Here is a 72,089-nt window from a genome sequence, read left to right on the forward strand (position 1 = left end):
TGAGGACATGCAACCAGCAGTGGACTGCATTCTGAGTTGGTTGATGAAACGTTCAAGACCTTCTTTTTACTAGTGCTGCAGAAATACAGAGGACTCTAAACTTTTCACACCGTTCATGGTCACGTAAAACAATACAAAGCTATTCTTTATGATTGAGGAAAACAATGAAAAGGGCAAATTTTAATACATCAAAAGATAAGTATCAGTATACAGCATAGGAGTTTACAAGGAAAACATTTGAATCAAATGGATGCAGTTCATTAAGTCACAAAAAACAATTCTCTGAAATGAGGTCGATCATTCGGAAGGACACCATCAGTGAGAAAAGAATAATTTCCAATAGCAATTACATGAGTTAGAAGTTGTCTTGATAAACTAGAGGGTGTACCCTACAATCAGAAATATGACTATACAGCACATATAACCTGTGCTAGATTTAAAAATCAAGCTAGCACCGATATGGCAGTGAACTAACTGCTCATGAGCTGTAGGCACCACAAGGGACTTGCTGCAGTTAATGAGGCAGGCAGTTTATATCCCTCCCTGTTCCTCCACACGTGGTGATACCAGCTTGTGCTATCACTTGATTCCAACTGCAGGAGTCAATGCATCTGCCTGCATTTTTATGGGTTTTATACCAGTGAAATTTTTTTCCCCTATTTTTTTCCTATAACAAAAGTCAAAACAAAGAGATTAAGCCCTTGCTCAGGAAATTGGGGATTGTACAAAGTTTAATGCAAATGGGAAAAGATTTTCACAGTCTCTGTCAATTTTAATGGTCTTCCATATTTTTGCAAGGGTAAACTTTTAATTTATAATGATGTCCTAAGTAGGTTCTTCTTTCTATAGTCTTTAAGAGGAAGATTCAGTATCGTGCTGAGGAAATGGAAAGAAGACATTGAGAAGCTATTCACCTGTCATCACAGCAGCTATTCAGAAATCTGTCCTTCTCCCTTAACTACAGATATTCTTATGTAGACGTATCTACCAACCAATACCAAAAATACATCAACAACTACATCTTAAATGCTTGTAGGCACCAGGTTAAACAGGAAGCACTCCCTCAAAGTTATGACTGAGTTGTCAATATAAGAAACAGAATGGATATTACAGACTAGTTGTCCTCCATTACATCCGTATGTATTAAATACTGCTGTTGCTATCTTCTTTACCAACTGAAAAGGTGCATACAACACATCAGTCTGCAGGTTTTGAACACCATAGATTACCATCACTGGAAAATGAATAATAGTGCAAGACACACTTCCTAGAAACAACACATACCAGTTCAGCTATTCACTTGATTCACTCACACCTACAAGATAAACAAGTATCCAAAAGCACCACCATACAGTAGGCAGATAAGACATCTCTATAACATTTCAAAAACTGGCTTGTGACATTGAGGACTGTTTTCAGCAGAGCTGGAACTTGGGGCTTCTTAAATAACAGACGAAATACAGCACAATGGTTCATGAACTAATCTCAGGAACAGTCCATCTGAAATATAGACCTTGAACTACTGTTTGTTACTGAACTAAGCACGAGCCACAAGCTATTGATGAATCAATTAAGACCCAACTGACTGAGTGCTTTAAACATTTTTAAAGTATATCTGAACAGAAGCTTCAGTCATGTTTCATCTCCTCACCTTACATAAACATGTGTTCAAAGCACTCAGCCAGTGAGTCCTAGGAAATTAGAGAGCGCTTGGGGAAACAAGGGGTTCAGTGAAAGCAAATTACTTACCACAAAAATGGCTGATGCTCTGCTTGTCCGCATACTTCTCCATTCCTGTGTTGCTTTCCTTAGGACTGCCTATTCCCTCCATTCTGTGGTTCTCTTTCTTCTTTTCTCTAAAACTTGTCCCTCTGGGTTTTACTCTGTCCACTCCTTTTTCTTTGACCATCCTCCCTTACCATGAATCCTTTTCTTCAGCTCACTGTCCAAATCCCCATATTTTGTTCCTCCTGTAAAGCTAGGTGAGCCCTGCTGCCCATGTCTTCTAGTGCTCAGCATACATTTTGCAATGGTGCAGCCAGTCACCACAGTTGGTCCTGCATCCTGGAGGAGCCAAGCCAGAACAACTGACTTCTTGCTGACTATTGACATCTAAGGCACCAGAAGCTCCCTACTCCACAGTCCTTTTGAGCTCAAAAGAATCACAGCTGAGTCTGAGAACCATTGATCTCACCTCCAGCTGTGGCCAATACCAGATGCCTCAGAGTAACAAGACGCCCTGCATGACTAAATACACCAGAATTTGCTGTGATCAGATGTACAAAACCTACAGCTAAAAGCAGATTAAATGACTCTTCTGAAAACAAGCTCCAAAAGTTCACCCTGCCTTGAAACATATTTCAGCAATATCAGGTTTGGAAAGAGCTCCGTCCTTGTGGAGGAAATAAAAGAGAAAAATTTCACTACACTGTGAAGACATATCTGGGAAGACAGGGATTTTGTTCACTGATGACTTACAGCTGTGAATCCCACCTGGATTTTCATTTTGAGATAGAAATTTTTCTTACCTATAACATCAATTACTGTGTATGCTTCTACTATGCTATTTCTACCACACTATTTGTTTCCTTTCTAGACTAAAAGAAGAGCATCTCTTACTTATTTTAGATGTCTAAAACACAAGAAGAAAATACAGTCTTCTTGCATAAAGCTTATCATCTACCTCTTATCACCTCCTTACCTTCTCACATTCCTATTTATTTATAAAAATGAGGCTACCAGATCCAAACGCACTATGACCAGGAACGAAAGATTACTACCACTTGTATGGTAGTAATGGTATGTAGGATTACTACCATTACTATCACTTGTATTCTCTGTACTACTCTTTCCACAAAACCATGTTTTATATTTTATTTTTGACCTCTTCTGATTTGTCCTCAGAAACACCCAGAACAAACAATCGATAACATTTTGTCATCAATATTTTAATCTTCATTTGTCTTCAATTTTCTATCCATGATGGCACTTCAGGTGAGTATCTTTTTAACAACTTTATGAAACACAACCTCAAAGGCGTTTGAATGTCCAAATAAATCCTTTGTATTAACCTCCAGGCCTCAAAAAGAGTTGAATCTCCTCAGCATTTTAAAAAGTGAAGGCACTTCTTTATGAATCCAATTTTCATAAGAAGATTTCAGATAACTCTTCAAATATTATTTTAAAAATACCAAGAACTTGTTGTCTTTTCAATTCCATTCCCATACATTAAACTCCTAAAGGTAACTGGATGATATCAGTATGAACTGATACTGGTAGAGTACTACCTTTGTATGCTTTTCATTATTAACATTTCTAACATACTATTGACTCCTCACACACCATCACTGTCAGAGAAATGTTCTTTACTTCCCCATCTAAAATAACAGAAGACGATATTCCTAATACTTTCCAGAAAAAAGTTACTCTTTCTGTACAGAACAACAATTATTGACTCTGCCAGGTGCTGCAGATCAGACAAAGGAAGAACTGGTAGTTTAGTCATAGCAGAACTCTTGTATCGTCAGTGGCTCTCTGCATCACTACTTCTAGTCTCACTTTTCAGCAATATTGTAGATTTTACAGCAAAATTCTTCTTTTACCTATCTATCTATCTATCTCAGACTGATGCACCCTTATTAAATGTTCAAATGAACAGAAGAGTGTCTTCGGTCAAAAGTTCTGTATGTCAGCCTTATTTCTTTAGTTGGAACAACCAACAGAAACTGATGAGATTTGGTGTCCTTGTGTCTCAGCCTCTCTCCCACATTTCCAGAAAGACACTTCACAGATTTCTGTTTCAAAGAGCTAAGGGGTTTTTTCTGCCCTTATTTATGCTCCTGTCTCTGAGACAAATGAACAAATGAGTCACAAAAACAAATTCATTAAATGAAATGAATAGACAAATGGAAAAGAAAAACCATCCATAAATAAGAAACCACCAATCAACACCATGATCATTTAAGCTTTGGCAACCCCTCTGAGATGTATTTGTAGCCAGAAGGAAAGATGGAGCAAAATAAAAAATTAACTAGTCTCTGTTGCTGGCAGAAAACAGTGAAATTAAATTGCAGGGTGTGTTAGCACTGAAAATCAAGTCACACTGACAAAACAACCACTGTCTTTTTGTGATAGTACAGTTATTGTAGTGATTAATGCTCTCGCAAAAACTTTCCAAATTCTGCACTCAAGTTTTTAGTCCCTGCTTTCAGTCAGTACGGGTCTGCAAGGACTTTCATATCTAGAATCTAAGTAAATAAAGCATTTAAAAGTTTTGAAATCAAGTAACAAAATAACGTCACAGACTTAATTAGCTTGCTTGCGCTTGGAGTCTTAGAAGAAAAAACAATTAATCTTAAAAGCTATCAATAATCTGGTGGGTTTGTCTGCATTTGAACTGACTGTAATTTTCATTTTTCCTTTCTGTACAATACCAGCTCTCAACCATCGCAATGGCTGTGTTTCTGGCCATTACCATTCCTTGCTGGTTTGCTAGCACACCTTCCCTTGGATGACTTATCATCAGCTACAAGCAGGCAAAGCAGAAGCCTCAGCGCTCCCCACATTATCTGAGACTGCTAAAAATTCAACACAACACTCCCTGGCATTCTGACTGCTGCCGCTGCAGGCTGCATCACTGGGTCTTCGCTCCTGCCAGACAAGCACCAAGTAACACAGTAACAGCAGAGTTGTGAGCCCTTCTCTCTCATCCACTCCTCTGGGAGACAGCTGTGGGTATTGTGCAGTACCTCTCCAACCAAGGGAAAATATCATCTTTCAAAGTCATTTTTCTAACCTGTCTTCCCAATTGAGGTTGTCGATGCCTCATCCCTGGAAGCATTCAAGGTCAGAGTGGACAGGGCTCTGAGAAAACTGATCTAGTTGAAGAAGTCCCTGCTTGTTGCAGGTGGATGGGTCTAAATGACCTTTAAAGGTCTCTTCCAACACAAACCATTCTACGATTCTGTGATTCTAATTACAACACACTGGAATTTATCCCATAAATCTTTCACTGAGTCCCAGGGTTTCAGCAAATCAAATCAGTGTTTCCACTGGATGCCTGACCCTTGCATCTTGCTATGCTTCTCCCTTGTGTTCCTGTTCTACCAGCAGACCGTGCTCCCAGATGCTCCAGAAGTCTCTGAGCTTCCTGTCCAGAAGCTAGTTCAACACTGAATTCCCTAATCAAGATAAACACACGTATCCTTTTTTTTAATCCAATTCACTGCTCAGAATCCTTCTTTGCCTTTTTGCCTATAAAAAGAAGAGTCAGATAATTAATGATAGCTTGAGGCACAAATGAGGCCATCTAACAACTTATGACAACAGTTAAACAGTGCAAATGTTTATCATCTCAAAACAGATTTCTTTTATTGTCTCCTTTGTCTCTCTTTTCAGGTCACATCTTTCCTTAAATTGTGCATGTTTGTACAACACTTAGCACAGTGGGGGTCCCAATCTTGACTGGGGCCCCTGGGCAAAAAACATTACAAGCATTAAGTAATAATGTTACACATGCTTAATGCTGATGCAGATAATAAGGCCTTTAGAAGAACAGGAAATTGCATTACATAACATGACAAATGTGATCAGCCGAAACTGTGCTCCCATTGCTTGCATATAGCATAGTATTAATTGTGTTCTTAAAAGTTATGCACAAATCCAGCCACAAATGCCAGCCAAGTCAGGCTTCATTTTGCACTAAAAGACAAGAGATAGAAACCTCTAAAAGCAACTCAACTTTTGGGGAACTCTCCCATGACCATCCCACCCCACTGCTCATGGCACATTCCTGGGAGATGTCTTTGAACACTGCCAGGCTAAGGAAGGAATTGACCAGTATCTCCCACTTCCAGGGATAAAAGGTCTTCTGTAGAAGAGCACCACCACTCTTTCTTCTTAGCTGCTACATTTTAAAATGAAATATCCATGGCTCCTGCACTTCATCCTGCACTCTCTCCTGTCAGTGACTAGTCCATGGGCACTCAGGTGAGCTGAGAAGAAATTTTGAGCAACGCTGCCAAGGCTATCTGAACAGTACAGACCACACATTCACTGCGCTCATGAATCCTGAGATGCTTACCCATGAGATCGTTAGGGCAGAGGTAGTTTCACACCCTTCAATTTCTAGCTGACACCCACTCTCTTTCTACCACTGATTAGTGTATCTGTATATATTCCAAAATCACGAGAAAGCATGACTTACTACCTAAAAGCTGACTGAATATTTCAAACACTGTTTTTCTTTAAGTAGCTTAGTTGTTTTACTCTATTTCATTTGAACGTGCACAGACAGGGATTGTGTCTTCGACATTATCTAGGCACATTATTATTATTAGGTCTTTTAAGACTAATATTTATAAAGCTTAATCGGGGACATCATCATCATCTTCTGTCACTGAGGCTGTACCTGACATAAGCTTTGTTTTGCACAGGTAGGCTCTACGCAAAAGCCAGGCCACTGACACACAACTCTGATCATCTTCCTCAAACAGTGAAAACAAAAGACTTTTCAAAGGAGATCAGAGACACCCCCTTTTTGAAAGCTGACACTTTGTAATATAGCCCAGCTGCAGATAAGCGGGTTTGCTGAGGTATTGCAGCCAAAGAGGGGCATCTTCCTGCTGCACTTGTTACAGTTAGCAGCTATTATCAGCACAGGCAGGAATGTTTTAACTGCGGAGTCATAAACACCAGCCAATCCCCTCTTCAAAATTAAAGCTGGGAAAAATAGCTATTATTGAAGTTTCTTTGCCCGTTTCCTGACCAGCTGCCTAACTTTTATTATGATGTAAAAGAGAAATTACTTGATTTCAGCATTGCATTACACATGCTTTAGCCGCGCTCCTTTCTGCCTTCAGGCATGGCACAAGTTTAGCTGAATTATTCTTGGGAAAGTGATGGAAAAGATTATCCATATGATGAAAAAAAAAAAAGGCAGGGGGAGAAGCAGCCAACAAGTGTGCTTAAACTTGCATTATCCATCTGCGGAGTCACTCAGGTGCCTGCCGTGAACTGTGTCCTTAGAGCAAACCTTCAGTGCTGCTGTTAGTAATGCTGCTCTCATTCACACAGCACTGATAGGCGCTGCAATCATTACAAAAAGATTGTTCAATCTTCTTTATTTTAAGCATCAGCCTTCCAGCCTTTTCGCATTTCCATGAAGCAGCCTTTCCAATTTGAGGTGAGATGAGATGCTGCTGCTAAGATAATCTGACAAACACTCAAAGGATACTAAATATCTCAGTCACACCTGGGGGAGATATTAAAATAAACCAAGTACAGAATAGACTATGCTTGCTGACGTGCTGCACTTCTGAAAAAAAGCAAATTTGATATTGTCTTTTTGATAAAAACTCATTAGCTTACAATGAGCCCAGACAACCAAGACCAAGTTCTTTAGAAGTTTATACTACAAATGCTTATTTTCAGTTCTCTTACACAAGATCATTCAATGAGCAGCATCAAAACCTTTCCAGGAGAAGAGAATGTTAATTTCTCAGTGAAAGGACAGAAGATAAGCATAAAGAATAAAGACCCATAATGCATATAAGACAATTCGGAGGCTTGGTTTCGAAATGGCTTACATTACACGAGTGGCAAAACCTAAAAAGAATTTTACAGGTCAACCTAGGTGTCAATTAGACTGCCATACCTCAAGACGCCAATACCTTTTGCATCTCTCCGCCTGTATCGATGCATTTCTTTAGTGTCACAGGTCTAACAGAGACTCAGAAGAAAATGAAATTGTAACTCCTAAAATGAAACCTAACTCAAGCCAAGCACCATTCAGTTCTGGAAGTAACTCCTGCTGGGAATCTTGTTTAGCTACTGATCTTCTAGCCCAGATAAGTTTGGAGCACTAGGAAAAAGTGGGTTTATACCATTTTTAAAATTGCCCCTTCCTGTGACAGTCGTTACTGCCTATTTTAAGCAGTTATCTTGCAGTTTGTATCATTCTTGAGGTTCAGGATCGCCAGCTCACGGCCCAGCATCCCAACCACAACATTGTTAATGGTCTTCTCTCCTGCCACAGGTGCTGGAAGCTGCTCAGGGAGAGTGCCAATAAATCTGGCAGGGAAGCATTTGTGGGCAGAGAGGCACAAGTGAAATGCAGAGTGAGAACTGAGATTAAGCACATAAATATCAATATCCCATTCACATACTATATGTATAACTGAATGCTATTGAGACAGTAAGGTCATCTCCTGAGACCATTCTCTGTCTACAACTCCAAGGAGGAGTTGATTTTCATTCATTCAACAATGAATGCAAGAACAAAAATTAGGATACTCCTACAGAAAAAGAACAACCTGGGCCCATGTCTGGAACAGATTTGTGCAGAAAAGGCAATCAGAGAAAGCCAGAAACTGTTTCTGAGAGCTATAAGCTTCCTTTTCTGTCAGACAGCTAGAGGTTACCAAGTGGCCTCCTAGAAGAAAAGCATAGAAGTTCGTGAGTTATTCTGTCAGGAAGCAACCTTGACCTGCACAGGGGCCAAAGATGAGAAAAACCAGCCTCTAGTGTCATATAAACTTTACCTGGGATGATGCTTCATCACTTGTTCCCATAGCCAGGCACTTTGCAAATATACAACCTATGTCCCTTACATATAAGTTTATGTTAAAAAAAATCCTACCTACCAGTCATAATTCTCACTTGTGCCTAATCAGTGTAATCAAGTTGGAAGCTATTGATAGCTTTCTTACAGAAAATATTTATTACCAAATTCAAACACTTTGTTTCATAAAGTAAATAACTTGGACAGATGACGCGACATTTTTATGTGGGTATATTAATGAATTATCATTATATGAAAAGGGTTATATTTCATAATACTGAACATTCAAAGGCTATCACTTTGATATTATATTTTACTCATGCAGTGGAAATAATGCTAAAGGATCAATGTTGACCTGAAGTTTGATCATTCTTACACGTAAAAACAGTAAATAAAACAAATTTAATGTACTGCTTATAGCCTATATTTCATCTTGCCATTTTCCATGAGTTTTATGACCACAGTTTTCAATTAATTTATTTGTCTTTCACTGATCACTGTGGAAAAAGACAAGAGGGGAAACTGATTAAGGCTCTGTCAGGCCCTGTCACATTTAATAACAGTGAGTTCAGGCATCGCCTTCTAAATCAAACAGAACCCAGCAATTTGAGCCCAAAACTTCCTAACCCGCAAATATACCTTTAGACAAACCTCTGGGACTGCAGGGAGTTCAGTAGAGATTCAGGATGTAACTGACCACGATGACAGGAATGATACAGGCAATGGAAACATGGACTAAAGAACAAAACAAAGACAGGGGTGCCAGGAAACAAAGAATCATCCCTCTCATCACTTCAGTGTAGCACTCTTAAATATTCTATGTAACTTGAAGCATAAAATAATGCAGACGGAAGAAAGATATTTAGGTTGGTGGTCAGTCTCTATCATCACTGCCAAAAGAGGTACTTTCACATAATAGAAAATCATGTTTCAAAAGGGTGTTACGACGCAGAGCGTAAGAGCAGCCTGGTCTAGTGGGAGGTGTCCCTGCCCATGGCAGGGGGGTTGGAACCAGATGATCTTTAAGGTCCCTTCCAACCCGAACCATTCTATGATTCTAAGTTAGATTTTAAGATGAAATGCTAGGATCTGTATTACTTTATGTTGCCTGTGATTGCCTCACATTTCCACTAAGGGCAGGTTATACCTTAAAAGAACAATTTTAGCTACACTGACTTTGCTTTTAGGCAATCCAAACCCATGATTTAAAATTACAGTCTTGAAGCAGTGTTAACCCTAAGGTAAAAAACATCTAGTCAGTATGCCTCCTGAGCGTCTTGGGAAGTACATAGGCCGCCTGTGTGAAATTCCTCTCATCTCACTTTTGTAATCTAAAACATAGGCATACGGTTGATACTAATGGTCCCTTTATAATTTAGAAAGGGGAAAATCTGGTGTGTTCCCAAGGGTGATTTATTTAGTCAGAAAATAAGTGGGATAAGCATCACTCTGGAAGTGCCCATCTTTTTCCACTGACTACAAAAAAAAAACCCCTCAAGACAACCTTAAAGAAGACACATCCAACTTCTGCACAGTTAATGTTAAAAAAGAATCATTCATCTCCAAACATTTAAATGGCTCATGGCAGATAAGAAAAAACTTACCCTCATCGTCTGTGGGGTCCACAGAGCTACAGGCATGACTTTAATTCTGAATTATGATGCTCTGTGATTAAAAGATTTCCCAGCAGCCAAAGTTTCTAATATTTTTCTTATTTCAGCACGTTTTTTCATAATGTAGGCCAAAAAGTTATAGCAGTATGACACTTTATAGGCAGTTTTTCAACAGTAAAACCAACCGATTTTATTCACAACTTATGCAACTTGGAAAGGGGTTTAAATGACACCAAAACAGAAGCCACTCTTATAGAAAAGCATGGGCATCCACACAAGGAATCAAAAGATATTGGTATAACTCTTTGGAAAGAAAACAGGTCTGAAGAAAAGATGGAAGGAATTACAGAGCAACTCAAAGGAGATGAATGACAGTTTATCACATTTTCACTCATTTTCTAAGATAACTTTAAGGTCTAAAACACTAAAACTCCTAGTAGATGCCTCAAGAGGCTTCTTCATTATGGGTAATCTATACCCTCAAGGGATGTAGTTTTATGCACTGCCTTATACAGTAGTTTGAATAAAGAATATAGATGGTGTCCCCAAAATTGTATTGCTGGGTGAGAAAACAGACCTGTACATCTTCATTTTCCCAGTTTGGAGTGGAATGTGAATTAATTTTTCACACTTTCATAGTTTAAAAATGCAAAAGGAGTCTGGTGTCCCATTTAACACAGGCTGCAGTATTTCACTCTGAAATGTCTTCAGTACCTGCTTATTCCTTCTTTACAAAAGAAGGAAATGGCGATGAGAACAGTAAAAAACTTTTACTCACTACAATTAAAGTTGAGTTAGATCATGATCTAGTGTTATGCATTCCAGTCTTTGGATTTTGGTGGAGAATGCCTGCAATTTTTTTCCTGTTTCAATCCAAAAGGAACATAAATCCATAGAACTATTTATTAGAAAAACTATTTCAAATCTAATATTTGTCAATCCATAGCTTTCAGATATACATGCAGTGAAGAATATGCATTCCTTGCACAAGAGGACACAAAAACAGTCTTCGTGCAATGTCATCATGCCGAAAAGTTGTCCTCTTAAATAGAGTACATGTAAAAATACATAAATGCACCAGAATAAATCAGTAGTTTAAATAGACTGTTGTTTCCAGTATTGGCCATTACTGAGTGTTTCCGAGGGAAAAATAAACTACCCAAAGTAGGCCCAATTATGAATCAATATGTCACTGAATGATATTTTTTCCTCCAACTGATCAGTTTATGCCCTGAAGAACAAAGAAGATAATCCCCATGATTTTTTCTAACATGATCTTAGTTATTTTAGCTGTTTACTCACAGAAGCAATTAATCTTCTTGGATTACAATAACTATTCAAATATTCAATATCCAGTGACGATTAGATGCTCAGATTGGGCTACATCTAGTGTGCAAACTTTATTTACTTTCTGAAAAGCTCTCAGGGAAGTGGACTGTCACTCAGCATGCTAGAATCCATAATTTTGGTCATAAAGCAAGATAAGAAACACTGTGCAGAACTACTCTTAAAAAATATTTTGTTGAATAAGAACTCTCTTATTTGATGAAGGACTCTAGGCAAGCATGAGACTAAACTATCTTGAAATGTAAGCGACGGCATAAACTAATTCTCACACACTTAACATATACACAGTCATTTTATTTAGACTAAAGGTGAAAAAAAACCATGGTGGAGAGATAATATGCTACAGAGAAACAAAATATATTTACATCTATGGAAGCAGCACCAAGACTGCTAGCACCGTATGTAAACAACACCGCAGGATTTCTTTTCCCAAGTGTGTCTCTGAAAAGTGTCACTTTCTTATATTTGATTAGATAAATTACCTGCAGTTCTACTCTTTTGGATGATCTTTTACATCTAATTGTAATCCTAACAGGCCTATGTCACCAAAGTCTTTGCTGCTATAAATCTTACTAATGACAACATCTCCACAGCTTTTCTGTTTCATACCCCAAGCACAGCAAAATTGTCAGATCAGTTCATGAAGAAGTGACAGGCTATTGTTCTTCCTTGCATTCATGAACACCTCATTAACACAAATTTAATGCCCATAACATTTTAGTGGCTTCGATTACGTACAGAAATCTCACTACACTGTGTAAGGGACAAAAGTGTACCATCGCTTCACAGAACATAAGTGCACGTGCACAAAAATTCAGTCATTTTCCTAATGGAAACTAGAAAAAAAACCTAGCAGCTTCATTAAAAGTAATCCTTTCCAGCCCATCTTTAAGGATAAATGTTTTTGTTTTGAAGCAGAATAAGTAAATTATTTATGTCAGTCAAAACAGAGAGGTACATTAATCCAGGTTCTGTAGCTTCTGCCCAGATTCAACTGACTGTAGGCTATAAAAATACTCAAGGGAAGTTAGTTTCATTTGGATTAGCACACATATTTAGTGTATAATAACTCACAGTACGGAAGGATATCACACTGGGACTGAAAGAATGCCTTTTAATAAAAGAGATCTGGATTGCAATGAAGCCATGAGAATTTCTAGTCAATGGTGTATGAAATACAATTTAAAAGTTGGTTATTCCATAACCTATGTTTCAATATCAGTTTAGGAAAAAAATAGACTTCACTTTCTCTCAGTGCGTGTCAACTGCGAGAAGTGAGAAAAGGGCTACTGGAGCAGCAGGCTGTTCCATAGGGCCAGCAGCAGGGAAACACTCAGTGCACTTCTAGTTTAAAGCATGTTCAAGCAACGGGGTTTAAGCAGAAATTTATGGCTAAGTTTTTGGTAAAGTGTTTCCTCAGGTCCCTGGTCTGTCAGTAGCACTAACATTTTTTTAGTAATCACTTCATCTTTCAGGCTCACTGCTTTCTCCCATTCAAAAATAATACTAAGGGAGAGGTACCACAACCATGGTTCCTGGTATGAGATGTTTCAGGGATTTTAGGGCTGCTAAGGTTTACAGCAAGTGACAGGACTATAGCATTGCTATTTGCACAAAAAAAATGAATGAATAAAAAAAGATGAGTGGATAGGAAAGAAGGATTTTCCTGATGAAGAACTTTACCTGAGATTTGGTACTGGGATTTATTTCTGCCTTACAACTTAATCGTCCTTAACTTTTGCCTGTTTTCTCCATCTCCTTCCCCACCTGCCCTCCTGCCACACAATCAACTTTGAAAGCACAGTTTTCAGAAGAGGGATGTCACTCCAGTGCTCTAAGTGCGTTACAGATTAACAAATATATAGAAATTCAGTATGACCATCTAGTAGCACATCGACGATGTATGCCTTCAATCTGCTGCACTTGTTACCTGTTTCACTTTATAAAACATGTGAGTTTTTCTCATAAGCCTCTCGAGCTGAGAAGGCATTCGTCACTGTTCTGCAAGACAGCCTTTGTGGCTGTAAGGTTGAACAAATTTTTAGGTCCTGAAATGCTACTCCAATACGTGTAGGTAGTACTCCATGCCCACACAGATTTCCTATGCCTTCAACAGTGGCTGTAGGAATGTGTCTTCACTCATCAAAACGCTGAGGCAGCGTCTCAGTATTTCCTTGCAAATCACATGAAACCCAAGAGGAGAGCCTACAGGATTTCCAAGGCAGAACTGAAGCCTCCTCTCTCAGAGGCTCTGGAGGAGACAGCATTTACAGCATCTTGTTTGCATGAATAATGTAAACCGTGAGGGTGATGTTTGTGCACAGTGAAAAGTAACTGCATCATGCTACTATGTATTCAAAGTGTCCAGAGGGCTTTCAGATAAGAATTTTTTCACTTTACAAGCACAAAATTATTTTTTTCGTAGCTGCTGGCTCTGAAAACTTCAACCAAAAGTTGATCTGAAAGTCAGGCAAGGCTCCCATTCATTGCACATTGCAAAGATTTTGTGAGCCAAACTGCACTCTAAATTACAGGTATGAAACTGCATTTGTCCTCAAGGTCTTCATTTCTGCCTTGGCAATTTGTGCTTGTAACTGAAGCTCCGTTAACAATTGTTGATAATGTATGAGCCAGATGGAATCCATTTTGCCTTCCTATAACTACAGGTTCTGTGATTTGAGCAGAAGTAAAGCTGTAATAAAACCCTTTTATCCACGAGAGTGATAACCATCACTGCTGAGTCAGAAAATGTCATTTCTATCCTTATTTCTCAGATACAGACGCAACTCCAGGAACTAGCATGAATTAATTGCATAATGAAGGCAGTGTTCCCAAACAATTTCAAATAAACGCTTAAAAATACACAGTGAAATCATCACCTTAGAAAGGTACTGCCTTTCATATGTGGCCTCTGGTACTAATTTCACCCTAAAAATCAGCAGAAAAATCCTGGTGTCAACTTCAGTGCTATCATTTGGGGGGACACCCCACACAAGGAAGCTGTGAGATAACACATTTCAGATAGGCAGAGAAGCGTGGAGGAGCTGTTGTGAGTTCACAGCTAGCCCATTTGAAGTCACTGCTAAGGGGACTGAACTGCGTCTTCTGGTGTGTTCCTGGAGGCTGTTGTAAATCTATATGCCTCATGAAAATCTGTTGTTATTTTGGGTAAATCCCTAGCACTCTTTAGCCTACGTGACCCTTCTAATACACAGACATGTAAAGTGATAGCCAGATTATTTCGATTTCTCCTCCATCAGTGACTACAATATTCCTTTGGAGTTACGCTCTATTAGGCAACACAAGCAGAGATCAATACTCGGATCTTTATCTGTTTCAACTTTATTTGCTTATTCCCCACTGTGCTTTCTGTGGGGGAATGATATCTAGTACTTTCTGGTTTACGGGATTTTGAACAGCACCAAGATAATATAGTTCAGGAGAACTGTTCGCCTGAATACTAAACTCATGCGTGTAGGGTTGAAATTAAGATAAAACTTTGTTTTATTGGTAGAGAAAGAAAGGAAATTCTGAGCCTTTTCCTCAGCTTTAATCTTATCGCACTGTTTTCTGCTTGGTTTGTACGAGGTAAGAAATGCCTTGTTGCAAAGCCTCCGTTAGAGCCTCTGTGGTAGCACTTTACAACTCCTGAGCCTCTGAGCTTGCAGGCAATGGATAAGGGAGATGGGAAGCAGTCTGCAGAGCGCTCCGGACAGACGGTCACTGCCCAGATTGCTGTGCCAACTGTGGCCCCTTGCCATGCCTTTCCCTCCTCCCAGGCCTCTGAGCTACTGTCCCTCCCTCAGAGGTTATTGTCCCTAATGTTTCCTAGCAGAAGGGATGGGGCGGTAGCTTCAGGCAAAGACAGTAAGTTATCTTAAACAGCTGCGGATAGTGTCTCGCCTCCTCCGTGAGCAGCCTTAGGAAAGTAGGGCCCCTCCTCCACTGGATCCTGATGAGAAACAAGAGGCAGCAGCATCTCTCATCAGCTCCTTTCTTTACCAGCTGAGCACAGATGGGAGAGGGCTAACTGTAGGCATTTAGGTATTTCTTTAGACTTTCAGGTCTCCACAGGCAGGTAAAGAGACCCCCAAGCTCTGCTACCTATGACAGAAATAAGGAGTCCCAGCTAGTACATGCCTGGGCTCATGGGCTGCAGAAGGACATACGAGGCCAGGCACGCTGCTGTGCTAATGCAGCTCTGAGCACGGCCCTTCTGCACACATCTGTGTAAGTATAACCCAAATGCTTTAAAATTGTATTTTGAGTTTTCACAAGCACAGAAATGTGCATTCGTGGCTAATTCGTGAACTCTATTCACAGTGCTTCCATGCTTTCCTGTGTGTCCTGGGACTTTACAATAGGGGTCCTTGCTTGGTTCTTCAGTCTTCCCATGAGCAAGAAGTGCTCTATCCTCCTCAGAGTTGTTACAAGTCTTAGTTCATTTGAAAGGCAAATATTCAGAGAGTCTCCATTGGAGGACCTGCATTAGAATTCATTCTTCCCACATGCTCACCCCATCGTGTGGGACGGGCTTAGTAACAACGCACACAGGAGGGGCAATCATGCTTTAGAGACAAGCAAGGATTCGAATCCTTGCTGGATCAGGATCAGAGTATTCACCACCAGATGGCACCCACAGGTGGCCAGTTATAGTCTCTTTATTACATACTTTTATGGTTTTTCTTGTACAGTAGTGACTAGACACAAGAGTATTAGAGACTATCCTGGCAGCTGTGATTGTTTTTCCTTTGTCATTTTTAAGACCATCTAACATTTTAAAACCAAATTATTTAACATTTTTATCTGTATAGTCGTGTGAAAGCAGGCACATCTGCAGTACTACACACGTCAGACGCGTGATCCAACACCAAATTCCCCCTCTGTTCAGACTCACTCCTCTACTACATGTTTTTGTGCTTGAAGACCCACGACGGCACTGCAGATTTCATTTCATCTGCATGCACTCCCAAATCACAGCATTGTGGACTGAGATGGAAAGATGGCACGGCATCAGAGGCACCAGGATGAGATGCCGTAACTGCTTACCATGTATCATGTCAATGAGAGACACAGATTAATAAGTAGGTCTGAGCACAATATCTGCAGCGGCTTCCTCTGAGAATTTACCAACAAATCATGGCAGTTTGTACAGTGTCAAGCTGTTACCATGTCAGTAATACAAACGCCAATTTATTGTGCACGTTTCCAGGGCCAAATGCCACTCTGCTATGATCAGAGGTGTTTTCAGGCATACAGGAAAGCTGAGCCACACAAAATCAGTTTTTAAAATCTCAATGATTATAGGAGTTATTGTCCAACAAAGTGGGAGACAACTAATCCCCCAGGTGTGCGTGCTTCTGGAGAGTTCACTTGGCTTAACTAGAAGAGCCTGAAAATGTGCATCAATGAATTTGGGTGTGCTAATCATGGAACCTCAACACCCCATGGCAATACACCCCATATATGGGAAACAAGCCACCCTCGTATCTATGTTGAGTCACATTACGGAGGAGTATGAACAGACAGGATTAAATACGAGAAAGAACACACAAAACTGGTGCTATGTTTTCTTCTAATAAGGAAGAAGGCATCCAGAACTCCAGAAAACTGTATGGCCATATACTCCATACTCCTATGGCACATCTATATTCCTAGCATCATATAATGGTTCTTGTACCTATATTCTTCTTTTCCACAGTTTCTCCCACTTTAATCCCTCATGAAGGCCCCTATTTTTATTATGCAACTTAAAACAATTCACCTAAGTACTCATCACTTTTCATGTCTTTTTATTCAATCTGACATTAAGCAGTTTCCACCATGAAAGATTCTGATCTGGAAATGCGCACACACATACAGGTTTAAAAGTTAACAGCTGTTTGTAATGTTTTAATACAACTTCTAGTAAACACTGACAATGAAATTCAATATAGATAAATGTAGAAGGATGCAAGCAGGGAAAAACAATCAAAGCTTTACATCTGCAGGAGGGGGGTCAGAGCTGACTCCCAACCAGACTGAGATCTTCAGCTTATAATAAATCATTTAAAGAAAGATGACACTGAGCAGGAGCCAAATAAACAATTAAAATGCTCGGAATTATGAGAAAAGTAATAGAGAACTGAACTGGGTTTGGCTGCGGTAGAGTTAGTTTTCTTCATAGTAGCTTGTATCGTGCTATGTTTTGTACTTGTGATGAAAACAGTGTTGATTACACAGTTGTTTTAGTTATTGCTGAGCAGGGCTTACACAGCATCAAGGCCTTTTCTCTTTCTTACACTGTTCCACCAGTGAGTAGATTGAAGGTGGGCAAGAGGTTGGGAGGGGACACAGCCGGGACAGTTGACCCCAACTGACCAAAGGGATATTCCATACTATATGACATCATGTTCAGCAATAAAAGCTGGGGGGAAGAAGGAGGAAGGGGGGAAATTTAGAGTGACGGTGTTTGTCTTCCCAAGTAACTGTTACACATGATGGAGCCCTGCTGCTATGGAGATGGCTGAACACCTGCCTGCCGATGGGAGGTAGTGAATGAATTCCTTATTTTGCTTTGCTTGCATGTGCAGCTTTTGCTTTACCTATTGAACTCTGTATCTCAACCCACAAGTTTTCTCACTTCTGCTCTTCTGATTCTACCCCCCATCCCATGGGGTGGTGGTGGAGGGAATGAACAAGCAGCTGTTTGGGGCTGAGCTGCCCAATGGAGTTAACCCACAACAAGAACTAAAGTAAAACACTGGTACGTCACCCCATATATTTCTTCCATGAATACTGTGTGCTGTTCTTGTCCCCCTCCCCATATCCAGAAAGAGCTGAGAAAAGATAGCAGAGAAGCAAAACAACAATGAAGCCAATTACAGAAGCTGCCTGAAGCCTGTTTCAGAATGGCTCGTTACAAGGAACAGCTGAAATTACTAGTCATATCCAGAGTCCAGATGAGAGTGCATTGCAACAGAAATCTACAAAACTGTGAAGAAGTGAGCAAGGAACAAATACCCAGAGCTCACCAGCTCAAACTGGTGAACTGGTGGCAGGTTAAAATAAAGCATGGCAGAAACACACGGCAGAAAAAACATGACAGAAAGAGGAGGAGAGCTGGGGAATTCCTTACAGCAGAATGCACAAAGCCGGTAAGTTCATATGGGTTTAGAGAGAGAAAGGACAAAGAAGAAAATACAAAAGACATGATGCAGTTCAGGAAGTCTGTGAGCTGGAATATGTTAGAGCATAATCTGGGCAACTATAACATTGTGCTTGCTCTTCTCGTACACACTTCCCTGCATCTTGCTGCTCAAACTAAGGCAGTTCTTGCATCCAGTTCCATTGTTAAAGGGTTACAGAAAGCAGTTTCTTGGTTTGTCACCTGTGTAGTAATGTCAGAGTGGTTTCCAATGGAAATATTCATTTACAGGATGCTCAAAAATCCATATACAACAAGCTTCTACTAAACACAAGAACCTCAAGAAACCAAACGGATTAGTCAGGTTGCTACTGTTTATGGGGAAGCATTGGTGAACACAGTACTTTGCACACAGGTTAATTCCTCATCCTGCAGATCTTCAAAACAGAATGTAGACAGGTAAGACTGTTCGCATGAAGCAGAATAATTAGTTCTTGTCAATGCCTTGCAACTTCCCAGGACACTTTTGTTGTGTATCCCAAACAGCAGATAGAATCATAGAATGGTTTGGGTTGTAAGGGACCTGTAAAGATCATCTAGTCCAACACCCCTGCAATGATCAGGGACATCTTCAACCAGAGCAGGTTGCTCAGAGCCCCGTCCAACCTGACCTTGGAGGTTTCTAGGGATGGGGCACCTACCACTTCTCTGGGCAACCTGTTCCAGTGTTTCACCACCCTCATTGTATAAAATTTCTTCCTTATATCTAGTCTGAATCTACTCTCTTTTAGTTTAAAGCCATCGTCCCTTGTCCTATTGCAACAGGCCCTGCTAAAAAGTTTGTCCCCATCTTTCTTATAAGCTCCCTTTGGTTACTGAAAGGCCACAATAAGGTCTCCTTGGAGCCGTCTCTTCTCCAGACCGAACAACCCCAGCTCTCTCAGCCTGTCTTCATGGGAGAGGTGTTCCAGCCCTCTGATCATTTTTGGAACCCTCCTCTGGACCCACTCCAACAGGTCCATGTCTTCCCTGTGCTGAGAACTCCAGAGCTGGAAGCAGTACTCCAGGAGGGGTCTCAAGAGGGTGGAATAGAGGGGCAGAATCACCTCCGTCAACCTGCTGGCCACGCTTCTTTTGACGTAGCCCAGGTTACAGTTGGCCTTGTGGGTTGCAAGCGCACATTGCTGGCTCACATTCAGTTTCTCATCCACCAGTACCTCCAGGTCCTCCTCAGCAGGGCTGCTCTCAATCCTTTCATATCCCAACCTGTATTGATACTGGGAGTTGTCCCAACCCAGGTGCAGGACCCTGCACTTGGCCTTGTTGAACCTCATAAGGTTCACGTGGGTCCTCTTCTTGAGCCTGCCCAGGTCCCTCTGGATGACAACCCATCCCTCAGGCACATCAACCGCACCACTCAGCTTGGTGTCATCTGCAAACTTGCTGAGGGTGCACGCAATCCCACTGTCTATGTCATTGATGAAGATATTAAAAAGTGCTGGACCTGATACAGACCTCTGAGGGACACCACTTGTCACCGATCTCCATCTGGACATTGAACCGTTGACCACTAACCTCTGGATGTGACCATCCCAACAATTCCTCATCCACTGAGCAGTCCACCCATCAAACCCATGTCTCTCCAATTTAGAAAGATGTTGGGGGGGACCATGCGAAAGGCCTTACAGAAATCCAAATAGACAACACTCGTAGCTCTTCCCTGGTCCACTGATGTTGGTCAGGCAGGACTTGCCCTTGGTGAAGCCATGCTGGCTGTCTCGAATAACTCCTTGTCCTCCATGTGTCTTAGCATAGCCTCAAGGATGATCTGTTCCGTGATATTCCCAGGCAGAGAGGTGAGGCTGACAGGTCCTCCTTTCTACCCTTTTTAAAAATGGTGCAATGTTTCCCTCGAATCATTCCCTTGAAACATATCTATATAAATATAGTGAACTCACATGCAGAAAAGGATAAACAAAATGGGGAGAGTGCTCAAAGGTTAAGCAAAAGGAATATCCAAGGCCCCCCAAGAAAGTTAGCAAGGAGCTTCAGGGAAGAATCTGAAGGATGAATTGTTATCGATGTGGCAGGGTCAAGGAAACACAACTGTTAATGGAAACACAGCTTTCATTTAGGGTTATGAGAGAAAACTGGAAGGGAAGTTTTAGCTCCTGGTGCTCCCAAAAATACCTGAAAAAACCCACAGCTAAACAGGTGCAAATAAAACATGTGCCTGGAGGCCTCTCAGTTCAATAGCTCTCAAGAAACTGAACTGGCCTATCTAATTTATTAGTCTATTAACCCCAAGAAACTAGCTTTTATGGAGCCATAGCAACCACCAACCACTAAGAGAAGGTCTTTGCTTACATACTGCTTTTATGCCCAGAATCTCCCAGATTCTTAAGGCAGGTTTACATCAGACGCGCTAAGAACAATAAACTGCCTTCCTCTCACCAAGCCGCAGCTACAAAAAGCACAGAGAAGAGCCCTTCATGCAACAGAGAGGCTCTTACCTGCAAGGAAGACTCCTGGAGACAGATGAGAGAAGCAAACTGTGACTGTTCCTTGATAAACAGACACGACAGACATCACCCTAACTCATGTTAATTAGTTTAATTTAGAGTATTGCAGAATGCTACACAGTGGCAGGAACGCAGTATTGCAGTGCACAGTAAATGGGAAATTGCAGCTAGTTGCTAGTGGGCATTTTTTCATTCCTGTTCATCATAGATTTCAGTGGATGAAAAGTGTTAGTATTTCCCTGACTATAACTGAGAACTAAGGCTAACAGCGTAAAAAACAAAAGTAGAAGCCATGGCACAGAAAAGAGCATGAATGGAGAAAACGTAAAATAGAATGAGGAAAATGCTCAATTAGCTTAAACCAAGAGGACTTAGACCCTGTAGCCCACAACAAGCCTGGAAACTGACCACGGGTTAGTATAAAACAGAGCCTCAGATGGGTTTGGAAGCTTGGTCATTTTATTTATTTATTCATTCTTTTGACATTGATTCAAACTGTATTTCATATGGAACCTTCTAAATCCATAAGAACAATATGAACACTTGAGCAGTGGATTTTCTTTGTCCCATCTTCTGTCTGATTAAGCTGGAAGACTGTCAAGCCTGGAAGTTAGAATGAAATAAGTTTGGGTTTGAATTATAGGCACAACAGCTTCTGTAGGCTATTTCTGGGCTTTTCCTACACTGAGAGTGTTGGGGGAGTGACAGTTTAGACTGCTCTAAAACCACACAAATGGGATCTCAGTGTGGGATGAAGCATCCCTTTGGAGAGCTAATTGAAAGAAGCAGCTCCACAATAGCTGTTCAAGCCAGATCTCTATTGGAGACAGTTTGGTCAAAACAACTGTTGACAAAGCAGCCAATATCCGAATCAGCTGCTTGAGCCAGCCTCTGGCACACCCTGCTCTCTGCCTTGCGCGGGTGGGAATAGAGAAATCCCAGGTCCCTATGTGGTGCAGTGGTTCCCCGTGCCGCATCCCTGTGCCCCCGGCACACAACCAGCCAATTCTGGAAATGCAGAACACTGGGGGTTGTTTTCAGAGTATTGTGAAGTCCTAGACTGAATCTCAAACCCGTATTTCTTATATATAGGTTGACGTTGGAATCATTTGAGAGATAACATCTATCGTTAGATCAAGCTGCATAGCTGGAAATTTTTTAAAAAGGAGGCGTAAATCTACACGTGTTTAGCGATTTAGTTGCTCAGCTGGATGCTTGCAAAGCCTGCAAATTGGGTGCTGTTTGTACTGATTTAAACTTCTTTTATCACATTAGAACTAGCTCTCTGTGGGAGAATGAGTGCCTTCTTCCTTTCAACACAGCCAGCACAGTTAGCTAAGTCAAAGTCAAAATGATCAAGGCATTTTGTCTCCAAAATTCCTTATTAAATGATGTTGATGGATAAGCGAAAAATAATATGGTGGGAAAAGGAAGAATATTATTCCACATATGATTTTTTTTTTCCAGGCTCAGAATTCAGGTCCTTCAATTTACAGTGATATGTACTGTCATGTCCATCTAAAAATAAATAATATAAACCTACATCAGATTAAGTGGTCTTTAAATTTTCTGTGTAAATTGGATAAGATTTGATCTGGAATTCACTGACAGAAGCAGTGAACTCCAAAATGCTCTGTTCAGCGAGACATTGTTCAGAGAAGAACTGCACTCAAATTATTTTCACTGTTTGGGCCAACATAAATGTCAAAAGAAGGAAGATGCAAAAGAGCACATGAGGTCATATCAATTTTTGCATTCTGATAATTTAAGATACTAATGATATAGGTAGCAGCTATTTTAAGAGTAGAATATACACATTTCCATCTGTGCTTTTCCAAAACTACTTTTTTTACTGCACCTGACAGTTTTGCACAAACTATAAATGTAATTAATTGATTGTGGCCTGTATTAAACTACTCCATCAGGGGACATCACATGTGCAGCTGTCAGCTGCAAAACTCCGTTCTGTCCCTTGGAGCTTTGTCTTCCACATTTACATTATGCTGCACCTGGAAGACATTTTTCACCATTACCAGACACATATAAACAGTAGCTTGAAAGCATAAATAAACATACAGAGAGGGTACTCATTAAGACTCAAACATTGATTACAGACAGTCCTCAGCACCAGACAGCACTAGACATACAGAAAAGCATGATTTACTCTTCAATTTTATTAATTCTGTGAAAGTTTGCAAGTTTCCTGCCTAAAATCAGTTAAGTCTCAAATTTTCACTTCTGTAACTCATTCAATTCTAACCAAATGTTACCTACTTGAGGACTGGACCTATTTCTCACAAGAAAGTAGTGATCATTTAATATATCACACAAAAATACCTTGCTCTGCATTCTGCCCAGTGGACTACATTGACACCATTTGCGTATGTAAGTTAGCACTGCAGAGTGTCAAAGTTTTCCCTTTTGTTCAGCAGCTGAAAACGTATGGCATTAACTCAGTCAGATTCTGCCTGCTGTCAGAAACAGATGACAATGAATGAACGGGTGACAATGGATGACATTATTTTCCTTTTCTTGTATACTGATGATCATCATGCATAAAATCACAAATTTTGGTTAAGCTGGGGCTTCCAAAAGTCTGCTGAAACCTGCTTTAAATGAGTGCTCAAGAGACAAGAAGTAACCAACTGTTTGTGGACCCAATTGTCTAACAACAGGGGACAAAAACTGGTGATAATTAAGCAAGAAAAAATTGTTATAAACAAATGATAATTTTTAAAAATCTCAGAAAAGAGTGGAACTCTGTATTGGAACTTTATTTTACCCTGATTAGTTAATGCATTTTGGCACTGATTTATAGCCCCATCGCCTCAGTCAGCACTAATATTTAAACTAATGTAATTCATTAAACTACAGGTAAAAGCTGATGAATGCTCATTATTTGGACTAGAAGACTGGTTCTAATATTTTTCATACAGTGATTGTTTTGTCCCCTGACATAATCTGCCTTGAATCTTAAAACTGTTTTTTCATCAGTTTTGTTCAAAATTTGCAGAACGTTCCTCTCTTTATTTCACAGAATCACAGAATGGTTCAGGTTGGAAGGGACCTTAAAGATCATCTAGCTTTCATCATTGTATTGATTCTTATTCTGGAACTGTGTTGTTTTTTAAAAAAATGCTAATTCTAATTCACTTTTAAAGTCATTTTGATTTTAAAGACAGAGATATTCTTTAAAAGTAGTTCTATTTCAAGGTTTCATATCTTAATCCAATCTATTGGCTTAAAAATTGTTGTGTTCAGCACAACACCTCGGTCATATTTTTCAAGGTGCTTCAGATACTATGAGAACTTTTAAGTATGTCATGCTTACTAAAATAGGCACGTTTCTTTACAAAATTCTTAACTTCTTCATATATCCTACACCGTCTTGCTCTCCAAAAGGCATGCCTGAGCTTAAACTTTTGTATTCAATATGGTAAGAAGCCCTTTTGCAACATTTCTCAACCCAGTTTTTAAAATGACTCAGCACTGTTAGTCCCCTTTTATAGATATAGAAACATGGTGCAGTGTCATAACTGGTTAAGCCAAAATAAATTCACGCTACCGACGGATGGAGGGCTTCTTCATTTCTTTCTTCACTCCAGGTTGCATATTCCTGGGCTCAGAGTGTCACAGAGGGAAAGAGTAACTAACTCATCTGGCTGAAAAGTAGCCAAGAAAAGAATTGTGAATAAACGAAAATGGAGGCAGGAAGTATCTTTGTAGTATATATTAGTGCTTTATATAATGAAACCTCTGAGTGATATAGATTCCCCAAGGGCTGACAGCGTACAAACCAGATCCCATGATACATACCCCATACACACTGCCGCTGTGCCTGGGCTTGTATATCAGCTGTACTATGCAAACATTACCACAGCATAAATGTTTAATAATGGAGTGAGACAATGTGATTGATATAACTGGAAAGCAAATCCAGTCATGTATTGACTGCACTATTCCACTTCCCCTGCAGCCTAACTCTGGGACTTAATGAAACAAAAGGAGTACATTAAATTCGTGCTGACAAAAAAAAAAAAGAAGAAAAAAATAAAACAAAACCAAACAACAAAAAAAAAAAACAAAGCAGGGATCTTTTAGCTATTCTAGGAACCATCTGTAAAGGTTAGTTGGTGCAGAGCAGCAGTAAGCCAAAATATTTATGGGGAAAATATGTAATGATCTAATGTGGTCATCCCAAATGCAAGGTTATAAAAACTTTATAGCACACCACACTTTGCAAGGCACTATAAAGATTTTATGGCCATGCATTTGGGATGAGTGCTTTGCTCATGACCGATGGAGCCACCAGTGAGTTATGCAAGTCTTTGCCAGAGGAGTGGCATTGGACATAACCATTTTTATAGCACTCCACACCATGTCCTGTAGTAATTTGGGGATGGACTCTTCCAGTTTCTCTTTTACTTACTTTTTTTTTTTGTCCCTGTTGGAAGAGCAGTGATTAGAAGCTATGTTATATGAGGAGTGGCAGAAATTTCCATCAACAAGACTCTTCAGCAGCCATTTATATAATGAAGTTCTGTCAATTCAATTGGTACAGTTGCAATGTGACTTACAGATATCTGTGCTATTGCCACCACCACAGATGCAATGGGCACATGCTCCAGAGGAGTAAGAAAGACAGCAGGGGCCACTGTCCTGACAGACCTAACATTCCTCTCCCCCTGTAGTCTCCACACCTCATTGCAGAATGAAGCCTAAACCATTCCTCTGCCTTCCTTTTGACAAGCTCTGTGCTGTGTGGGCTTTCTGTATGTTGAGTTATCCAGCCAATATACAACACAGTCCCTATGATAAAATTGCCCCTGTACGAATTTGGGCCCCATAGATACACACTGACTTTAATAAAAGCCAGTTAATCTCTGTCCTCTTCCCCACCTTACACTGGGCAATGTTATCCAACAGCCACTTCTTCAGAGACCTACTTGAAAGGAAATGCTGCTAAATATACCCAGGAATTCATCTCACGTGTTAAAAGGGAGCCTGGACCAACCTTCAAAGACGTGCTTGGGAAGCTAGCCAGCCTGGAGGCCACCACGGAGGGTCTGCAGCTGATTATTTGAAGCAAACAAAACTAAAACTCTAGAATTCAAAGCAATTACTATTTTCTGAAATTACTTCATTTATTCTTTTATGCTTGTATGTTGTATTTGTCTCTTTGGTACACAAACATACTGGCGGAATTATCTGGGGGCCAGAATTCAGGATGCATTTTTGCCTTTTCTTCCGTGCATCCTTAGGTAGAGGAAATTTGGCAAAGAACTAGTCAGCACGTGTTAGTTTATCTGGCCATCCTGAATGGGGAAAGTCAGCAGCCAGACAAGGTCTACCAGACCATTTTTTCAAAAAAGGAGTTTACTTGATTTTTAAGGGTTTTGTATTCTTTCTCCACCACAATCTGGCCAAACTGTCCACCAATAAAGACAGACTATTTTGAATTGCATGCACTTCCTGTCATATCACTCTCTTTGACTGCCGGAGTACTGCTGCTGGGATCTGATACCAGTTTTACTATTGCTGAATACTGGGGGTTTGGTTTGTGAAAACAGCTATTTGAAAAAGGTATTGCAGCATGCACACTTTTCCTACATCTATAATATATGCGTTGCTGTATGTATATATGTATAAACCATATTTTAGTGCTTCAAGTCAAGAAATAAAGTGCAGAACACAGTGAACAGCAAATGTTCTTCAACCTACAGAGATGGGAGGGTGGGAGGGTGTATTCGTCAAACGGGGTGTATATTCTCTGATGAGATTAGAGGGGAGTACAAAAGATTACAAAAAGAGTACCAAAAACAAGAATAGCAGGAAAAACAAGACTGAGTAGTTCGTACAGAGCAAGAACAACATGCAAAATATGAAAAAAGCAAAGCAAATTGTTTAAGGCTGTGTCATATGGGAAGTAGTATTCTTCTTCTGAAGAGTACAATTTTGATCCGAAAAATACTACACGAAAAATTATGACATTTTCCCCCACAGACCTGCACCCTGTGCATTCCACTTCAGGGAGGAAAAAATAAAAATTTCTGCTTTCCACCTCTGTTCGCATACCAAAAGCGGTAAAGGCACAGGGAGCTGATTTGTATTTCCTCCTGTTATGCATCAACAGAGGTGTTTAATAGGTTCCAGTCACCTGAGCAAAACTGCAGAAAACGCGGGGCTTTACAGATGGCAGTGAGGTCCAGTTCAAAGCCAGTAGACTTGCTACGGTATAACTGAAGGCTTAATTTGGCTCATTGAACACTCCATTACTGGCAATTACATGGGAGAAGAAAAGAATCCAGTGTGAACTTCAAGTCCAGGTTATGTTCACGGGGGCTGACAGGCAGGAACAAAATTAAGTGTCTTTTTCATTGCTCACAGAAGACATTTGATATGGAAATAATTTAGAGATGATAGGCACGGAACCCCACAGTGCCATTTTTAGAATCATTTTTCAGCATAGAGCTGCACTTTAAACTGCTGTCAGATAATCAAAGGGTTAGGGAGCATCAGATGATACTACTACTACTACCTGATGCTATTACCTTCCTGCCAGAGACCATCAATTTGTGTCACTGAAGAGGAGGAAAAGCAAACAAACAAAAGAAGACAGATGAAAAGATGAACCAATTGCGCTCTTGTTTCACCCAGTGGCATGATCTAAGGGATACCTTCAGCATCTGACTTTGCAAAATAAGGTTAGCGGAGTCCAGAGCCACCCGCACTGGCAATGTATGGCTCACCAAATGCTTTAGGAGGCGTTCCTGAAAACTGTACTTATGCCTTGTGCAACACTGAAACCAGTGCTTCATGCCTCACCTTGGGCACATTCCTGAATGTCTAACCTCCCTTCATAAAAACCTGAAAGCACTGGAAGACAACTCAATCAGAGATGAAGAATTAATGCTAGGGGAAGACATCCATTAATCACTAGCCATACAGCTTTCAGAGCTGCGTATGAGCTGTGCAGGGGTCTTATTTAGCAGAGCCTAATGTAAAAAAGGTGGAACCTCCTTCATACAGTTCATTATGGCCCTAGCAGCACGAAAGCCAGTTCAACAAGGGGAGCCCACACATGGGTACATTGAGCAAGACAATATTTAGAAATATAGTTGTAGGGCAAAGGATGGAAGGATACAGGGTCTTTCAAAGGGGCCCAGGAGAGTCGGTCAGGCTCTCGCACCCATACAGACACCCTTTCTCAGCGGCTGGCAGCAGGTTCTGCTCTGCCACTCTGAGGGAAGCTTATCTAGCTTTGCTCGCAGTGAAGCGTGAGATTAGATTAGACAAAATATTCACACGGCTGTTTCAAAAACCTTTCTGTACTGCTTTTCTCTATTGCTAAATGACAAAGGCTCTATATGAAGGAGGATGCTGGTCAAATATCACAGTGTTTCAGAAGCAAGGAGTGCCTGAAACCTAGTAGGAAACATGGGATGTGAGGAACTCACTGAGGTACAGCAGTGACCTTACATGCTCGTCCTGGAGATGCAAGCAAAGGGCCTGGTTTCGGTTGAATTTTTACCTTATCATAACTTAAGTGTAAGTTAAAAAAACAAACACCTTTTCAGCTGTGCAGACAAGCCTACAGAAAGGCAACAGGGATACAACACTGAAACCACAAACATGTCTAAGACCTCCTTCCACAGAGATCAGCATGGTAGTAAATCAATCACCTCTAGGTGACAAAGCGTACAATGACAGGAGGTGAGAGCATCACATAAGCCAATGCCCAAAGACTCGGTGCCCACTGAAACTTTTTTTTTTTTAAATGGGCATTTAACATTTAATACAAGACTGCTTTTCAAGACCCATTGGGTATAAAAAAAACAACAACCGGATACACACAACTCATTACCGTGCTTTTCTCAATACATGGCTCAACAAGGAGCACCCCTGGCTTGCCACTGGGAGTCTGCAAATACTGTAAAATAGACTGAGCAAATTAAGAACAACACTTAAAGAGACTGACTGTTTCTCAAAAAAGAAATGTTAGGTGCTTTGATTGGTCAAGCCCCATCTTCTATCATCAGATTGCTGGTCAAAACTGAAGCTCTGAGATCTGCAATGGTATTGGTGGTGCTGAGTGTAAGGCTTCCATGATGTTCAAGGTGGACAACTTGCTAACCTGCAGTGCAGACGTCTGCCTTTCCACTATCCTTGCATATTAATTTAAACTGATCATTTCTCTGATAACATCCTGCTTCCATGCCAACTGAGGAGAGATTTGTCTATTATTATCTTTGCCATTCATAAATATGCACTTAAAGGAAGAAAGAAGACTGTCAGAACAAAAGGCAGAATGTGCAGAATTCAAATATGAAAACTTCCATAAATATTCCCATTAACCTCATGATTTAAACCAATGTATTTTCTTCCCCCATAAAGCAACTGAAAAAGATTAGGAAGATGAGAAAGGGTTAACTATGTGTTGCCAAGCTGAGTGATGACACGGTTAGGACAGAATTGCATCCCAGCACTTCAAACTAGACTGTGAAATTTGGATCTTGTACTGAGTCCAGATGTCGCTGTTTTGGGATGCATTGTCTCCCTTTTGGAGGGCATGGTGCAGAAAGAGTTATGGAAGATAACATGAGGGCAAATAAGAAAATCGAGCTAATATTTTTTAAAAAGATCAAATAAAAGTTACTTCTAACAATGGCAAATCCCCCAAAGGGAAAAAGTAGAAGCCCTTTTATTTGAGCCAGTTAATCTGCTCAAGACTGATGTTCAAGAGCTATAATCTTCCATCGACAGAGCAATAGGCTACATGACCCAAAGCTTTTCTGTTTGCTATGGGCCAGTTTTTTCCCTCCACTCACTAGTATAAATGTCCTGAAATTTCAGTCTGACACAGTTGTAACTGAGGAGAAGGTAGCCCTGTAATCTGATCAGCCGAGCTGCTCCTACACAGGAGTCATACTTTGAGATCACACCGGCTTGCCACAGCTCTCCCTCCACTGTGGAATGAACTAGACCAAAGCGTCACCCTCCTGTCATGTCCGTCATTAGCTCCCAGCAACAGGGACAAGCCCCTCCAGTGCCTTCAGGCAGATGGTCCTGAGGTCCCCCCAGATTGCTGGGATTGACATGGCTCTCCAAATATCCACAAGATATTACATAAAACAACACAAATTTGCAGTGGAATACCAAAGGTGAGTTTCAGTTTGCCTGTCCTGCTTCTTCACCATAAATAGTAAAACTTTCTGCTTGGCCCTGCAATCCCTCAGAGGTACAAATACAGATATCTCTTCCAATGTTTCAATGGTAGCTCTTTATGAGAGAAAAACTATCTTCATCTCTTGCTTACCATCAGTGGGTATTGGGCATTAAGAACAGTTTTTTCACGACATCATTCAGAGAAATGGTTGTATTCATTTTGGAATTAAATATCCTATGAAAACAACAAATAGTGGGCACAGAATTGAACAACAAAGAATCAAATGTCATTTTTCATTGGCCTGACACCTCCTAATACGGCAAATCGCCCTGAAATGTAGAGAACCAAACCATAACAGTATTATGATTAAAGAAAAGCAGTTCAAATTTCAAATACTACCAACTGAGACAGAAAACATAACCTGGGACATGTGGGCTCTTCCTGTTTTTCTGTTGAAAAGGGCTACGAGATCTTTAGCTTCTACCCAGTTCCACGTCTTAAACGAACAGATAAAGTGATTCATCTTGCTGTCTTATCCGAAGTAAAAAATTTCCTAACAAATCACAGAGCCAAAGATGAAAACCCTGAGGCTATATCTATATCTGTACTAGTAAAGGAAACATGCCAGGGCCTGTTTTCTGGCTCTAAGATCAGCTGGCACAATGTGGCCATGTCTCTTCTTCTAAGTTCTCTTAGCTTCCAAAACAAGGTCATCCAAACTGCCATAGCAAGTACGCTCCTTGACGTGTGCTAAGTCCCTTGCTGTGCCTGGAAACTATTTCAGAAAATGCTAGTTATTCTGGTCAAAAAGAGTGTCAGGGACTATTCCAGCAGGTGCTTGGAAACATTGTGGTGTTGTTTAATTCAGCAGCATTGGGGCAGCCTAAGCCTCAGTTATCAGAGCTAGATTTAAATCTGTAGAAGTAACAGCACGGCGGGGAGTTAGATCTGGGACTTTTATATATGGGAGTATCTTTAAACCGAGTGTCTGACTCATTATGAAAAGGAGATTCACTGTGAAAGTCACAGTAGGATTAAATTTCCTGATGTTTGAGAGATGTTCAGATCTAGGTTATCTGGATCTGAGATTATGGTTAAGGTACATCTCTAACTGAAACACTCTGCTGACATCAGTCTTGAGTAATGAGTATAAGGTACTTTCCCCCTGTAACCACAACGGTAAATATTAATGCTAGGAGACTATTTTTACAGTGTTCTTCAGTACATTGAACCGATACAGAATTTATTGTACCTGGAGAACTGCCTCTGAAAATCTTAAAAGAAGCGTGAAACTGACCTTAAATAGCTTCTTTCTTATGAATGATAACACCACCAAGTCCTTGTATCCTGGTCTGCAAGATTACAGAGGTAGACTGAAGCACATAACACTGGTACACAGTTATTGCAAACTGCCTCTGATTAGGCAATCCGGTCTACATCCAAACATTTAATCAAATGCTGAGCAAAAGATCAAAGGGAATTAGAGATGTATAGCTCTGAAAGGAAGACTGGATTTCTTTCCTCTGCCTCCTGTGATCCCCAATTCCTTTTAAACCAGTAGGAATTCCAGAAGACTCTTGCCAGCAACAAGAGCTGGTTCTGTCTGTGCTCCTGAGCTTCAAAAAGAAGCCACTCTCAAAGTTCAAAACCTACACAGTCCTTAAAAAATCTGTATATTCATCATTTCCTAAAGTTAAACCTACTCTATGGGCAAAGCACTTTACTTGGCCACTCAAGAGAAAAGCAACTCACACCATGTAAGTAACCAGGAGCAAAGTGAGAGGTGGAGCATGGCAGCTGCTAAGCATAGTGCCAGTCAGGGTGCCAGACTGTTTTTGTGTCTCCCAAGCCAGGGATGCAGCTACAGCTCATATCCCACAGATGTTGCAGTCAGGGGCATCACCCCTGCAACTCCAATTTCTGCAAAAGGTTATGCATGAGCAAAGGGCCGCAAGGTCATCTGTTTCTCCCTTGGGAAGAATGCAATCTCACTTCTCCTTAATGCAATAGCATTAACATAACTTTTTAGAGAGAACTATCAATAAGGGTAGGAGCAAGCACCCTGGCCAAGGCAATATCATGCAAGGTAGAAATAGTGTCTGTGTGATAAAAAGCCCAGAAGCAGAACACTGGCTGAAGGACAGACCAAGGTCTCAAGAGCACAGCACCTGGAAAGCTTAGGAGAAGTCTCCTAAAAGTTCTTCTCGTTCACTGGAATATCTGAATTAGGGACACATTGCCTGCCTTGTTTTTTCCTCTCTTCCTATTTGCACTATAAATTCAAGGGATGAAATTTAAATGGTTACTTGATATGTATGTTTTAAGCAATTTCACCTCAATGGACTTCCTTTGTCTTTGGTTGTTTACCAAAGCTCTGACCCTTGAACTTTATTTCCTTACTAATCTTATCTTTTACAGAACTCTAGGAGCCTGACATATGCATCAGTGTCACCAGAGTGACTGAACAAGGTAAACTTAATAATCCAGTCTGTGTTTTTACGTATTTACATAAGAGGGGTGAAGCAAACGCAGGAGACTAATCTATGTTTGATGTTAAAGGACAGGAGAACATGCCGTCCTGATTTTGCTAGATGAACTCTTCCTACTTTCTTTAACAGTCTCCTTATTGCAAAATCCTAGAAGTGATATAATAAACATTATTTGAAAAATAAATGAATAGTTTATTTCAAGGCAATAGCTGTATCCTGGGCTAAATATAAACTTGGTAACAAAAGGCTGAGAAGTTATTTACTCAAATAAAAGTTACTGGAAGATTAAAGTAAGTATCTTTAAGCTTCTTTTTCTTTATTCTGAAATATTTCTGCCTTGAAGTATACCTCCTCTGCTTCTGCTTCAAAAACATTGAAATAAACTTGGGTTTGCTCCTGACCACAGTTGATATAAGCAGCAGAAAGAGAGAAAATGTTAGGACTGGTAGTACAGAGCAATAAAGTACCACTATGCCTCCTTCCTGTCCCTGTTCCTATAGACCTAACTTCTGTTCTCTTCCCATTTACTGAAGGTTAAAATGAGAAAAGTCAACACCCATCACCAAAAATAAACTGTCAAGAATATAGTGGAAGCTCTCTCTACATTTGTAAGAAATTCAGATTAGAAGTCAAGGTGGGAGGGCAAGGAGGTACTTTCCTCCAAGGCAAAACTTAAACGTCAGTCTAGATTATCAGTTAAAGCTGTGTTATTTTGTGCTCATTCCTATGCCAAAAAATCCAAGCACAAGCTTAACTATAGTAACAAAAACATGGATACAGGATAGGTTGCCAGTGTTATTTTCTTCAGGGAATTAGTATAAGCAGTATAAGTAATCTCCCTTTGCTGATAAATCTGCACCTACATTACAACATTTTGTCGTTATAGGTATAACAGCAAACCTTGCCCAGTGTTGGGTAAGACCTAGTCTGGAAATTAGAGCACAGAGAAATCCTTATTTCAGAGGCCAGAGGAAATGCTTATGTTGATCCCTGCTTTTGAGAAATGTTCAGCCCTTATGCCATGTACATGGGTTATACCTGCAATCATTATTTACATATGTTAACAGACAGCCTGTCTTTTTTCCTGTAGCCATATTCTCTAAATTCAAGGATGGTCCTGTAATCAGGCAGAACCCTATGTTGTGCAGCTCGGAGTTTTATGTGCTATGCTATAGGCTTATACTGGAGAAGAACCTGGTAATTTTATAGGTGTCCCTAATTTGCAATAGACAAAAGCAAGGCTAGAACTTATTAACCAATCAGGCAATGCCAAGGCAACTGAGACGGCCACGTTGGTGCCCATCTATACGCTGGGCATGACGCTGTAGGTACAAGGGACTGCTGTGAAACACTATCTATGTCACAAAATTGTAAACAGGAATGTCCTTGTGTGTCATGTTCACCAATGACTCTAATGACTCTAATGACTGATATTTCCTGAACCAGGCAGCATGGAGGGAATTGATACCATCTCTACATCACAAACGGGCACTTATTTTTTTAAATTATGTCATTCATTGTATTCTCACTGAGAAGTATTATCAAAACAGAAATAAAGGATTTGCATAATCACTACCAGGTTGTTTCCAAATAAGCATATAATGATTGCGCAACCGTTACCATACACTGGTTTTTATCATTTCTTTCCAAAGTATTTGTCTATATTCACTAATATCTCTTTCTAATTGCTACCAGAAACAGTGCTTCCTCTGTCCACCTCCTCAGTTCTTCTCCATTTTTGTCATCATGTGAGAAAATGTCTCCCAGCCCCAAACCCCACAAACTACTTCCTTGTAAATCTTCCCTAATTTCATAATGAGAGCAATACAGTGCGACAGCATAGGGAAAAGAAATAGAAACAGAGAGCACGAGAAATGCCAAGCTTAAGTCTTCATCCAAAACAAAAAGAGCTTTGGGCTTGGGTTCTATTTTTCAAAAAGCTCCCACCTTCAGCTTATAATTTCCATTTGATTTCCAGTATTTTCTGGGGTTGGAAAAATACCCAAGAGCAGAGACAAAATAAAGCAAGAGTTGGTCCTAATGAGAGGCTCAGCACTTTTGGAAACAGGGAGTCCCAAGGATTTGGGTTTGCAGTAAACTTAGGTGGTTGGAAAACATACTCATATTCTGTAAGTGTTTTTCCAAACTGAACTTGCAATCCTTTTGACGTGTAAGCTTTATCAAAAGAGGTACCTTCATATTTAACTGGAACCCTAATCTACTCATATACAGCTTTTTTCATCATTACATATATTGTGGTACTAACACTGCTTTTACCTTGAGAGACACACAGTCCTGCACTTCCATAACAGAGATTACAGAATCACAGAATCACAGAATGACAGGGGTTGGAAGGGACCTCTGGAGATCATCTAGTCCAACTGCCCCTGCCAGAGCAGGGTCACCCAGAGCAGGTTGCACAGGAACACATCCAGGTGGGTTTGGAATGTCTCCAGAGATGGAGTGCAATGTAAGTGTAAAATTAAATGCCCAGTTCTACCAATTTAAAGAAACATTCCATATAATAAACTACTGGGTTCAATCCCACAAACTTTTACACACCTAAGAAAACCAGTTTTGTTGAATTGTATGGAAGAAATGAGGTACTTAAAAGCTTCCCCTGCATGTTTTCAGAACCAGGTTGTTTAGCCACACGCTAACTACCATGTGCTCTTTATAGATTTTATAGGTAAGGAGATGGCCATTTGTCACTGACTTTTGCAGTGACAGGATATCAGTCATACTATTTCATTTGCAGTGATATCTCCTTTCATGATCTTCTTTCCTCAGGGAGGCTTGTTTTGAATCTGCCTGCCCCTTCTCAGCATGTCCCTGCTCACAGCGGGGCACGACGGAGCCCAGCGCCTTCCCTCCTGGCTGCAGCTGAGCCTGATGTGCCGGAGCAAACTTGTGCCTCCTCTTGGAAAGTGAATGGCAACAGCCAGGTGCCACCACATATCCATCCTGGAACTTGGCCACTGCTGAGAGCAGGATGTGGAGGCAGCCAGACCTCGAGCTGGACAGAGTGACAGCTTTCACCTACATTTGGTGCTGCCATGCCTCAGACGGGTGAGGAACAGCTCGCCACGGAGTGAAGAGCTTAGCAACAGTGATGTCTTAAACCACTGCAATTAAGTCTGCCCCAGCCAATTAACAGCACTGAGCTTCCTGTTTGACAGAATATCACTGTTCTAGAGAGTAAAATAAAAGAAAGCCACAAAACCCAAGCAATTATAGCTAAAGTTTTCAAACCTGCGTGAATCTCAAAGCAGTGAATCTATTATGGAATTTTAGTGCCACAGTGAGGCATTGAAAACCTTACTGCTAGGATTTCTCAGTCACTGCTGTCCTACTTCCTCCTATCCATTGCCCTGTCCTAATATTTTAGTTTTGCAATTATAAAGCCGTGCCTCATTAACCACATCCCACCTATCAAATCATCTTACCTTCCTAGTACAGCATTTCATCATCCTAATTCTGTTGTCTATTGCTTACCATCTTTTATCAGATTTGACGGTTTTTATCCTAGTTCCCTGCCTTTCATTTCTATCGTGTCACACTGTTTATGCACTGTGCATGTATTTGCATTGTCCTCTGTAGACTATCTTGCATACACAGAATATTTAAATGAGAAAAAATTCAAGGACGAGTAGAGTTTACACAAAGTTACTCTACAGATTCAGTCATTTTTGCTGAGCTAACTGAACAGTTTTAAATAGTTTACAACATCAATACAATTCCCATACAAAACACAAAGGAAGACTTGTTCCTTGCCCTGAAAATGTTTTCTTTTAAATTATTAATCAACAATGTAGTTAGGATATACTAAGGATAATTATAGTGACATATCGTAAAAAAATGACACTTAAATCAAGTGGTTTCTTAGGAGCCTCTTACCCAGTTGTGCCACTTATATTTCATTCTTCAGTTTTTCTTTTATGATTTCTTTGATGATTAGCAAGAGAATGATTCTTTCTGGAAATATCTAAAATGTTGCCATACCACAAAGAAATTATCTGTTATTATTATCTAAACTAAGTTATTGATGTTGTGGTACAGACCACCTGATCATAAAGAAGTAGCATATGAGAAGAAGTAGTAGATGAGTCTGCCTTCAGGCTACTGGAAGAAGTCTCACATTCACAGGCCCTTGTCCTCATGGGGTACTTGAACCACAACAACATCTACTGGAGGGACAGTACTGATGCAGGAAACAAGCAATCCGGAAGGTTTTGGAGTGCATCAATGGTAACTTCCTGACACGGAAGAGGGGCTTTGCTGGACTCTGTGCATCAGTACATGCTGGAAATCAACTGGCTGGAAAGCAGCTTTGCAGAGAAGGACATTGGGCTCCTGGTGGACAACAAGCTGAACATGAGATAGCAAAGTGTCCTTACGGCAAAGGCAGCCAACGTCCTCCTGGTGAGGAAGAGTATCACCAACTGGATGAGGGAGGTTATCCTTCCCCTCTACTCAGCACTGGTGAGACACACCTGGAGTGCTGGGTCCCGTTCTGGGCTTTCCAGTACAAGAGATACATGGACATACTCTAGCGAGTCCAGTGAAGGGCGACAAAGGTGACTAAACAACTGGAGCATCTGTCATACAAGGAGAGGCTAAGAGAGCTGGGACTGTTTAGCCTGAAGAAGACAAGGGTCAGGGGGATCTTATGAATGGGATGTATAAATACCTGATGGGGAGGACTAAAGAAAACAGAGCCAGACATTTTTCAGTGGTGCCCAGTAAAAGGACATGAGGCAATGGGCACACACTGAAATACAAAAAAGCCTATTTAAAAACAAGAAAATTCTTCTTAGCTGTAAGAGTGATTGAACACCGGAACAGATTACCCATAGAGGTTGCAGAGTCACCATCCTTGGAGATATTCAAAACCTGAGTGGACACAGCCCTGACCTGCTCTAGGTGACCCTGCCCCAAGCAGCAATTTTGGAGAAGTAATCTCCAGAGGTACCTTCCAAACTCAGCCTTTCTCTGTTGCTGTGAATTATCTTTATTTGAATGCTCAATGAGTAGGATCCAATCACCCTGCCGTAGGCACTCAATTTGCACTTCCTTCAGTGCTCCAGATGTAAAGGTCAAAGTTCCTTCTCTAATCAATAGAAAGAGGCTAATGTCTCCAGTGGCAAATTTTATCCGACTAAGCATGAGGGGCATCTGAGTTAAAGCACAAGGTTGTTAGCTGAAATGCATAGACTGGAATTCATCCATTGATTTTTCTGCTGACTGAAGGCTGCAACTCTAAATAACCTACTGAACAAGGGAATTTGACCGAAGTTCAAGTGTTGTGTTTATCACAGAGTTATTATTCAAATAAATGGAGCTAGTACAAAGGTCTCATCCATGGCTGAGTATTGTATCTTACTGCCATTGAGCTAACAAGTAAATTGTGCGTGTGTCTGAGTCAGTTCTGAGTACGGGGCTACATGATGCAGATAAGCCCATTTAATATTTGCTGTGGTCAAAAAGGAAGTCCAAGTCCTCATGCAAACACACATTCCTGCCTACGTCATCTTTCCTGCCCCCGCCATGCTATCTCTAGAGCACATCTGAACAAGCAGTAACCAGCTCACTAACACAGAAGAAAAAATACCTTTTTTTTTTTTCCACTAGATTGATTTTCTACTAGTTGAGCAAGTTTGCATTGGCTTGGAGCAAGATTAGAGGAAGCACAGAGCCAGCTCAACAGAGAGGTCAGGATTGCAAGGTGAGGAGCTGCAGGTAATAGGGAGGAAAATGGGACAGAGAGTGAGGGGGTCGAACTGCCCTGGAGGCATCACTGAACCTCCAGACTAGCTCAAGCCCTGTCACATAGCTGTACCCTTAGCAACCAGCAATCATAATTCATAATGCTTCCAGGCATAAACAGGTGACAAAAATGAGATTCTCAGTCACTGATGAAGGAGAATATGGCATTGGAAAAATGAAACCACAATGTGAGTTTCCTTCTTTAAGCACACAGACAGTGCAGCAGAGCATACACGGGTATTCATATCCAGGGAGAAGCAGGAGAGCAGATGATCAAGGCTAACATCGCTAACAGGACAAGGCAGGGCCCCATGTCGCATTGACAGGAGAAAAGGGCTGAGCAGGACCAAACAGGAATGAACTTTTTTGATCTACACAAGTGGTTTGGCTTGATATACTACGAGAGAAAAAGACAAAGTTGAGGAAGAACTTGTTCTAATAGCTGGTGCTTCATTTCAGGCTTGCATTCACTTCCACCAATATAGTTAAGCTTTAGACAAAGTTCCACATAATAAAAAGAACTATTGAGAACAGAACACTGCACCAGGCAATACGTAGCTCTGGTCTGTATCTCCCAGGCCCTCCTGCCACAAAAAATTGTCCTTCTCAGTGGTATCCCTGCAAAACCATAAATTTGTTCAAGCTAAAAATAAGAAATGATAAATAAATAAATATTTTTTTTTTAATCTAGAAAAATATCATGTCTGTTCATTTAATTCTACACATAAACTTGAATCACTCAGGTTAAAGAAATAGAAATGCAAAATCTAATATGTCATTTTTGTTTCACTGCCTTGCATAAACAGAACAGCATATTTTTTAGTGCTTTGTCTATTCTCATTTAAAACACGGCCTGGGAAGAAGCTGACAGCTCTCTCCATTTTTCTCTTGGCATTCAGCTGTTGTTATAAACATAAATTCTTCTTCGAACACTTATTTGTCCACTGTGATGAAACAGTTGTTACTGTTGAATTTTATTACAAATATAGCAACTTACTAAATTTTTCACTCTTCTAGGAAAATCATTGTCTTCCAATTATGTGTTAGGTAAAAATTTTGGAAAATGGGAGCTTTAAAATTATTTAAAATTAAGTTCTCATTTGTAATAATGAAAGCAGCTTTCCCATTCAGCAAGGACGTCACTGAATAACTAACAACATCTCAATGAGATACATTTTCTTGGCTTTGTATATGCAAAAAAGCAGTGGGCATAGAAGTAGCTTCCTAGCCAATACATCTGTTTTATTTAACTATTTGAATGCCCCTCGCATGGCTTTGTCTCATGCCAGCCAGTACTCTCCCAGGTAATTTACAGGCATGTTTTGAAGGATGGTATGTGCTTGGGAGTAGTCCATATAGATACTTTGAATGCAACAAACTCACCTTAGGGCAGAAGTGAGGTTAGGTATGGCGAGGACCAAGCTATGAGGGACAGAGAACAGTCCTTGTCCTGTTTCATTAAATACATTACAAGTGGCCATAGTGTCCCTGGCAAGTGTTTTGAAAAACTACCAGCCTGCTCAGTGATAGTTGTTTGAAACCTACATAAAACAAATAACTTCACTGTAGTGGCCAGTGCCCATGCCCTGTGGCAGATACTGCATACATATAACATAAAGATGTTCTCCAGCTAAAAATTATAGGGATTTTGGTCTTGATCTTCCTGTTGTTGTGATTTATTTGTTTTAAGCATTTAGTCTAGCATCTATTGGTGAGAGGGGCTTCCACCTAAAGTTCACTTTCCTGAATTTATGGTTACCAAACAAGAAAACAATCAAGGCAAAGACAGATAAGACAACTGCAAGTAAGGAAACACCAGATAGCTATAATTATATTTGTTTGCTTGATTAGATTGCAAATAGGTGTTTTTCTCTCACCCAGTAATTCTGTGAAGTGAGTGAGTCAATAAAAATAAATAAATGACAGTACGGTAGATAGGCATTATCTGGAGCACAAGCACAGGAGGGGTGGAATGAACTTACCACATCAAACAAGTGCTAACAAAATTTCTAATATCTCTCCAGCCTCTTTACCTATAAGTGATTATGTGCTGCTAGACAGCAGAATCTCAGGGTTTTAAAAACATGTTCACCATTTTTAGGATCCTTTGACAATCTATGTTTTAGTTTTCTATATTTGTAAACTTAGGCACTCTCATTACAGCATCAGAGAGCCACTGAGATCCATGAGTTCAATGCAGTTTGCACCAGGGTAGCAGGTTTCTTATAGCCTTAGTCATGTAATTATTTCATTGAAATCTCACCTTGCATTAGGAAAAAGGCTCTAGGATTCACATTTGTGAAGAGCATAGAAACACTGTGTCATGCTCCTTTCCAAAGAAAAGGAGGCAAAGAGAAAGGACTTCAGAGCTAAAACACCACTTATGAACAAGTACTTCATAAGGTAATCAGAGGAAGGGCTCATGATTTAGGGAATAGTTTTATTCATAATGAAGCTACGAGGAATGAGTTTTGATGTCCGTACAGTAATACAAGAAATGTAGTGAATAAGCAGGAGAAGAAGTCTTAAAGTGATTACTTTTCTGATTTAATTGCTGCAAAAGACCTAGTGAACTAGTTCACTTGGCTAGAACATAAGCATGGACAAGTGATTGAGAGCAGCCCTACTGAGGAGGACCTGGAGGTACTGGTGGATGAGAAACTGGATGTGAGCCAGCAATGTGCGCTCGCAACCCACAAGGCCAGCTGTAACCTGGGCTACGTCAAAAGAAGCGTGGCCAGCAGGTTGAGGGAGGTGATTCTGCCCCTCTATTCCACCCTCTTGAGACCCCTCCTGGAGTACTGCTTCCAGCTCTGGAGTTCTCAGCACAGGGAAGACATGGACCTGTTGGAGTGGGTCCAGAGGAGGGTCCCAAAAATGATCAGAGGGCTGGAACACCTCTCCCATGAAGACAGGCTGAGAGAGCTGGGGTTGTGCGGTCTGGAGAAGAGAAGGCTCCAAGGAGACCTTATTGTGGCCTTTCAGTAACCAAAGGGAGCTTATGAGAAAGATGGGGACAAACTTTTTAGCAGGGCCTGTTGCAATAGGACAAGGGACGATGGCTTTAAACTAAAAGAGAGTAGATTCAGACTAGATATAAGGAAGAAATTTTATACAATGAGGGTGGTGAAACACTGGAACAGGTTGCCCAGAGAAGTGGTAGGTGCCCCATCCCTAGAAACATCCAAGGTCAGGTCGGACGGGGCTCTGAGCAACCTGCTCTGGTTGAAGATGTCCCTGCTCATTGCAGGGGTGTTGGACTAGATGACCTTTACAGGTCCCTTACAACCCAAACCATTCTATGATTCTATAATTCTAAGTACAACTTCCACAGAAGTGCACAGGAAAAAAGAACAGTAGATATTACCTTGCATTTGAAATGCAAGTTGCATGGCAGCATACAGAAAATAATAGATAAGCAGAACTGTCCAGCTAATTGAGGACAACAGACTTGAAAAAGGCAAATTTTAAGAAATTCTGAGAACTGATAGCTAAGGTTCGATAAATCTAAAGTTCCTTAAAGAAAAGGAAACTATCTCAGTGCAGACAAAATGAACAAGCGTAGGTGGGTAAATGATCTTCAGTGATCTTAAAATCAAATCACACAGAAACTGTAAATTAGGCAGAACTAATACAGAGGAGTTTGAAAGAACATACACAGACAAAAGAAAATAAGTGAAAGGCCAAGGTCCAAAATGAGGTGTCACAAGTAAAAGAAAGAAAACAAGCATATTGAAATGGAAGCCTGGGGAAAGGTTTCCTGCTCTGTGGTAAGCAGGCACTTCAGTCCAATGTTGCCAAGAAAGAAAAAAATGTCACTCTCATGTCAGGCATTAGTATAACAAGCACCAGTAAGAAAGGCATAAGAACTCAGATGCAGCAGGGGAAGAACAGACTAGAAAATACTTTGATAAATTAGCTGTTTTCACATCAGTTGGGCCTAATGAATTTTGCTCTCATGTGTGAAAAGCCTACTTGAACAACCTCAGAAGCATTAGCAGTTGTCACTGAGAGCTCATGGAGGACAGAGAAATATTCCAGGAAATAAGGGAAATGCAATGCTGACATTCTTCTTTCTTAGGAAAAAACTGAGGGAAATAATCAGCGTGTAAACCTCTAGAAAATAACGAGATAAATAGCACTCAAGAACAAATCTAGGCAAGATAATCTCCTCTCTTCCTGTGACAAAGTAATGGTCTTACAGACAGGGGAGAAGCACTACCTTTGAAATACTTTGATTTCAGTACAGCTTTTGACGCTGCATCGCATGAGTCTCATAAGCAAGTGTGGATTAGAAGGTGCGCTACCACACCGAAGAGGTGCATCTAATGGATTCCCTAGGGGTCTGCCCTGGATCTTACACTTGCACAACTTAATGCTTGCACCGATGGTTTGGATGAAAGAATACACACTAGATGTGCCTCAGGAAGGGTTGCAAACACACCAGAGGACAGGATTAGAATTCTAAAGCCTCTTACCAAATATGAAAAATGGTCAGGAAGAAAAAAGATGCACTGCAGTCAGGACAAATAAGTAAAAATCTGTGCTTAAGTGGAAATAATCCACTACATAAATACAGAGTCTACAATAACCACTTCAGTCACCATGGAGAAAAGGATTTGACGTTATGAATTACCATCTGAATTTGAGTCAACAAGGTCACGAAGTCGCAAAAAAAGGCAAATAGCATGTATAAACTAAAGGTAAATAAGATCTATAAGCATGAGTATCAGCTATCAGCATAGGTGAATTCTTCTGTTAAGCCACAGTAGTACAGTAAATCATAAGCACAGCATAGGGGAGGACATTGTCATATCTTCCCGTGGGAGGCTTTAAGCCTAAGTTAGACACGCTCCTGTCGGGAACTGTAACAGCTATGGTTCATCCTGCCTTTGGACAGGTGACTGGACTCCATGGCCTTTCACGGTCCTCTCAGCCTTTGCCACTTAGGAGTTCAGTTGTCAGTGAAACTCTCCAGAACAGCTTAACTTTGCAGCAGCAACACTGCCTTCAGCAATACTCTCCTGGCATTAGGAGAGCAATGGTGAGCGCTGAGTGCTGTCCTCTAAATGGCACACACAGTGAAACGATCATTTTTCTCCTCTCCTCAGGCTCAGGTTTTAGAAGGGAACTCCATTCAAGTACTGAACCTATGGTACGTGCTTTGACACTTTGAAACTGAGTGACAGGCGTATATATCCTGAGTTCCTAAAAAAAGCACTTTCCTTGCAAAGTCAATCCTTTCTTAGGTTTTGGGAGGGAGGAGGGAGAAAGCAGAGCTGCATGGCATCCATTCAGAGACACCAATGAAACTCCTGCACAGATGAGGTGGTTAAAGCAGGCAGAGACAACTCAGGACTTGTAGGCTGTCTGGACAAACTTGACTTCCATCCCCCAAAGAAATGACAAAAAAAATTCAAAATTCAGGTCCTCAGTAGTGGCAGAATGAGTTGGGTGGATAAAAGATTTTAGAGACTCTGGACAAAAGACGTAATGAGGGTTGTGGGAAGTCCCAGGGTACTGCAAGTGAAAGCTTTTCTCCTTCTCTCTCTGCCTGCCCTACATTCCACCCCACCTGAGCAGCACCCCCCCTTCCTTTCCCAGGAGGGACTGAACCCCAGCATCCTACAGTTCACCACCTTCTGAAATCCAGTTATGCCCAAATGACTCTTTATCTTCCTCCTCCCCTAGGAGCTTCCCTCCCGTTGCCACTATCCAGCCCTTCTATATCCACACCCAGGTTTTCAGATGGGTCCCCCTTGCACCTCTCCACGGGCCTGGGCAGGGGCTGGCATGGCCCCTGTTGGAAGCAGGAGGCAGGGAAGGGAGCCGGGCACCAGGATAATCCGTGCTGCCTGCAGGGACCTCTCCCTTGCACCATCCTAGCAGCAGCAGCAACAACTGCAGCAGCAGATGTCTTTTCAGGAGATGAAAGAAATGAGGAAAGAAGTTGCTACCTTCAGCACTCTGCTCCTGCAGGCAGATGTCTTTTCAGGAGAGGAAAGAAATGAGGAAAGAAGTTGCTACCTTCAGCACTCTGCTCCTGCAGGCAGCTGCCTACACTGAATTTATAGAAAGCCCATCCTGGCTTGTCTGTGGGGGTGATGTACAGCAGTCTGCCGATGTACATTAGTCCTGCTGCCTAAATAATCAGCATTGTAACGGCTTTCCCTTTGTTCCCGGAGAACAGCTCATGCCTCTCATCCCCAGACCCCTTGGTTTTGGTTTGGGGTTTTTTTTACCATAAAAGAGTTTCAGTCTGTAGCAAAGCCTGTATAATAGACCTCCTGATGCTGTAGACATCTTCATCATACAAAGCAAAACAAACAGAAAGAATTTGAACAAAATCACCAAGAAGAATATGATGCTTCCTTGAAATTATTACTGAAGAAAATCCCAAGGAAAATAAAACTTCCTAAACTCCTATTTAATGAGATTACATAAATAGTTCTTGAAGTAACAGGTACTGAAACAGAGCTGTTACAGCTGAAATAAACGGCTTACATGCATTTTGTATATAGAAATTAGAATTCTTTCCATCGTTGCATTCTTGAGTCTTACACACTAATTTAGCTACAATGCAGCAGAGCTCATGTTGCAGTAATAGAATATTGATTGTACAATGTTCAGAGACAAAGAACTCATGTTGCTGAACTTTATACACATGCATGTTGTTGCAGCAAGAAATCCGCATCAATATTCCTTGCCAAATATATCCAACCACCACTGTGCCTGCTGGTGGTTTAATTACGAAATATAGAATTCTTGGTGGGACACGGTCAATTTCGCATTAAACTAAAATGTCAGTAATGGAAATGACCTTGAGAAAAGAAAAAGATTAAACGTTCAAACCCAGGAAAGTGTGATGTTCATTTAGTTCTACTTCTTCGGTAGTTTATTAATATATAGGAATATACTTCAGAGTTGCCAGGAACTGGAGTAATGTTCCTGTAGTGCAGATTTCACATCCTAATTCAAAATAGCTTGCATTTTTTTAGGTCTTTATTGGTTTGAAGCCCACTGTTAAATGAGGGACAATGAACCAATGGTCACTATGGATGCATCATGCCTCTGAACAGATCCTGATATGCTTCTTCAAAGCAAACAGTCGTACTACAGGAGTAATTTGAGAGAGTAATGCAGGCTGCTTGCCTTACACTCCTTGCTCTTACCTCTCCTACAGGCCACACATCCCACCCCACAACTGGGGGGCAGCTCAGCCTCCGCCACTGCTCAGTTCCATGCTTCTGTTTCACCACTGAATCTAATCATTCTCCAAAAGTTCCCCTCTTAAATCCTCTCTGGGATTTCCTGACAGTGCCATGAATATGATGCCAATATTACATGTATTTTAAGGCAATTTCTATGTAATGGTAGTTATACAAAAATGTATGCATAGTCAAGTTTTTCATTGAGGCTTTGTTTCATTGTTGGTGGTGGAGAGAGGATTAGGCATTTAATCCGCTAGCACTGACAACTCCTAGACAAAATACTGGACTGATGGTCTCACCCCCTAGGGCAATTTCCATATTTCAGTTTTCTCATTTGGAAAAGAATAACATTATTCTATTTTGTTCACTGAGCAATATCCTACCAAGGATGTATTATGAACATACATATCCATTGAGCATACTCTGGGGTTGTAATTCCCTTTAAAAAAGTCTTTACACTGTTAAAATCACCAGAAATTACTTCAGGATACTCAGAATACTTGCAGTAATTTTTTAACTGTGCAATGCAGAGAATTTTATAAGCAAGTAACTTGCACATTCCCACAGGTTTGACTCCAGGTGTATGTCAGTATGCCATGGAATATAGTCTACTGGTAAAATAATAGTGTAGAAAGAGAGTGAGATCCTGCCCCCATCCATTTGCTTCTCCTCTCTCATTATGCTTTTAATACCCTTTCATCCTGCAGAGACAAACATTGACTTCCAGGTCATGTGTACTGCTCCCCACCAATTACCATTTCCCACTACAATATACAGCGAGGAAGCAAAAAATATCACAGCCTATGTATTTGTAGTCTCCTCTGCGTTCCCATTAACTTTTAACTCCAAAATTTGACTTAAAATTAATTTTAATCCTGTAGAGGAGGAGAGCTCAGTGCCATTAGCTGCTCAACTTCAACCTTCCACCAATAAAAATTATTTCCTTTAAAATGTTTATAGTTATTTAGAACCTAAACGTGTCTGAATCTTACCTAAGAGGAAAAACTTAGTATCTGTCTTTTTGATTGGTATTCATTATGGTCTACTACGTAATTACCTTAAAAATGTTTACAGAAGATACTGCTTGCAACCAGCTTTGTATCCCTTTATATTGTCCCTTCAAGGCATTAGTTTCGTATACTATAAAGCACAAGAAAGTTGCCTTTATTACCATAATTCATTAGAATGTGCTAAACAGTGCCAAATGAAGAAACATTTTTTCATAGACAATTATTGTTATTACCTAGTGCAATTTACATTTTGCTGAATAGAAAAAAAGAAAGTTATCTTTTAAAATTAAGCTTTTGTGAAAAATAAGTTTGATTCTAAATCACAGTGCAGAAAAACCCTGAAGGCTCTTTAAATTTGCTACTTTGTATTTGAAATTCATTTACCTGCAGCAGGACCAGCTTAACTAATCTTGAACATTTTTGCAAAAATGCCCCAGCCTTATCTACCACCTAAGACACCTGCATACAAAAATAAAAGGACTTCTGCTGGAGGAGCTAATTTCCAAAAAATAGTCTTCCCTTACTGGGAAATATTTTTTTTAGTGGATGGACAAAGGACACTATTTAATAGAGTTTTCATTTTGCATCCCACAATTTAATAGCTGTCAGGATTCAAAAGACCAATGGACAAACTCCCTTGTTGAGCTACTTCTGAGTTAAGAAAAAGCTGCTATCTGGAGTAGTCCCCTTTGGATTTTGGCTAGTGGAAGAGGAGGTCTTGCTGCAACACAGAGAGGTAAGGACGCTTCATGCAGGATAATGTTCTTAAACCCACTGAGCCAGATTCCCCACCACATGCCTAAGTGAGGGGATACCTTCTTTCACTGGTCCAAACCCTTGTACCTGAGGAAAATTATTTCTGGTAAACAGCAGGCTATCTCCTTTTTTATCTCCCTGGGGGGAGCAGAGAAGGAAGAAATTGTAGGACAAGAGATTTAGTCCCAATTACCCAAGATGGCCAGCTTTCTGAGCCATTTCCCCCATGTGCACACAGTTCTCTGAGCCCAACATTTGTTGCCGGGCCTGTTCTCCAGCACAGAGAAGAGGTCTGTCTGAAAGACTCTGTGTTTGCACAGGCAGATTTCAGGGAGATGAGCATCACAAGACTTCAGTAAAAGGAACAGAGCAAAATCACCACCCTTGCATGTGGCATGTAAAATCAATAAACTTTGTCCCAGTAAGAATCACAAAAGCTGGAGAAAGCTGTGGGGAGGCTCTGAGTCAAGGAGTGCTGCAAAAATATAAAATAAATTATGAAAACAGCTTTCTGTGTCTTGGAAACAATGGCTGCAGTACAGGTGATGGAAGAAGCAGACACATCAAATTTCAGAACTCTTTAGGTTGAGTGAACAACAGTAATTCACAAATAAAAATAGCACATAATCATGGAGCTGAGTGGCCGTGACATGATGCTTCTTGAGGACTTCCAAAGCAGAGAGATGTTATTCATACTGGGAAACAATCAGTTCCTTTTAGCTATATCTCAAACAAAATAAATGAAAATTATAAATCTGCAGTGTTAAATAGCAACAGTCAGCGATGATGGCAGTGGTTGAGTTACCATCCCTGGAGGTATTTTAAAGACAGGTAGACATAGTGCTTAGAGATATGGTTTAGTGATGGTTTTTGTCAGTGCTAGGTTGATGGTTGGACTAGATGATCTGAAAGGTCCCTTCCAACCTAGACAATTCTATGATTCTATGATCATCAGAAGTGAAAGTCCAGTGAACTGTAGTACTGACAATATTCTTGAACATATGCTCAGTTGTAAGGGTCTTTTATGGAATGTCTGAGATCAAAACCAATGGGGCATGGAAATCATTGTGCTCAGAGAGAGCTGGCTCATCCCTACAGATGCCTTTCCTGCACTAAGGTATCTGAGAAGTTGTTTACTTTTTCCAGTGTGGTTTCCCCCAGAGCCACATTGATCCTTTTTGTATTGGATGGACATCTGTATCATCTCCAGAAGGTCAGAGGAAAGTGAAACTCTGACATTAGAGGAGGCCACAATTTATGTGGGTGAAGACAGAAAAAGACCAAAGAAACATGCATTAATACCTCTAGTGAGGTATTACTCTCTTTCAGTGACAAACAAAGCCTTCTGCAGTTAGTTCATGAATAGAACAAAGGGAGTAATTGGAGCAAACCTAAGAGAAGAGCAGGCTGGATTTAGACCCAAAAGATTATGTGTCAATCACATTTCTGCTCCAAAAATAAATACCGGAGAGAATGTGCAATAGCAAAGACCACATGCCACAAATGTCAAAGATTTTAAAAAATATTTGGCAGCCTGTGCTGTGATTGACTCTGAACCATCTTAAAGTAACATAGCATGCCAATAAAAACAATTACCATCATCAGGGGGTTATGTTAAGGCACAGTTTATGTAGTCAAAGAAAATGCAGGCTTGATCATTTTTTCAAATGGTGTCAAATGAGGGTGCATTTCTGTTTGTTTGGCACTGACGCTAGCTGCACTGTTAGAACAAGCAGGTACCCAGGGTAGGCAGATACAACACTACCACTGCCTATCTTGGCTGCATGTTTGAAGAATTAGATTTTAGATAAAGACATTGCTCTTCCCAGTAACAGAGGAGCCAATTTGCAAGCTGAGGCCAAAAAAAAAAAAAAGATAGGGTTAAAGCTATGGTGAAATTTAATTTAAAAGGTCCACAAAGATTCCTGAGGACATGGTTTCCCCTCTCATCTTTCCCCGAGTGGACATTTTGCAAGGCTGCTAAGGGTTTAACCTAAATTGGCCTCCTCCCTCCTCGAAGCCCAGAGAAGAACAGCTCCCTTGCTCCCTGAAGTCCCCTCACATGGGAGAGAGGCCTAGTCCTTACCCAGCTCTTCTGCCCTGACATCGTCTCCCAAGATAAAGTGCTCCATTAAGGAAATCCCGTATAACAGAATGAATCAGATTACATACTTCAAAAGCAATAGGAACTTTTTTTCCCCAGAAGGGAAAAAGCATTACTAATTGCTAAGGCCAAACTACAGGCCCTCAATCCTACTTTCAGTTTAACATACTGATGAGAAGCCTGGAAATCTACCCATGCACAAGAAGGCATCAAAATGCCTTCAGAAGCACATAAATCAGAAAAATACCAGGCAAGTAGGAAATTAATTTTTAATGAATGTTAGAGCTGGCCACTGGGTTCAACAGCACTCTATTTCCAAAGGTATCTAGAAGGAAAACACCTGGGGCACGTTAAAAATGAAGGCAGAGTCTGTCAATGTCAGTGTATCATTGGGCAGATAAAGGGACATTGAGGAGGTTGATGGACAGTCATCTGTCAAACAGCATGTTGAGAGGAAGCACAACTGTTTTAACAACAGATAACAGCAAAAGGATGCAAAAGAGTGAATCAGCCTAGACAACGCAAGCAGAGTTCTGCCTGTGTTTAAAGCAATGTTTGGCCATGCAGGAAAGATTCAGAGCTGTCTATTGGCATTTAGGATAAACGAGGATTTAATTCATCACATTGCAGTAATTGATGCAATACACTGACTTGCAGTCAATTCTAGGAAGCTTCTGGGTGTAGTTTGTAATGAACCCACTGAAAAATGGAATTCAGGAGTAGTCAAAGGGAGAATACTTGAGCGACAATCTACTCTTGTGTCTGAGGAGATTGGAGCAGACGAATTCCAGCCTCATGAAATGTAATAGAAATTCCATTAATTTCGAAAATATCCAATTGTCTTACAGTTGCAAAGAGGTCCCTTAGGGACAGAAACGAAAATAGGACTCTGAGCAAACAACTCAAGATCATTTTTCCTTTTTTTTTTTTTTTATTTTAATAACCAACTCCTTTAGTCATGCAAAACTACCACTTGCAACTTAGCACAATTCCTTACTAGAGGAAAGCATTAAATATTTACAAAATATAGCATTCTAAAATAAGATTAATTTTTGAAGCAAATCTCCGCATAGTATTTTATATGTGCTACCCTTAAATTAAAGATATTGCAGTTCTTAATTATTTGGAAAAATTTTAGAAAAAAATGTTTTCTGTGTGATGCTATATTTCCCACTTTTCTGTGTGTTTTTTCATAGGTCTGATAAACAAAGACTGTAAATAGAACACTGCACTGACATCTTTACTGAACAATACTTTCCATGTGTTCTTGCAAATGTTGTAAATATATATTTTTCTTACCGATTTCCATAGGTTTTGATCTTTTTTTATTTGCAACTTATCTGAATAACACATTCATAAAAAAAGAGGGTTTTTTTGGTTTTGTAGATTGTGTAAGTTTAAAGATAATGTATTCTGTACCAGCTCCCCAATAAAATAAAACATATAATGACATTATACAGTAATTTGGGTATTTTACTGACTTTATATTCTGGCAGTATGTTTCATGCCTCATTTGGTAGAAAACTCATTAGACTAGTGCAAACCATGTTTTAATGCAATAGGTTGAGACTTCTTTCCCAACTAACTTGAGTCCCTGCCTATTTTCTGTACTTTCATGCTCGAGTTAATAAATTGCAAACTTTTAACTCTTCAGTTTGCTCTGGTCTCCTTTACATACCATTTATTGGTAGTTTTATATTTTTAGAGAGAAGGAGGAGATGAAAAGCAAATTATCCCCTTGGGCTCATGGAATAAATTTTGCCTTCATATAATCTGTATTCTTATGGAGCATTATATTTTATTGAGCTCTCAATTTGTGACAAGAGCATTCACTGAAACACAGAAATATCAATCAGGGAGAACACCAAAGAGCAAAGAGCTGAGTTTCAAACCCAAACAGAATTTTAGCCATGATTTTGGATTTGATAGCTGAAATCATCCAGAAGATCTGCTGCTGGGATCTAGTGTATTCTAACATCAGATGTAAGTAGATTGTTAAAGTGTTTATAGAGTTTAAACAAACATTACCACTGATTAGTTATGCAGTGCATATGCATCCATATAGGTATGCGTGTGCAGTGATATGTGTCCTATGCAAGGATTCTTGGTTAACTGAGTGACTATCCAATTAGTGGAAACTCAGAGTGAGTCCTTCAGCAACACTGTGTTGCAAGCTCCAAGACACCTAAGATTGATACAAGTGTTCAATGGCCCTGGCTCCAATATTCAGAGAACTTATAGAGTCTAGACCTGAAAGGATATACAGTACTCAGCAGACCAGGACTGAAATCTTATTTAGGTCATCCAATAAGAGTGAAGTCAGCAACATATTATTTGCAATTACAAAGCAAGAGGTGGCAAGACTGTGGTTGCATTGTGCACATAATAAGAGGTGGGAACTGCCAATTCTGGTCTTGCAATGTAATTACTTGGGAACAAATTTTGAAATTTTTGGAAGAGGATAAATTTATGGTCTCAAGGGCACGGCTATGTTAGAGGATCTAGAACACACAGAATAAAAGCCACTGTAACATTACATTTTTTCCTAAAACTACATCCCTAGATAGGATTGTAGGATCACAGGATCATAGAATAGTCAGGACTAGAAGGGACATCTGGAGGTCATCTGGTCTAACCCCCTGCTAAACCAGGGTTACCTAGAGCAGGCTGCCCAGATCCATGTCCAGGTGTCTTTTGAATTGTCTCCAAGGATGGATACTCCACAACCTCACTGGGCAACCTGAGCCAGTGCTCCGTCAATTACCATGGGTTAACTTGGGCTGGATAGGGTGGTTACCCTGCTGGCCCAATGGGGAAAAGCCTTTTCCTTATATTCCATCTGAACCCCTCTTGTTTGTTACAGCCAATGCTTCTTGTCTGTCTGGCTCCCTATTCTCAACCATCTCCCATAGGTACTGGGTGGCTGTTGTTATTCCCCGCTCAGAGCTGTATCTCCTCAGTGCCGAGCCAGGCCTGGTCCCTCAGCCTCTCTTCGCAGGGCAGCCCATTTCCAGGGGTTATTGACTATGCATTTATCCCCACTGAATTTCATAAAGTTCCTTTTGGCCTGTTCCTCCAGCCTGTCTTGCTTTGTGAACAACAGCCTTGGCCTCCAGCTCATCAACTGATCCTCCCACTTGCTGTCACCTGCAGACTCGATGAGACTGCAGTCCACCATCTCCAGATCACTGAAAAAGATATTACATGGTCCCAGGACAGACCCCTGCAGTACCCAGCTTGTTACCAGCTTGTTACCAGCCTCCAGGCTGAGTACAATCCATTAACCACCATCCTCCAGTTGTGCAAATTGTTCCACTACTTCTCAGCTATTCTAACAACGTTGTAGGTTTGTGACAGCACATACTGCTCAAGATCCTCCTGCCTGATTCCCTGGCTGTATGCATTTGCATGCACACAGTTAAGGGGGTGACCCCCTACATAAACTTTGGAGCAGCCAGCGGACCCCCACAGCCATTGCCATCTCTCTTATTGCAACTCTTTGGCAAGGGTGGAGCAAGTAATCTACGTCTCAATCAATCCCAGAGAAGTATTGAGAACGCTTTATGAGGAAAAGTATATGTAATTATCTCCACTGATTTTACGAGGATTTGATATGTCATCACTTCTGATGCAAGTCATACTTTTGCCTCCGGTCCACATGTACGCAGTACACATTCATGTTACTGAGATTATTGTAACCAAAAGGTGCTGTCACAACAGCACAACTAGAGAAACAAAATTATAGGAGTGATTTATAGGTGAATAAATATCACAGTTGAAGGAAAAGGAAAATGAGCTTGTAGTTATTCAGGATTGTCTACAAAACATTAGAGTTCAAACAGTAATGTAAGCATGCATAGAAGTGGCAGCCAGGAGATATTTTCACTTTGTGCCTACGATACCATTCGCACTCTTTTTGTTAATAATTTCAGAACAAAAGCACACAGCTACATTAAAAAAAAATAAAATTTAAATGATATGACAATTAAATACTTCCTTCTTCTTCCCTCATAGAATATGTGTTTCCTAGGACAAAATTATTCAGTTCTGGATCAGTTACAAATTTCTGAGATATACAGATATCTAATGATCCAAAAATTTAGCGGTTCTGCTAGGCATTCTACCTGATTCCCAGTAAACTCTTCTGACTCCTTTGGTTTTGAATTCTGGTTCTCCCACATCATGGCATATGGTTTGTTTGGATCTACATCATGTGGATCTTAAAATAATTATGTGGATCTCAAAATAATTTCAGGTTGCATTTAGGGATAAACCTTATTATAAATAAAATATCAGCCTTTAGGTACAAGTAGAAACAAAAAGTCTCAATAATGAACATAAACAATTTTTGTGTATTATAGAACAAAGGACAGTCTCCACATAAGGTCTGTTTGTTACTTGTTGGGGTGACCTACATAATTTAACTTTGGCTTTTGCTTCTCTTAAGTAATGCAGGCGTCTCATACTCATGCTGATGAATTTTTTATATTACACCACCATGTCTTCCCTTTACATAATGCGTCATGCATGGTTTGGGCTTTTTTGTTGTGTGTTTTATACACGGTCCCATGCACTTGTTTCCCTGAGGGAGAAGGATTGAAGAAAATACACAAACAGAAAAGAGAAAGTGTTGGCACAGCGTAGCACTTACTTATGCAGACACGCACAGCACGTGTTCTCTTTAACTTAAGCTGTGCAACAGTTGAATAATTCTGGCCCAGCACATCTGGTTTAAAACATTGCAATCACTTAAAATGTTATACATAAAGCAGGAGGGGGAGAAATTAAAACAATATTTACTCCAGGGTCTTCAAGCACGGCACATTTTTTTTGAGAAATACGTATTGTGCCTACTTGATTCTCCTTAACTTACTTATTCAAATTGAAAATTTACAGGTGAAGGTCACATCTGTAACATCCTATCAGGATTTTTGGGTGAAAAGTCATTAAAGAGAAATTGTCTCCCCAGAATACAACAGTGCAAAGAGCCAAGTTTATTTGCTTTTCTCAGTGTCCCTCCTGTGTTCTCACTTTGTTTCCCCTATCATGGATAATGTTTTTCAAGAGCCTTTAAGGTACTGTGACCAAGTTGCAGTATGCTGAAACTAATTAATCTGTGGCGCATTTGTAAGAAGCAACTGCATCTCATTATAGATATATATTGCTGTAGTGAAAGAGCAGATTAATCTTTCTAATATCTAGTCTTACAGGGTTTATTACACGGCTTCTGGCATGCTAATTTTTCACTTTTTTGACTATTTCCCTAATGATTGATAAACATTCTTACAAAGGTGCTCAGGTGAGCTCATTACTCAGTTTTAAGCTATTTAAATCGTGATTATTAATGCCAGTGAAGTGTCGCGGAGACTAATGCACAGGTGTGAGGCCAGGGTCAGAATCAGGGGACATGGCACTACCTGGTGTCCTTCCACAGTGCCCCACCGGCTTACTAAGTGCCTACCAGCTATGCTGAAACATCGCAGGTAAACACACCAAAAATAACAAGAAAGGGAGAGATACGACTGTGATAATAAACATTACGTGACTGAGATAAATATTAACACAGTATCACAAATTACTCTGATTTAAGGTAAGACAACCAGCCATTTGTGACTATTGTACAGATCAGTTGTTAAAATCTGGTGTTACAGAACAATAAAACAGTACTGGGTTGCACTCCATTAATCTCACTGAAGATAAATTCTTCTTCTTCCTATATCCTTTCTTCCATGCACTAGTATTAGTAGCTAAAGAACAGAGTTCTTTGCAGATGAAGTGGAAATCTTAATTTAAAAAAAATAGGAGTCTACAGTTACATTCTGAAATCTCATTTTTTTTAAATGTTGACCTTTCAATATTGGTGTGAAAACCCAAAGCTCTAATTCTTCAATGCAAACACCGCCTGGATAACTCAAATTTTATATTTGTGTTCATCTTTTCATAATTTAAACAGTTTTTATAGATGACTCATGCTACCCTTTTTCACAAAAAAAAAAATGTGAAAAAAATTCTCAGTAGAGTTGAATGTTTGGAAAGTTGCTGCTTTTCACACAAATACCTACAGTGCTCTGCATGCATGACTATCAGTGTATGAACAATATTTGTTTTGCACTTCGCCTAATCTTGTTTGGGGTTTGCTGGGGTTTTTTCCCTCTACTTGCTTTGTTTCAGTTACTCTATTAAAGGCCGGATCCAATACCATATGATAGACATTTTTGCACATTATAAATATTCATAGCAAGAAATCGCAAACAACCGTTGCACCTAACAACTCTGCAACCAATTTGGCAACTAATTATAACTAACAAATACTTTCACAGAAATGAGTGCACAAACCATACACAGAAAAGAAGGCCAGTTTTACCCATACCATATTAGCAAGGAGTACAATACCCAGCTCTAATCCCTACACAAATATTTGCCCCAAATATAGTTCCCCCAAGATAGTTCTTCTTTTTTCTTAAGTTATTTTTGGTTTGCTATCAGCAAGAGCAGTATTCACAGTGCAGAGCAGAAAATAGCTAATTTAGGAGAATGAATCACCAAACCATTTCACAGCCTGTCAATATAATATCAATACTTATAATTGCTATTGTTTATGTCATTAACAACCCATTCAAATAAAGCTGCTTCACAAAGATACATTATCAGGTGTGCTACGTTGCCATGACACATTCATTCTGGATTCCAGGAGAGATGCAGACTTCAGAGGGAAATCTCTCCTTACTCACTTATCAAGCAGAGCGGTTGAAACCTTGACACTTCCAATTTGCAGAGATCTATGCAAACCTTTCCCTTGGCGTGGATTCAAGCCTCCTGAATTTCACTTTAAGCTTTAGGTTTGAGTTAGTCCAAACCCCACAGTAACACTCAGCCAAAATTGTTAATTTCTGCCAAATTCACAGAGCTTTGAATGGTTTCCATTTCTTGTTAAATCAGTGCTGTACAGCTGGCTTAAAAATTGGTTCAGGTTTGGCAGTAAACTCGCAAATTAAATCTGACTCAGTTCTGTACCCACACTAAATCATGCCTATTAAGTGCACACCCGCACGGGGAGCAGGGAACAGAGCTCCCACCGCAGGGAGACTCTCAGAGGAGCAGCCCAGGGGCAGGTATGAAGAGCACGCAGCCCCTTCAGCTGCAGCAGGCATCCCCTTCCAGCCTGCTCTCTACTGAAATGACTTACTGGATGCTAGTAAGAGGCACTTATCAGGGCAAGCATGCCCTGCTTTCTGCCATGGAGATTCCTCCTCCCCACGCACTGTCACGTTTTCATTTCTTGCATTTCATCTAGCTGTTCTGTCCTCATTACGATAGCAATCAATATAGTCCTATCATCTAATACTGACTAAATTTCAAGGTCAAAAACCTACAGATACCATTTTTCATCTGGATTAGAGCTGCCTGAGGCAGATCCATAGCTGTGCCAACTACCTGGGATTCAGGGCTTGGATCGACAAATGTTGTCTACCTTGGGATATCGATCATGGTTCCCACTTCCAGTTCTCTGCTCCCCCTCTCTTTCTCCACCGTAGGGGTGACAGAGACGTTCATGTGGAGGCTGTATGTACCACGTACCAAGGTAAGCTGGTACTCATTTCACATTGCCTCAGTACAACAGGATACAAGCTATGGGAGCCAAGCAAACAGCTGAGCCATCTGACAGGAGTGGTGAGAAGCTCTGAGAAGGAGTGGGCTGAGCAGACGGAACCAAGAGAGACTGTGGCTTTCCCCTGTTATAAATCTGCATCATTTCTGAATGTAGCAAGTCAAGCGTCAGGAACACTAAACCACCACTGCTGGATCTGGGGTTTTTTTTCCACAAAATGTAAGATGGGATTTGCTGAAACTCAGACACAATTTTGAAAAATGAAGATTTTCCCATTTTCCAATAATATTCTCCAGTATAGAACAAAGTACAGCCAACTAACAAATTTAGCTTTCTGATGCCAAATAAAGCTTTTGTCTTGCTCTCAATGGTCTGTGATTGATGTATACAAGTTTCACCACCATGAAGAAAAAAGATGTATTAAAGTCTTTGCTTGTCAAGATAAGAGTGAAGTCCTTAAAACCATTTCAAAATGTTTTCAAAAGTACTCTAGCTATAATTTCTATTTGCACTTTATTACAAAAAGAACATTGCAATATCTCCTATTCTACCCAAACTCATTTGTAAAACATTCCCTTATTTGACGACATTCACAACTCCAAAAAACCAAAACATATTTAACTGTATCATAAAGTTAGCTGGTTTAGAAAATTCCAGCTGACGCTTAAATTAAATCTAGTGTCAGTGGCAACAAACTTGAACACAGTGTGCACCCAAATCTAAGCTGCAAAATTATTTGACTTAAAATGTCAGCAAAGTAATGCAAAAGGAACATAAATATTAAGAAAACTTTAATCTTTGAGATTCCTTTAGGGGATTGCCCGGGCAAAGCACATAGCTCCTGTTTCCAGATGCACTTACAGTAAGCAGTGGACCTGCTCGTTGTTTCAGAGCCGTGCAATGCAGATGAACACCAGCAACTGGTCTGAAAACAGAGGGTCTTCATTTATTTTTTATCATTCTTAATAAAAAGAAAACCCACATCTTGTCTTCAAAATGGATGTCTTTGCTAGCAAGCCCAGTAGGCAAATCAGTGAGAAAACAGACCTGGAACAGCACCCCAGGAGGGGTACACTTTGCCTCGCAGGGCGGATGCCCAGAGTGGGGCTGGTGGGGGCACCTGCAGGACCAGCCTTGTGGCTGGCCTCATGTAGCCTTCATTCACATGGCGATGGTTTCTGAGGGGCAGGTCAAGCACCTGGCTCACTCACAGAATAATGCTTCAAAAGGCTCGCACTCAGAGAGCTGAGTTACCTTTGCAAAATAATAAGGCACCTGGTGTTTTCCTCTCCTCATAGTACACTAGTCCCATTTCTACTTTCTCCACCCTCTTCTGATCGCTCCCTCTCCTCCCCTCCTCCTCAGCTGCCTTTCTGCCTCAGGCAGATGTCAGAGGGCAACTTTCACTACAGGAGACCTCAACCTGTGTATGGCTGCTAGGTGCCATCTTAGTCAAAAGAGTATTGCTGATAATGCTAACAGTGATGACAATAGATTTTATAAGTGAAAAAGTAGACTGCATTTAGGAAAGGGGCAGGAGGGAAGAAAAAACACATGGCAGGGAGTCGATAGAAGATGAGAGATCTCTTCACAGGAGGGACTGTCCCCATCTCTTCGGCAGGAGAATGGAGACCACTGAAGACCCTCCATTCCCATGTTCCTTTGCCTTATGCTTATCCCCCTCCCTTTTCCATTTCTGTCTTACCAGCCCTCTCCCCTTCCTCCCCCTCACACTCTGCCCTGGTACTTTGGACTTTGTCCTCACTCTCCTGTCTTCTTGGTTCCTTTTTTTTCTTCCCACTTTCCATGTCTTGGGAACCTAATGCTCCTCACAGTGGAAAAGTCTGTCTTCTTCTCCCTGCTGAGGATGGATATAATTTCCCTTCCTGAGCTGCCCTGTTGCTCCCCCAAACCTGCCTCCACAGCTCCAGAGGGACCGACTCCCAGCACAGGAGTGTCCTGCTCTGGCAGAAGAGCTCCCCCAGAGACTTCTTTGCAGGTGCTGGCAGCAGATGACTGGCTTGTTGGGGCACTATGGGCTGCCTGGGGGCTGTGCTCACAGCCCACTGGAAGGGTGGGTAGCAGCCCTCAAGGAGCCCCAGCTTCTCAGATTTGCAGATGTTAGAGCAAAGCACTGGTTTGTGTCGCTGCCATGAAAGCTGATGGAGACGTAGTGATGGGCCCTGAAACCAATGCACATTCCCAGTTGCTAGAGATACACATTCTCCTTTGCCGTGTCTCTCCACGGGCATCCCCTCAGGGATGGTACCAAAGGAACTTCAGAGAGAGAGCCCAGCAGGGCAGCACGGACCATGAAAGAATGTGCACCAAGGAGAAAAAGTGTGGTGGTTTCTAAAGGGGCACGGTGTGCCTCAGCTTGCCTGCCTTTTGCTGCTTACAAGAAAGTGCTCCTTAATCAAATGCTTCTATTGAACAGATCCAAATCCTCCTAACGGTAAAGTAGTGCATTTAATATGTTCTTGGTATGCTAGGATGGTTTCCATTAATCCTTCACACAGTATTAAGATTTCAGCCAACAGTCATCCATTGTATTAACACATCCTGGATTTTCTAGTCATTACTTTATCTGCTACACGCCACCAAGCATTTTCCAGTTCTGCCCTAGGATCTATTTCCTACTTTATGATAAACTTAAACATTTTTCACATTCATTTTATAAATTCTTATTCCTTTTATAGAATTATTATGCTAATTCCAAGACAATTTATGATCATTTAAGGATGCAGTTGTGATAGTATAACAAAATGTTATTGTTTTGACTGAGTTCTAGCATTTACAACACAGCTATTTTTATGAGAGATTAAACACTTCCAAATTTAAGAAGGTTATTACCTTTTTAATGACAAAATTAAATGGTAGTGAGAGGAGACAGAAATCGATACATTCAGACCAGGAGTAGACAAAATCTGAAATAATTGGGATGATCCTTTTGACAGAGAGAAACACAGAACTCATTTTCTACAGTGTTGCACAAGCTTTACATCAGGATAAACAATGCATGTCATCCAAACAGAGACATTTCTGGGTTTTCCTGTCATTAATAATAGAATCATAGAACCATAGGGTTGGAAGGGACCTCTGGAGATCATCTAGTCCAACCCCCCTGCCAGAGCAGGGTTGTCTTAGAGCAGGTTATACAGGAACACGTCCAGGTGGGTTTTGAACGTCTCCAGAGTTGGAGACTCCACCACCTCTCTGGGCAGCCTGTTCCAGTGCTCTGCCACCCTCAGGGTAAAGAAGTTCCTCCTCATGTTTAGGTGGAACTTCCTATGTTCAAGTTTGTGCCCATTGCCTCTTGTCCTGTCCCCGGGCACCACTGAAAAGAGCCTGGCCCCATCCTCCTAACACCCACCCTTTAAGTATTTATAAGCGTTGATAAGGTCACCCCTCAGACGTCTTTTTTCCAGACTGAAGAGACCCAAATCCCTCAGCCTTTCCTCATAAGAGAGGTGTTCCAGTCCCCTAATCATCTTGGTAGCTCTCTGCTGCACCTCTCCAGCAGTTCCCTGTCCTTCTTGAACCGGGGAGCCCAGAACTGGACACAGTACTCCAGGTGCAGCCTCACCAAGGCAGAGTAGAGGGGGAGGATGACCTCCCTCCACCTGCTGGCCACACTCTTCTTGATGCACCCCAGGATGCCTTTGGCCTTCTTGGACACAAGGGTATATTGCTGGCTCGTGGCCGTCCTGTTGTCCACCAGGACTCCCAGGTCTCTTTCCACTGAGCTGCTCTCCAGAAGATCAGCCCCCAACCATTAAACTGGAGACAAATTGTGAGAATCTGGGCCAAGAATTTTCTTCAGGTTTTGAGGACACAGTGTGTAGCTTTGGAAAAAAGACAATTATTCTGTAACAGTGTGTAAGGCTGTTCACACAGGAAATTATTCCAGCATAGCTTGGTTTACTACACACTCATGTTGGTCAGTTTGTACATGTTGACAGCCTCTTACGAATAGGAAGAAAAAAAACATAAATGGGTGGAGAGAAAACAGAAAAAGGAACAAGAAGAAGAGACATGGATCTGTGAAACTGAGAGGCTTTGAAGGTAAAAGAGTAAATCTGACATTAAAAATGGTGAGCAAAAACACCTCATCATGCAGGAGAGATTATGACCATCTGTGCATATGTGCAAAGGGATTTGCCATTCCATGTATGCTGCAGTAAGGAAATTCATGGAAAAGGGATACTGTAATGTCCTCTAGCAAATTGTAGAAGAAATGAACTAGAGCGTTACTCTTTGCACAGTCACTAATACCAGTATGCTTCCCAGCAGGAAAGAGGAAAGGGATCAGTTGAGCAAGAGCTGGGTTACAAGTAAACATGAAAAACCCTAACTCAAAAACTCAACAGGGGCAGCAAGACCCTGCTGCTCGCATGGGTAATGCCTTGCTTCGAGAATGGGCAAAGGGGCAGCCCTTGCTCTGACCATGGCTGAAACTGGGGACCCTCCGCACGCAGAGGCTGAGCCAGGCATAGAGAACCCCTGGGGCTGTCTGCCACAAGCCCTGAGGCTTCATCCCTCAAAGAGAAAGGAGCACGGAAGATATACTATCCCCAGAGAATTCTTGGAGGTCGTTGAAGGGGGTTTTCCATCCTTCCAAAAGGAGAAGTGAGGCCATCCTACAGAAACCTAAGGATTTCTTCATTTTTCATGCTTCAGCAAGAGACAGTGTGTTTTGCTTTCCCTGAAGCATTGGGTGTATGAGTTATCCCAACAGAAATGTCATTGCATCTCTTCCCTTTTTTTCCTGCTGTTTTTCTTACTCTGGTCACACAAAGGTAAATTAGTATGCAAGGTGGAAGGCAGAGGGGAATGAGGCAGTCATAGCAGATTTATAAGAGGAGACTTTGGCATCTGGGATAATGTGATGCAAACAAGAATTCTGAAGCACAGAAAGAAACTAGAGACCTACCCTGACCAAGAAGAGCACAAGATAACAAGTCAAAGGGGAAAATTATTTTCCTCAACACCAACCAAAGGCAGGGATATGGACAAAAAGGCCTTTACACCTTCTTACAGATGGTACTGTGAGTGTACAGTTGAGAATCATCAGCATTAAAGCATGAGATATGAAGGTCACTTATCTAAACTTCCATCCAGCCCTAAGCCATGTAGATGTTAATATACACTCATTACTCTGAAAGCTCAGATGACTCATAAAATGGGAACTAAAATCTTCCATTTCCCAGCATTATTGTAGCATTTTACTGGTTAAGACTATAATACAGAGCAAAATTTCCACATCATCAACATAACTTTTTTTCATGGTATTTAAGAAATGAGGAGTTAGCAACAAAAGCTCCATTTCATTATTGTTAATTTTTTTTTATTAGCTGCTGCCATGTTTGTAAGCTGCCCAATCATCCTCCCTCTCAATTTCCATCAGTTTATTAACAAAGAGCTATGCAACTACAGATGCCCTCTAAAATATCACAACTGTTCCTCGGAGCTTCTTAGTAACACCAAAGATCAAGCTTGTGTTGCTTTGTCTGAGAGCTGAAGAGGCAAGACTTATCTCCAGGTTAAGGCATCCAAATGTAGGTATTTTACCCACTAAGTTCATATGTTGACATCTTCAGTTACATATCTTACTCTGGAGCTGAATCCCACTCTAAACCTTCACTAGTGGGATTATATGGGACTTTGTTAATATTTCAACAGCATGCATGGCAAATTCCAGCAATTCTTATTTTTTTCTAAGAGAAGGCAATTGTACACAAGTGCATGTGAGGGTACACATGTAGATTGTGCACAAGTACATATGCACCCTAGAGACCAGCCATTCTTTTCCCTGTAATGATAAAACTAATCAAGTTTGTACAAGTGTTTTTCTTATTTCCACCAACGAGAGCAAATGATAGCAGTATACACCTTTGCTATGGCATTACAGCTTTTTGTCTTCAGTTGCCACATTCTGTCTGTGCTGTTTTATCCTTGAGAATGTCTGTTGCCATCTCTCTTGCAAAAAGCCACTGGCACCACCAGAACCAAGGTTGTAAGGGGTTGATTTATCACTGTCAGAGGTTTTTATTTCATTCTATCTAAAATAACTGTTATTACTAAAGCACTTCTCTGATTGCAAACTATATATATGTTCACTACTTGATACTAAGGAAATGAATGTTGGTTGACGAGAAGCTCAACATGACCCAGCAACATGTGCCTGAAGCCCAGAAAGCCAACCATATCCTGGGCTGCATCAAAAGAAGCATCACTAGCAGGTCAAGGGAGGTGATTCTCCCTCTCCACTCCACTCTCATGAGACCCCACCTCAAGTACTGTGTCCAGCTCTGAGGCCCCCAACATAAGGACATGGACCTGTTGGAGCGGGTCCAGAGGAGGGCTGGAGCACCTCTCCTATGAAGACAGGCTGAGAGAGTTGAGGTTGTTCAGCCTGGAGAAGAGAAGGCTCCAGGAAGACCTTATAGCAGCCTTCCAGTACCTAAGGGGGGTCTACAGGAAAGCTGGGGAGGGACTCTTTATCAGGGAGTGTAGTGGTAGGAAGAGGGGTAACGGCTTTTAAACTGAAAGAGGGGAAATTTAGATTAGACATTAGGAAGAAATTCTTTACTGTGAGTGTGGTGAGACACTGGAACAGGCTGCTTAGAGAATTTGTGGATGGCCCATGCCTGGAAGTGTTCAAGGCCAGGCTGGATGGGGCTTTGAGTAAGCAGGTCTAGCGGGAGATGTCCCTGCCCGTGGCGGGGGGGTTGGAACTAGATGATCTTTAAGGTCCCTTATGATCTTTAAGGTCCTTTCCAGCCCAAACCATTCTATGATTCTATGATTTGTGGTTTTGCAAGAGAAAATTACCAGGGCCATGTAACTTTTTCACAACTTATTTTGTATCGTTAGGTGGAAAGCACTCTTTGTCCATACAGAATAATTGCTGCCTGTAAAAGGAAATATTTGCTGCTCCCACTGCAAAGGTCATGGTTTTTATATTGATTTATCATTTTCTGTGGGTCATTTACCTCAGTGACTAGTAACTCCCATGATCCTTTTAATGTGACCCAACAAAGCAGGTAACCTTTCCACACAAGGTGCCCCTTGACTGGAAATGCACCTCCATTTCCCTACACTAAATACTCAGTCCTCCCATAGATGGCTGTCAAATCATTCTGGATTGCACTGACAGCTTACTCTCAAGCTTTTATATCCTCAGGGGATTCCTACAGTTCCATCTCCCTGTATGCAACGAAACCTTGCCTACACACAGATCTTCATGGAACTCCCTTAATATCTTGCTTCGTCATCAAACATATGAATTAGGGATATATGAAGTATACCAGAGTTCTCCATGGAGATTTGTTTAAACCCAAAACCAAATGAAATAATTCACTAACACTGTGAGATCACAGCTTATCTGATCGTCCAATGCAATTAATGTCCAAGTGATGTTTGTCTGGCTTTGAATGCAAAGTGGAGAGGACTTTGTGATGGAGAGGGTTTTGTGAATAAGTTAGACTACGTCTTGGCAACAAAGAGAGAAAGACATTTCTTCTGTACTACCAAGAGTACACCTGCAGAAACCAAATGCCTAGCCTTCTTGGTGAGCAAACTCACTAACAGACATCACCCCCCAGGGTTTTCCACCAAACCGACTTGCTCTTGATATGCTAGGGGAACAGTCCTTTCAACTACCTCCCTTTCTATATCCCCTGTGCAAGGTGACAATGATGGGAGCACCAACACAACCACAGGAAACTTTGAGGTAGTCAAAGCTCACAGCATGATCCCACCCTGCTCCATGCCCAGGCAGTGGACTATCAAGGTCCACAAATTTAAGTTTGGTCCTGACAGTTTTATTGTGTCAGGACCACAGTGCTTAGTACTGCGCTGGATTCAGCTGCAAGCCTGGCTGATCTCTTTGGCTTGGCTCTCACCTTGAACAAGGACGCCTCCGGGAAATTTCAGCTCCAGTTCACACTCTTGCCAACAAAATGGGCTAAACATCCAAGCTGAATTATTTTGCCTCTAACAATCACCTTCTGACTAAAAAGTTGCTTTGGTGATGTTCTGCTTTTTTTCTGATTTGACCCTCCATCTCAAAAGTAGCTTTCTGCCAGTATATAACCTTGTGCTTGCTGACAACAGGACAACAATTAAAGCTGGCGAGGTACTGTCATTAAACTGCCATCTAGCATAGCCAAATTTGAAGATGTATTCTTTGCGTCCACAATACATTGGCTTATCTTTACCACACAGAGGCTCCTCATAACACTTTATTCTCCATGTCAAGCCTCAGGTAGCAATCCCTCTGCCCCCACCTTCCAACCTGGGCACTGTTTGCAAACACAGTGAGTAAGATCTTGTATCATAACAGGGGTTCTCAATTTCCTGTTAATTTCTAATTTTTTATTAAAGAAAGCCTACAAAGGCCTATCACACGTAATTCGCAATCTAGGAAAGTATAAGCAATGTAAGAACTCGGATGGAGTAGACCTGCAAGTCAAAGTATTTCTTTGAGACATATCTGTCTACTCTGGAAGGTTGTGGGAACTTGCACTTTGCACAGGTAAGAATAGTGACTGAATAAGTCAGAGGTGGTCTCTCAAGTCCAGCAGCTATGGACTGATACTTACACTAGCAAAAATAAATAGCATTAAGGTGATGAGTAATGGCAACAAACTAAAAGAAAAGCATTGTGCCCTCCATTCCTTGATGTCTTCTGGAAATTATGCATTAATCAAAGATCTGAGCCTAGCTAAAGAACTGGAAGAAACTCACACCTTGACTTTCATAAGAGGCAAAACTAAATGACCTACTGTTTTACTTTTGGCTTGAAGATCTAAGACCGCCTGTCCTAAAGCCTCGTATAAGATCAAATTCATATTGAGAGCTTTTTGTATATGAAGATGTAAAAAAATGAGCAAAGTCCTTAACCTGCCCTTGTGCTGTGAAAGAGCAGCAGAGTCCAGCCTGATGCCTCTCAGTAACTCGTTGGCTCAGTCTGCAAGTAAAAGCGAAAGCACAGAGCAGACGGGTTTCCTGCCTGCCAGCCCAGCACAATTTTGTTCCTTCCATCACACACAGCGGTAGCAATGCAAAGGTTAGCAGGCCAAAGTGTGCACATGCAGGAAAAAACAGGATCTGGTCCTTTTGCCAGGTGTCCTATCACAGCAGGGGGAACAGATGGAAAAATCAGCAAAATTTGGATGCACAAAAAACCTGTTCCGTTGGGCAACATGCTACCTATTTGAAAATACGACCTTCCAGAAGAGAGCTTCCCACTAAAATCACTCGCTTAACATTGCTTTATGTCAAAAGTAAATGCAGTAAAAGAATCTGAGGTAAGCAACAAGTCTGATACTTCTGAGTTTGTTCTTGAAAAGGCAAATTTACAACTGAAACAGTCATTAGAAAGTCAATTTGCAGCTGTGACAAACAAGCAAAGAGCTATTCAAGTCACGGTGTCACCAATAGTATTAATGATCTTGGTAATGAAAAGCTGATGACTTTTAACAAGTGTTATCTGACACACAAGATAAATACTATTAAATATGAAAAGTCTCTTTAATTACACATGGAGTTGAGAGGCTTGTAAAAACCAAGCAAATTGGTATGCCGCCGTCTCCTCTACCTGTGGCTGGGCAGAATAATTCCATCGCTCGATTTCTGCCAGCGCCACCGACGCCTGAGCCCTGGCTTCCCACGACACATGGAGACACGGGCTTCTGTTCTGGATCTTTCCATCGGGAAAGCACAGGTCCAAGGCAATTGCAAAAACACTGCTGAGTACTTCTATATGGCTGGGTAGTAGGGGTGCTGCAGGTTCCCGGCTAACAAAAATGTTATCACATTTAAATGGTTTTAACTGTGCACTTGTTTTCCCTGCGCAAGAACCTTACAGAGCTGCCTATGTCGTGTTTTTCTCTGAGGCACTGATAGTCACAAAGACAGATTGTATCTCTTGAAGGAGAGTTAAAAAGGCAGAGTCCGACAGTCAATTCCTGACCAGGTTTGTAATTTAGAATTCAGCAGGCTTTTGTTTCAGTGCCTGTGATAAACACTCTGCTTAAATGATTTTAAATGCCCAGCCTGCTTTTCACTGAGATGGCAAATGTCTATTTAAGAAAAAAAAACACCTTCTCAACGTTCACACTTCTTTACACCTCTATTTTTATACCAAAATTTAAAATAACAGATAAAATATGAGTCTTTTTCATGTTAACCGGTAATAAGCTTTCTTAATATCTCCAGTGACTCTATTAAGTTCTTTCGGTGAATGAAGTTTAGCCCACCCTTGTGAACAACAGAGCCACTTCCTACTACTTCTTCTCTATAGTAGAAGCATAGGAGAGAAATATAATTTTATAAAATTGCACCTCCGGCTACACATTCTACTCCTTCCCATCAACAGCCCCATGTAAGAAGCCTCATATTGGACCTAAAAAAGCTAAGTCACATTCACGCTAGTTTGGAGGGTAGGCCTGGGGTGCAAGGCTTCTCTCACGGGGAATGGGAGGAACCTTCCAGAAGGATTAAAATCTCAGATGAATGATTTCCTGTGCAGTATTTTCTTAAATAAATCCAATTTCAGCTTTGATTAAATTGAACCCTTGGTCCCTTTATATCTGAAAGACGTATATAACAATGTGGTTTGTCAAAAACATGACATATATAAATTAAATTTCAATAGCATATACACCGTTATCATTGATATATTAAAAACCTCACAGTTTCATTTAACAGACTAAAAATACTCCTGAGGTGAGGTCCTTTGAACACTTGCTATCCAACCTCCTTTTTCTGTTTTCTGAGGAAGAAGAAATGAGCTCCTAGCAGGTATGTATATAAGATGCATATATAAATATTTGGGGTGAGTTTGTATGTATGTCTTCCCAAAATTCCTGGGAACTTCCTGGATACACTCAAATAGGAAATATTTCCTATTTGAGTATAAATTCATCTTTTAATAATTAAAAAATTAATATATATATATAATAAAAGTCAAATATATATAATAGGAAATATTATTTCCTATTTGATTTTTTAATTCTTATTGAAAGATGAATTTATACTTGATTGAAAACAAATTCCAGGCATGGCTAGAAAGAGAAAGAAAAGGGAGGGAATGGGGTGGAGTACGAATTCATGAAGAATCTTCACTTTACTTCCCAGTTGTTTGAAAAGAGAAGTGAAACCCACTTCTCCCTGGCTTCCTGAGCAGCACTTCAGCTGTATTTCCTGTCCTCCTCATTTTCACTTCTCCGCCACCAGCATGGGAATGCTTTTGTGGGGATCATTTAGCAGTGCTTGGAGTGGCAATTTGAGTGTCGTAGTGGTAAGCATCTAAGCTGACAAGCACCAACCGTGCAAACTCCAGTAGGAGCCGAGACTCTGTTGTACCGCACAGGATTGATGTTTTACATTTGGTGCCGCCACTTGCTGTGGAGTCACATCTGGTTGCTTTTAATAGGATTATGCAGCACTGTACAACAGACTCTACTCCTAATTGGCAAAAGTTGCAAGACGTGACCTTGCAAAATGCAGCTTGTTTCCTTTGAGATGTTCCTCTCTGTTGCTGCCAGGCGAGCTGAGGACCCTCAGTCCTTTCAAGAGTTGCTCAGCTCACCGCAGGATCCAGTCCGTTTGAGCCTGTTACCGTTCCCTCTGTATTAATTATCATCGTCATAGAAACAGACATGAGGTGCATTTGACTTAAGGAGGAAGCACAATTAATATTTTGTAGTTCCAATTTAAAATGTTATTAACCTTTCATAATCAGTACCAGATACTCTCAAATTTTGAAATGATACAGTATTTTATTAAGTTTAGAAGCTGCCTCCACTAAAATCACTGGAGGTGTAAAAGACACGCCTTTGACTTTTAATGGGAATGAGGTAAACTCCTAAGTACCTGAAGTAACCACAGGAAATTTTTATGAATCATGGGGTATGATGCCCCGATGAGAACATGGAAAGAGTTTCACATCTTTACAATACTAAAGAGCCTTGTCATATTTATTACTTGCTTTCTCCTGGCCTAAGCATTGGGGGGCCAAAATGGGATGCTGAAAGGAGGTGGGTCAGCAAAAAATAACAGTATGAAAAAGGTGTGGGGATTGTCAGATTATCAAAACAACACAAAAAGTTTAACATATTTAATTATGGAATTTTTATGGAATTCATAATCCAGACCATTGGCCACCTTTATTTTGCCAAGTAGAACCAAAAGGTGTAATTCATGATACCTCTGAGACCAATCACACTGCAACAACTAGTTAAAAACATAGCACATAACAGTGTGTCCAAACTGGCCAACTGTATGGTCAAACCTGTTTGCTGATACCCACCTGGGTCTACCAGAGGAAGCAATTAATTGCATTACCAGAACTGTCTTTGAGCAATGCTTCTGGGTGGGAACATGGATTAACCTTTTTTTCATCAATAGGCAGCTCCTGGGGAGCTCAGAAGCACTGCGTGAAGGGGATGAACCATCAAACTGAACGATGAGGAGCTATAGCTACGGTGGTTTTTGCATCTCATTCTGAGCTCCCTGTCTTCCTCAGGGAAAATCACAGAATCACAGAATAGTAGGGGCTGGAAGGGATCTTCAGAGATCACCTTCAGAGTCAAACCCCCCTGCCAGAGCAGGGTCACCTAGAGCAGGTTGCACAGGAACGCGCCCAGGCGGGTTTTGAATATCTCTAGAGAAGGAAACTCCGCGACCTCTCTGGGCAGCCTGTTCCAGTGCTCTGCCACCCTCAAAGTAAAGAAGTTTTTCCTCATGTTGAAAAAAAATCACAGTGTAAAGGCAATACGGTCTGTGTTATGCTACCGTGCACTAGATCTTTGGGTACTTTCATCTGCCTGCCAGCTTAAATCACCCACATGAACATACACACACACATGGGATACACTGTGTAAGTTGTTCTGAGACCTCTGCAGCAGCTCAGCTGACATCCTCGATGTGGTAAGGAAAGCAAGGGAAAACATGATAATATCCCAGCATTTCAGTTCTCTTCACCTGTTGTAAAGCTACACCCCATGAGTTTAGGAGGCTCTTTGCCCACAAGGCACAGTCAGAGGACCAGTGGAGCACAGTCCTTGCTTACTGCCACCTCCATGCCTACATTTCTTCAAAGGCAAAACTCCTGCCGACTCCAATGGTGCAGTCTCAGAAGGAAGGTTCTCCTCAATATCATCTGGGACTCTGGCCACCTGTGTCAGGTGTAATAACATAGATGATGCACAGACCCCTGAAACAAAAACATTATCTCTTTCAGGAAATGGAACTGTAAAAACACAGCATTAATGGTTCATCTGGTAAAATCTTAATGGCACATTTGATCACACAACAGTAAGAAACTGCCTTAAATTTCTCTCTGCTTTTAGTGCACAGTACAACATAAAGTCTCCAAATGCAACAAAACCCCGTGAACAGAGAAATACCGCATGTCCATATACTTTTACACAGGCACGTTGTAATTTACACAGACTTTGTTATGGTTTACTTTTTGTACAACCCATCCTTAAAATCACACCTTAAAGTCGCATGTAGATTTGTAACTATGAGTAAATGACATGAATATCTGTAAGCTGCATTGCAAACAGAATGAGAAAAACCAACCAAAACTTGATACCTAGAGTTATAAACTGCAGGAATATTAAGACCTTATCTGGTAACAGCTTCGTAGTATGCCAAATGATTGTAAGCATTTATTTTTCCCAGTCTAAAACAAACCATTGCATTTTGGGGGTGAAAAAACAGCTGCTCAAACAAACCCTGCAAGGAACCAGAGGTTGGACATGGACACAAACACACACATGAATCTATCTATCTATCTATCTATCTATCTATCTATCTATCTATCTATCTATCTATCTAATCTAATCTATCACTATCTATTCATATGATATATGATGCAGTCATCAAAAGCAATAAATACATGCTTATTTAAAATGAAATTACATTCAGCCCGGAACCTGTTGGCATACCCATAGCTGTACTCTTAATTTGAGTAATATTTAGCATTCTTCCATCTATTTACATGTTTACATCAAAATGCAGCTATTACAATCATTGTAAAGCATCCCAGGGAAACTAAGGATGTCTTACCCCTGTTTTATAGGCAGTTGGGCAGCAGAAACAGAAATGTATCAAGCAATAGTCCATAGGCACAGGATAAAGCAGCGTTAGAGGCAGAAAGGAAATTTGGAGACCTAACTGGGGGGAAAATAAAGCATAAAGTCTTGATTAATCAAAACTGTGTAATTGTTGTAGAAACATATTGGGAAAGACCTCCCAGTGTCTCCCATGGGGCAGGGTGGGAGCTGGGTTTTTCATTGTCAAATTCAGAGATAGAAGAGAGCTCTGCTCCAGTACGGCTGAGCAGTTCTGTACTCGTATCAGACACGGGTAGGAAAGGGTCTTGTCCCTGAGCTAGATTGTTAGGTTTTTCAGGATCCAGTGTGAATGCCCCAAGTACTCAGCTACTACTCATTGCTGCTGCCTTCACTCCAAATAAATAAATAAACAAAATGAGCACAAAAAAGTCTCATTTTCCTCTCAGTATAAACCAGGAAAAACGAAGAAATCTCAAAAATTTCCACGGGAGGTAAAATGTCCAGGGAGCTGTATCTGGGAAGAGTGAACTCCCAGACAGGTATTTCTTTCTCCAAACCATGCTGCTTCTGTATGCTATTACTTCTATATCTTTCTACCAGAGAAACATGGAAGCAGTAGGGCTGGGAGATGCAGCCAAGTGCAGCCACCTGCAGATACTAAGAAAACCACAAAATATTTCCTGGAGCAGCAGATGCCAATGTTTAGCTTGCTACAGA

Source organism: Chroicocephalus ridibundus, chromosome 3 (assembly GCF_963924245.1).
Source record: "Chroicocephalus ridibundus chromosome 3, bChrRid1.1, whole genome shotgun sequence".
Classification (NCBI taxonomy): Eukaryota; Metazoa; Chordata; class Aves; order Charadriiformes; family Laridae; genus Chroicocephalus; species Chroicocephalus ridibundus.